A 72,089-nucleotide genomic window follows, 5' to 3' on the forward strand; every position below is an offset into this window, starting at 1 on the left:
TTAATCAACCTCAGTCCTGCTCAAAAATACTAAAAAAAAATTTAAAAATCTGGATTTTAACTCTTTAATTGCCAAATTAATAAATGATGTCACTGATTTGGGGGAAAAAAACACACAAAATGACTAATTTTCAATATAAAATGTGAATGTGGACTGGATTTTTTTTTACCTTTTATCACAGTCTTGGACATGTCAAAGATTAGAAACAACATTGGTTTTGATGCATTGTTAGTTTTTGTGCAGCATCAGATTTTAACTTTTTCTCCCTCATTTACTGTTCGTGGCTGTTTTTGCCCCATTGACTTCCATTATAACCACATTTTTTGATTGCAAAGCCATGACACCATATAATCATGCATTTTTGATTGTTGGTGGTTTTCCCTGTTTGGAAGAGGTCAAATTTGTAATTTTTACTGTTGATAACCAGGTGGCACCATTAACCCTTTAGATAGGCCTGTGCAAAAAAAAAGCTTAGTTTCTGGCTTTTACATGGAGTTATATGGAGTATAATAGCATATTTGTGTGTGTGTGTGTGTGTGTGTGTGTGTGTGTGTGTGTGTGTGTGTGTGTGTGTGTGTGTGTGTGTGTGTGTGTGTGTGTGTGTGTGTGTGTGTGTGTGTGTGTGTGTGTGTGTGTGACTGTGTGTGTGTGTGTGTGTGTGTGTGTGCGTGTGTGTGTGTGTGTGTGTGCGTGTGTGTGTGTGTGTGTGTGTGTGTGTGTGTGTGTGTGTGTGTGTGTGTGAGTGAGAGAGTATGAGAACTCACCTTGATGCGTCTGAGAAAATCAAAATATGCACCTCAGCTCTCAGAACTACATGGAGTAAACAAAAACAAAGTAAGTGTATTTATGCATCTGCTGCCTTTTGATGGTGAGAAATGCAGACTAAACAAAGCAAGTGGATTTAAACACTTGCATGCAAGCCTGCTGGTCATTTGATGGTGGAAAGAGCAGCAAGCAATATGAGAAAGGGCTTGACTTGTAGTGAAGTTTTAGAGATGATTATGCAGCCTGACCCCTCCAGCGAGCTGCAGGATGTATCGTCTTCTCCCTCTGACACCACAGACTCAGGAGAGTCAGATCCTGATTTGGATGTGGCACCCTCATCATCATCTCTCCTTCAGTGGAAGCTAGAGGAGGATCGGAGAATCCTGGATCTGGGTGGATTGGGAGAAACGGCGAAGTGTGGTTTTCCACCAACGCGGAGACAACTTTCTTCAGCCTGCCAACTCCCGTGACTCCAGGGCCGACGCGCTATGCCATCGCAAGGGTCCAGAACATGGATTCTGTGTTCAATCTGTTTTTTACGGAGTAAAAATAGGAGGGGAAGGCGATGATCCCACAGGCAACGTGTGGACTCCCCTCTGGACCTGTAGACGCCGGCCAAAATCAGTAGCCCCATGTAGGCACGGAGATCTGTGGAGTCCACCCCGGTCCAGTTTCTCATTGTGCGGCGCCCATGGAGGTTGGTCATGCTGACAATGAGGTCAATCATCTGCTCCGTAAAAAACAGAATCCGTTGAACACAGAATCCATGTTCTGGACCCTTGCGATGGCATAGCGTGTCGGCCCTGGAGTCACACCTCTGGCAGGCTGAAGAAAGGGAGTTGTCTCCGCGTTGGTGGAAAACCACACTTCGCCTTTTCTCCCAATCCACCCAGATCCAGGATTCTCCGATCCTCCTCTAGCTTCCACTGAAGGAGAGATGATGATGAGGGTGCCACATCCAAATCAGGATCTGACTCTCCTGAGTCTGTGGTGTCAGAGGGAGATGATGATACATCCTGCAGCTCGCTGGAGGGGTCAGGCTGCATAATCATCTCTAAAACTTCACTACAAGTCAAGCCCTTTCTCATGTTGCTTGCTGCTCTTCTCACCATCAAATGACCAGCAGGCTTGCATGCAAGTGTTTAAATCCACTTGCTTTGTTTAGTCTGCATTTCTCACCATCAAAAGACAGCAGATGCATAAATACACTTACTTTGTAGTTCTGAGAGCTGAGGTGCATATTTTGATTTTCTCAGACGCATCAAGGTGAGTTCTCATACTCTCTCTCTCACACACACACACACACACACACACACACACACACACACACACACACACACACACACACACACACAAACACACACACAAACACACGCACACGCACACACACACAAATATGCTATTATACTCCATATAACTCCATGTAAAAGCCAGAAACTAAGCTTTTTTTTGCACAGGCCTATCTAAAGGGTTAATGGTGCCACCTGGTTATCAACAGTAAAAATTACAAATTTTACCTCTTCCCAACAGGGAAAACCACCAACAATCAAAAATGCATGATTATATGGTGTCATGGCTTTGCAATCAAAAAATGTGGTTATAATGGAAGTCAATGGGGCAAAAACAGCCACGAACAGTAAATGAGGGAGAAAAAGTAAAAATCTGATGCTGCACAAAAACTAACAATGCATCAAAACCAATGTTGTTTCTAATCTTTGACATGTCCAAGACTGTGATAAAAGGTAAAAAAAAATCCAGTCCACAATCACATTTTATATTGAAAATTAGTAATTTTGTGGGGGGTTTTTTCCAAATCAGTGACATCATTTACGAATTTGGCAATTAAAGAGTTAAAATCCTGATTTTTTTTTAAACATTTAGTATTTTTGAGCAGGACTGAGGTTGATTAATAGATTTATGCAAAAAAAATTGAAAAAAATATTTATCTGATACATTTTTACAGCAGTTTAAAGTAGTGGCTGTTTTCAGCCACGAAACATAACGAAAGGTTGTAAATTGAAACAATGCACAAGGGGAACAGAGAACCCCGATCAAGGCATTTGTCGATCGGAAAGATGAATGAAGAACATACGTCACTTACTCCGTTGCTCTGATTGGTTATAGGTCGATCCAATTTGGTGCAGAGGCATTTTCTTTCCTGTTTCGGTTGAGACACGCCCCTTAATCACAGCCCAAAGGAGCCGTATCAGACTCATATTCTGACTAGAATTTGATTATGACGACGTCAGGCTAGCAGTGAACCAAAGAGTCTCAAAAACACGGTTTGAAATCACTGGTGTTTCTGACGTCATAAACTACCTTGTAACCAATCAGATCAACGTGTGATCGTCAAGGAGTGGATCTCTAAGCTGGTGTGAGTGAGTGGAGGCGGGGCTCATTTGCATATTCATAGAACCTCATATACTAAATGAGGCAAGGGTGTTGGGTTACATTCCAGCTATTTTAAGGCATGACAACATTTTTCTTCAAGGAAAAAACGTTTAAGGGTTTTAAGGGATGAAAATATGGACTACAGGATTTTAAACTTCTGAAAACCTCTGCTGTTCATGTGTAGAATTAAGCATATAGGTTTTTTTATTATTATTTGGAAGTTTAAGCACAAGCTTTAAAAACCCCAAATTGGGTGAAAACGTTTTTATAAGAAAACCACACTGAAACACATCATGCCTTCCTATCAGATGATGTAAGACTTTTTGGAAAATGTGCCAGAAAAATAAGGATGAGCTCACTGGAACTGAATAAAAGTTGAATGAACGAATGCTGTTTTTAAATTGCAGTTTATCTTACAAGATTGAAATGTATTGATTTGGTTATTGATTATCAGAAAATGTGACTAACTGGTAACTGAAAACACCTGATTCAACACCTGAGAGAATGCAAAAAAAAAGAAGACCAGGTAACACTTTAGAATACTGTTCCTTCATTAATGAATAACTACACAGGAACAAATGAGTAATGCATTAGTAACACTCTAGTAACTACTATTAACTAACAAGAAACTCTGATTAACGAATTAGTAAGTAATCACGCTCAGATGAATGTAGTAGTTCATTATTAGCTAATCAATAACTACAATTTTTTTCATACCTCCCAGAGAACTACTATCTATAGGTTCATAATTAACATGAATAATGCATAATTTATAATAAAAGGTAATGGTAACCCACTAGTAATGACTCAAGTATTACTACATCATTTTAAAGGAACTACTAATTATTTGGATCAGTATTCTAAAGTGAAAAACATGATAACAACCTAATATTGACTGAAGTCATTGTAAACTTTTGAGATTTTTGTAAGATTTTGAATATCAATTCCTTCCGATGGATTGGGTAACACTTTAGTCATTACTAGTGTGTTCCCATGATCTTCACTTTAGAATACTGATCCAAATAATTAGTAGTTCCTTTATAAATATGTAGTAACACTTTATTCATTACTATCCAAAACCCTACAAAAGCCTTAAAAGCTTACAATGACTTCAGTCAATATTAGGTTGTTATCATGTTTTTCACTTTAGAATACTGATCCAAATTATTAGTAGTTCCTTTAGAAGGATGTAGTAACACTTGATTCATTACTAATGGGCTACCATTACATTATATTAAACATTGTGCATTATAAATATTTATTAACCTGTATATAGTAGTTCTTATAGTCTGCAGTGAGGTATGAAAAATAGTAGTTACTGATTAGCTAATAGTGAACTACCACTTTTGTAAGGCTTTTGTAAGGTTTTGGATAGTAATGAATCAAGTGTTACTACATCTTTCTAAAGGAACTACTAATTATTTGGATCAGTATTCTAAAGTGAAGATCATGGGAACACACTAGTAATGACTAAAGTGTTACCCAATCCATTGGAAGGAATTGATATTCAAAATCTTACAAAAATCTCAAAAGTTTACAATGACTTCAGTCAATATTAGGTTGTTATCATGTTTTTCACTTTAGAATACTGATCCAAATAATTAGTAGTTCCTTTAAAATGATGTAGTAATACTTGAGTCATTACTAGTGGGTTATCATTAACTTTTATCATAAATTATGCATTATTCATGTTAATTATGAACCTATAGATAGTAGTTCTCTGGGAGGTATGAAAAAAATAGTAGTTATTGATTAGCTAATAATGAAACTACTACATTCATCTGAGCGTGATTACTTACTAATTCGTTAATCAGAGTTTCTTGTTAGTTAATAGTAGTTACTAGAGTGTTACTAATGCATTACTCATTTGTTCCTGTGTAGTTATTCATTAATGAAGGAACAGTATTCTAAAGTGTTCCCGAAGACCAATTCGTTTCTACAAAAGTTGTAAGCAGAAGAAAAGTCCACATTTGAGCTGATGGTGGCACTCGAGGGTTTGACTCAAGGTACTATTTGGGTACTTGACCCCTAAAAACTAAAATAACTTTTTCCCACATGCAGTATGAATGCACAGAAATTAGTATTCAAAGTCTCAATTATCAGTTGTTTCATTTTTTTTTTGTTAAATTCTTTATTTGATCTCTTTCTTTCATTATTTAATATCATTCTCCAACACATTTTATGAAAGCTGAAACTAAGCAGACTAGTTGGAACATAAATTGTATTCATGATATGATTGTCAGTGTGGATTCAAGATGAATGGCGTGCTCAATTCCTTTTGGGTTTAATTTGGGTGCTCTTTGGTCCAAGGTAGGACATCTAAGAGGTAGTGTAGAGAAATGATTCTCTGATAACCAAGGCACTCCTTAATTAAAATGTCTTTATTACAAATTTGACATGTCTAACTGGACAACTTTAAAAAGCCCACGCGTAGCGGCATGGAGCCTTCTTCAGGGCATAATGAAGCAGATGAAAAACTGATCTTATAAAGACAAACACACACAAGTAGAAGCAAACACACAGGTGCTGGCAATCAGTGTTAAAGGTCTACAGATAATTGCTAGGACACGCCTCTCACACGGTTCTCAGCACTGAAACTATAAATCACAATAATAAACAGAAACACAGGCAACAAATAGCATGCATATATATATCATGCATACATTGCTAGGGCACGCCTCTCACATGGTTCTCAGCACTGAATCTGTAGATCACAAAAATAAACAAAATAACACACAAGCAACAAATAGCATGCATATACATTCATGCATATATTGATAGGACACGCCTCTCACATGATTCTCAGCACTAAAGCTGTTGGTCACAATATAAGCAAAAAACACAAGCAACAGGTAGCATGCATATATTCATACATACACATGCATATACATTCATGCATACATATGCATATACAATACATATGAAAAGTAAGTAATCACAAGAAAAAACAATATTACAAAATCACAGAAAAGGTCTATAATCTATCTTCTCATTTAATCCTGGATAGTCCATTGCTTTAAAACTCCATTTCCAAAAGGTTTCACGTTGCAATAACCGTTTTAAAATGTCACCTCCACGTATTGATTTTTTAATAATTTCAATGCCCTGAATTCTCAAAGATGATGGGTCACTGTGATGTATTTCTTTATAGTGTTTAGCCATAGGGTAATCTTCGTTGTTGACTCGGATTGCGTATTTGTGTTCATAAAACCGCTCTTTTAGTTTTCTTTTAGTTCTGCCCACATAGAAACACCCACATGGGCATTGTAGGCGGTAGACCACATATTCAGAGTAGCAGTTAATAAAACCATTAGTCTTGAATTCTCTCTGCGTTCTCAGATCACAAAAAATCTTACTCTGAATGACATCCTCACAATGACTGCAAGACCCACACCTATAGGTCCCACACAATCCTTTTTCTAACCATGTTTTTTGTTTAGGACCTGGAAGGTAGCTTCTTACAAGTTTGTCCCTTATAGATGGTGCCTTCTTGAACACAGTCATAGGCGGCTCTGGAAAAACGCTTTTCAGAATAGGATCACTTTGAATTAACCCCCAATTGGACTTAATTATTTGTTTCATTTCAAAGGCACTACTACTATATTGGGTAACAAAGACAGGTCTAAAGTTGTTTTTAGCCATGTCTTTCCTCCTCTTTTTCTTTTTTAGTAGTAGGTCAGAACGTGTTGTGGAGCGTGCTTTTATTCTTGCTTTTTCTATTATCATTGGTGAGTAGCCCCTAGCCCTGAACCTTAATGTCATATCTTGAGCCTGCATTTCAAAATCAGAGTCTTTGTTACAGATGCGTCTAAGACGCTGAAATTGTCCAAAAGGAATGTTATCTTTCAGGCTCCTTGGATGGAAGCTGTCAGCCCTCAATAAAGTATTTCTATCTGTGCTTTTCCTATATATTGTTGTATACAAGAGAATATTGTCATCCATAGAGATAGTCAAATCCAAAAAATTAATAGATGTATGCATGAATGTATATGCATGTGTATGTATGAATATATGCATGCTACCTGTTGCTTGTGTTTTTTGCTTATATTGTGACCAACAGCTTTAGTGCTGAGAATCATGTGAGAGGCGTGTCCTATCAATATATGCATGAATGTATATGCATGCTATTTGTTGCTTGTGTGTTATTTTGTTTATTTTTGTGATCTACAGATTCAGTGCTGAGAACCATGTGAGAGGCGTGCCATAGCAATGTATGCATGATATATGCATGCTATTTGTTGCCTGTGTTTCTGTTTATTATTGTGATTTATAGTTTCAGTGCTGAGAACCGTGTGAGAGGCGTGTCCTAGCAATTATCTGTAGACCTTTAACACTGATTGCCAGCACCTGTGTGTTTGCTTCTACTTGTGTGTGTTTGTCTTTATAAGATCAGTTTTTCATCTGCTTCATTATGCCCTGAAGAAGGCTCCATGCCGCTACGCGTGGGCTTTTTAAAGTTGTCCAGTTAGACATGTCAAATTTGTAATAAAGACATTTTAATTAAGGAGTGCCTTGGTTATCAGAGAATCATTTCTCTACACTACCTCTATGATTGTCAGTGTCTAACATCTGCAATCATGGTCCAAAATGACTTATAATTTTTCTCTCTTCCAGAATAGTCCTAATGAAAACCAAATGCTTAATCACAATAGTTTAACAGAGGCACATGAGTGTCTGTTAAATACAGCTGAAAGTAATTATAGGCTTATTCTTGCTTAGTGTGCCTTTAAAGTGCTCGAACTAACACTGCTTAAGGTGAGTCCAAAATGCAATTCTAATTGAAGGGGAAATTGTTTTCCTCAGTAAAACATAATTTTATATAAGATTCAAATATAATCATCTGGACGAAAGAAGAAGAAGATAAAGAATTCCTGGTGGTCTGATCGGCCAAAAGATTTCATGAACAGAGAGGAATGAGAGGGGATTTCTACTGAAACCTGTAATTGATTTGAATCTTTATTGCGGGAGGGTGGCTCAATGGGTAGTACTGTGAGCAAGGTCACAGTAAGAGAGGTCTCCGGTTTGAGTCCAGTGTTGGAGGGTTTTTTCCTGGGGGATTCTGGTTTCCCCCACAATCCAAACACATGCAGGTCAAGTGATTAAATAAAATGCAATAAAAATAAGTGAGAGAACAGCAGGTAAGAAAGCATCTGATCATAGCGATGTGAATATGTTTTTACAAGATCTGCAATTTGGCACTCTAGTCCAGATGCATCATCCAACCTCAACACTGTGCATGGCACAAGTTAACCTCTTTACAACCTTTTAAATGCTTTTTTATTTTTATTATTCTGATTATTCGCTAAGAATTGTGGTTATTTTTACCGCCATTATTCGCATGCCCCAATGGACAGCACACATGATGAACTCACATACGTGCGTTACTGGCCAATGCTTTAATCTACTTTTGCCAAATGCAAAACACATTCTACTAACGTCAAACAGATACAACTCTGTACATAATGAAGGGGGTGGATTGGAATCCACTGCTGCTTCAATGTATATGTAATGAGTGATTATAATCAAGGTATTAATCAATATTTTTGCTTCTAAATATCAAATGAGTTGAATGACTTCTCTGGAGATTTTTCCTTGTTATAGAAGTTACCAGTGTGATCACTGAAATGTTCTTTTCATGTATTCTTTAATGTCAGTATTTGATATCTGAATGCAGTAAAAGTGCTTGCTTATTTAGTCTGGCTTCCAGAAATGAAATAGGGACATGTTTTGTGTTTGAGAAAGGTCTTCAACGTGTTAAAACAAATAGGGGTCATTGAAGTCTATAGTTTAAGGGACCATTTCTCAGTTAAAGCCATACTTTCCATTTAGACTAAAGTTTCCTATCCTTGAGAGAAAGAACTTGTTATCTTGATGTTTTGAGACGAGACTCCTGTTTATAGTTAGAGCCTGGCCAAATCTAACCTTGGAACCGTGTCGGAGTGTGTGTTAGTCTTCTTGGTTACAGGTTAAGGAACAACTGGCATTATTGGAGATTGACTGAATTGTTGTTCGGGACATGCTGGCGCCTAGCAATCCAAATCTGTGACCTGGAAGGTCACGACGTGCCTGACTTCAGGGTCCGAGTGTCAGCTGCATAATCTATGGAGATATGCTTCAGTTGATCTGTATATGTGTGGAAAATTACAATGTTTATCTATTTCATAGCCAATGAGAATCATTCAACCTGTTCAACCTGTAAGCAATGATGTAGCTTAGACCTTGGAAATGGTATAACTGCTGTGATCTTTGTAACTGTAAGGAGGGCGGCCTACGAACCCCTGTGTGAGTGTCGGCCCTGTTCAAGTGTCTTGAATCTGACTTCTGCTGATGAAACTGCAAACTATCTTCAGTAAAACTTTTCTTAAATTTTTTATAATTCTTCAGTGCCCTCCTTACAGTGACTCCGGGTCTTCTTTCAAACATCTATTCCTTGGGTCCTAAACTGTTAACCCCTAAAAATAAACATAAACTGTTTCATTAGCATCACAAAAATGTGATTCCTCTGTTACTGCTATGTTTATGAATCTGTGCCTGACAACATCATCCGTGTATGTCACAAGCACATGCACACTTTGTTCAGAGTGGAATAGATGCAATTAAAGTGTTTACATGCCTTTTTATTGCAATTAAGATCAGCATATGCCACATATTTTACTACTATTATGTTAACTATGATTATGAACTTAATCACATCAATTTGATCAAAGTATTGCATTTATATGAGATAAAGTTTAATCACAATATTGCCTCAATCTCATAATTGCATTATTAAGAGTGCATGCAATCATTGTTGAAAAGTTCTTCAAATTCAGAAATTAGATTTTCAATTATAATTGCAATGTAGGCTAAATTTCGATAAAACAGCTCTTCGGTGTATTCATATTTTTACTCATGTCTGCCCTCAACAGATCGAGAGAAGAATAAATGAGAATGCACCTATTAAATAATCGTCATAGACCAAACCTGTTAAATTCGCCAGTGCGTCGGCGCACTGAAGCGTTTTTTTTTTTTTTTAGTTCAAAGTTACTATCAGATTTAATGTTATACCTTGACAAACTATACATCATTACAAAGATATAAGACTCAAGTTTCGGTATTTGACCACTATTGTATTCTGAGAAACTTATAGTGACAGTTATGTCTTAATTTGTGTCAGGAGTTATGAAATGAAAAAATGAGTCGATACCTTTAATATGAATTATGAGCATCAACCACTCCCATTCAGAAAAAAAACTCCATGCTGTCGTCATGACAGCACTCGACAAAACAACGTCCCTCAGGGCTTTAGCTCAAAAATGTGCAGATTTGGAGAAATATTTATAGATTCTCATAGATTTACATCATATTTCTATAGACAGGAATAATATTTACTGAATTTATACCCAAATGCGTCGATGTAATCATTATGAGCGCTTCATACTCTGATCTATTGTTTTCAATCCATACCAGCAGCCTGAGGGCGCTATATGCACAATAATAGTCCATATATGGAACATGAAGAGGAGCCATAATCATGTGACATTCCAGGAAGTCACGGACACACACAAAGCTAACCGAGATCGCTGTAACATGCACATGAAGACGTTTTGAAGACAATAAACATGATTGCAATGATATTTGATTTGCCTGTGTTCTTCAAGCCATGCCAGGTATTTTCATAATAATAGATTATATTTATAATGTAATGCTAATCGATATAGACTTTATCATCGTGCAGAATACTATAAAATAATATATTTTCTGTCTGATTTTTTTTATCTGAAGCCAAATTAGATCACAGAAGATTTTTTAAAACACTCGACTTGCGTTATAAAGTAAGTTTGGAGCACAAACATGGTTTTAATCTCATAAATGGTCGTATATTGATGGTGTGCTAAGCTAACATGCTAGCTAGCCCAGGTGCACCTGCCACCTAGCAGTTATTCTTTTACGATTAATGATCAATTTTATTTTCATGAGGATGTTTCATAAAAATACATTTCTAATAACTTTACAAAACTTTGAAGCTATTTATAAAAAAAAAAAATCATTATGACAATAATTAATTCTACATTTACAAATAAACTGCCAGGTGTCAGCTTTCAAATGAGATCATACTTGTGATTTTAGTACCAAGGGTTCATGAACTGTATCTGTTTCAGTTTGGGTATGGCATTTCTGGGGATTTTTCAAAAGTGGGGTTGCAGCTTAACAAGTCAAGTCAAGTCCTCTTTATTTATATATCGCTTTTTACAATACAGATTGTTTCAAAGCAGCTTTACAGAGATAACAGAAAAATAATGGAACAAAATTAGTTTCTCCTATACAGCAGATCTAGAGGAAAATAGTGTCATAGTCCAGCTTAAGTAAGTTCAGTGATGGCTCATTTCGGTTGTAAAAAAGTTAGTTAATTTATCTATATAACCGCTCTGGAGAAAACAGTGATGTCATCGTCCAGCTCATTTCAGTTCTCATACAATGGTGTCAATGCAGGCAGATCAATAATATTGTTAAATATTAAGTGTCCCCAACTAAGTAAACCAAAAGCCAAAGGTGACAAAGAAACCAAAACTCAGGTGATCAGGTGACAGAATGGAGAACAAAACCTTGAGAGAAACCAGGCTCAGTCGCTCAGTTCTCCTCTGGCCAACGAACGAACAGTGTGATTATGATTCCTGCAGAATTACAGGTCAGAAGTTAGATTGGATCAGAACATTCAGAATATTTATACAGTTCCATCTGGTTGAAGATCGGAGTCATCATGCGGGTATGGAGACAGCTTTGTTGAGGATCAGTGCTGATGGCTGTCATGTCAATGAGGCCTTCACAGGGGAGAGTCTAGTTGACACAATCTCTGGTCATGTCTAGGTGCAGGTCCTCCATCTGATCTGGATACGGCCCAGATCCGGCTGACTATATCATGCGTTGTGGTCATGTCTAGGCGCAGGTCTACATCTGATCTGGATACGGCCCGGATCCAGCTGATTACATCATGCGTTGTGGTCGTGTCTAGGCGCAGGTCCACATCTGATCTGGATACGGCCCGGATCCAGCTGACTACATCATGCGTTGTGGTTGTGTCCAGGCACAGGTCCTCCATCTGATCTGGATACGGCCCAGATCCGGCTGACTACATCATGCGTTGTGGTCGTGTCTAGGCACAGGTCCTCCATCTGATCTGGATACGGCCCGGATCCGGCTGACTACATCATGCGTTGTGGTCGTGTCTAGGCGCAGGTCCACCATCTGATCTGGATACGTCCCGGATCAGGCTGACTACACCATGCGTTGTGGTCGTGTCTAGGCGCAGGTCCACCATCTGATTTGGATACGGCCCGAATCTGGCTGACTACAGTAAACTTCGGGATAAACAGAGCTGCGGAGTACTGCGGAGCTAAACCATTTAGTGCTTTGTAAGTAATCAGCAATATTTTAAAATGTATACGATGTTTAATAGGGAGCCAATGCAGTGTTGACAGAACCGGGCTAATGTGGTCATACTTCCTGGTTCTAGTGAGAACTCGAGCAGCTGCGTTTTGGACCAGCTGTAGTCTGTCTATTATGCGTGCAGGGCAACCACCCATAAGTGCATTACAATAATCTAGCCTTGAGGTCATGAACGCATGAACTTACTGTTCCGCATTTGTCATTTAGAGCATCGGTTCCCAACAGGGGGGTCGCGGCCCACAAGGGGGCCTCAGCGAGCTCTGTGGGGGGTCGCGTCATATTTTGAAAAGTTTTGAGCAATTTGCATTAAATAAAAGTCCTTAACTTTTTTCTGTTCGAAATGTATATAATAAGCGAGTTCATCATGAATCCATTTTCCAAACCGTGTTTTTGTCTTATCCTGAATCACTATGGTACACCTATAATAAGTGATTACATTGGGACTATTTTACCCTGGTTCGGATCGCTGCCGCTGCGGAGTAGCCCAGTACCTGCGTGACTCGTCATAGACGCACCATAGAGACGAACACAGAGAGAGAAGTTGTTCCGGCTACAATATGTTCTTCCGAAAGACGCATTATTATGTTAATAAACGCATGTTTGTTATCGCTCGCTATAGCGCCAAAAGCCTCAAAAGTAAAGCCTCACATTGATAAAGCCTCACAAATAAGTCATTTAGTAATAGCCTATATTCATTCTTTTTTTACCTACACACAAGTGTGAATACTGATATTTTTGTTATTGCATTTAAAATAGGGCAAATTTATAGGCTACTCCTAGGCTTACATTTTTAAATTACAAAGGGCCTACTAATGTTTTTGTTATTGTATTTTCAATATTTTAGGCTATTATTTGTGCATAAACATATCTGTTTATAGTAAACATACCGTTTGTTTGAAAACAACATACAGTATTTTGTCATCCTTGCTGCAAGCTTACAAGAGCGAAAATATCATTAAATGAAGTTTTATGTAACAAAGTTCGGGAGGAGCATGTTCAGGTAATCATCCAATCAGCTTCCCTCATTTCTCAGCATCCCGCCGCCTCCCCATCACCTCACTTTCGGCTGGGTCTACTCATAGATACCTACGAGCTATACATTCATAGGGGGGAGTACTCTGGGGTCGGGCCGAATTCCGAGCTCGGAGCCCTCCCCCCGGACAGCAAGCCAAATACGCATTATAATATTACATCAGATTTCATTAATATGTGAACTCGTGAAATGTGAAGGGGGGCCCTAAAATATTTTTTTGGGAAAAAGGGGGTCTCAGACAAAAAAAGGTTGGGAACCACTGATTTAGAGCATATGTCGTAATTTAGTTCCCTTTCAAGGGAACTCGCGTTGCGTCGAATTGATGCTATGGGGGAACGCTTTGCGTGATGACGTCTTGAAGCACATGTAAAATCAGTCCAATGGTGTGGCGGAAAGTCAGAGGAGGGGGACGTCACGTACCAGGAAGCTATAAAAGCCAGCCCGAAACAGAAAACGAAAGCTTTCTGAGTCTTCAGTTGCGCTCTGTGTGAATCTGTCCCTGTTATTTGGTGTTGTCTGTCTATATTATATTATATTATATATTCAGTATGGCGAGCAAGCAGCAGTTTAGAGTGTGTGTCCATCCCTGCCCGCGTTATTTAACGGGAGGTGATACTCACACTCTTTGTGTTGTTTGTTTGGGTGAGGAGCATGCCCAGTCAGCACTCGAGGGTGGTGACTGTGTGCATTGTGAAGCGCTTCCATTGCGTACGCTCCGATCCCGCTTGGCTCGGTTCAATCCCGATCACGTTCCCCAGGGCTTTGGTCCCGCCGCTGCCGAGGCACGGCGTCGATCTCAGTCCTGGGGTTCGCAAATGGATTTATCAGTGGATGTTGAGACGGGCTCTGCCTTATCTCAGCCTCCTTCTGATAGATCCAGTGCCTCTCATCAGGGTGTGGAAGCACGCGCTGCGGTTTCTTCCCCCCCGATGGAGGCACCAATACTGCAATTGTCCAGCTCTGAGGAACTGGACGTTGTTAGTATTGAAGCTGAGTCTGAGGATTTGCCACCTCAGTCTCATGCTTTTGAGGAATTGCTCGATGTTCTCACGAGAGCAGTTCAGAGATTATCTATTGAGTGGCCAGAGGATAGGCAGGACGTTCGTTCGAAAAGTAAGCTCGACGAACACTTCCTGCCATCTCGTACACAGCCTCAGCGCAGAAGCCTTCCGTTTTTCCCCGATCTCCACACCGAGGTGTCGAGATCGTGGGAGAAACCAGTGTCTTACAGAGTATACACACCACAAACATCTCACTATTCTTCCATTTATAAATATAAAGAATATGGTTATGGGGAGATGCCGAAGGTGGAGGAGACGCTTGCGAGCTATCTCTCTCCAGCAACGGCATCTTCCTTGAAGGCTCCTTCACTTCCCTCTAAGCCAGTTAAATTTACTTCAGCACTGGTTCATAAATCGTATGCAGCCGCTGGTCAAGCTGCAGCATGTCTGCATACGATGTCCCTTATGCAGGCTTATCAAGCTGAATTATTGGGGGATTTAGAGGAGGGCGGGGGAATTGGTCCTGACACGGTGGCCGAACTACGCAGAGCCACAGATCTGTCTCTCAGGGCCACCAAGGAGACTGCTAAATCAATCGGGCGGTCTATGGCAGCCCTGGTGGCCACTGAGAGGCATCTGTGGCTCAATCTGAGCGATATAAAAGATAAAGAGAAACACGTTCTCTTAGATGCTCCGGTCTCCACTGTTGGTCTATTTGGTGATGCAGTTAACAGTGCTGTAGCTAAATCACAAGAAGTTTCTAAACAGGCAGCTGCACTGCAAAAACTTCTCCCCCGCCGTTCTTTCATTGAGGCTGCTGAGCGGGAGCAGCCTCACTCCTCTAAAAAGAGCGCTGAACATCGTGCCACTCAAAAACAGAGTGTGTCCTCCCGTGCTCCCCCACAAAAATCTCGGGGACACGGAGGGCGCTCTCAAACCCAGCAGCCTTCGAGGGGTAGAACGGATCTGCGGACCTTTATTACCGCCAAGAAGGCTGCTGGGAAAAAGTCCTGACGTCCGAGGGCTCAGGACAAATGAGGGTAGTCCCCCCCGAAGCAGAGCGGTTAACACCTCTTTTCACGGTGCCCGTCTCTCTTCGGTGCCTTCAGGGGACCGTTCTGCCAACCCTGCCGCCTCCGGTGTTACAGGGCGCAGCGGTCTCCGGCGAGCACATATCTCAAGGTCCACCCGGAAACGTAGTGGCCTCGGGATGCCCGCCCCCTCTGAGGAGGGTGCTAGAGCAGTCTGTTCGGTCGTTCCCTGCCGGTGCGCCGTTACAGGGCGACGAACCGACTACTCAACAGCAACAAAATCCAGAAACCAGTCTCGAGAGGCTGGTACCTCTAGTAGAATCTTTGACAGCGTGGAAGCTACTGTCAAATGTTTCTCGTTGGGTCCTGCAGACCGTGGAAAAAGGGTATCAGATACAATTCAAGAAACGCCCACCGTGGTTTATGGGGGTCCTGCCCACAGTGGTGGGCCCCGAGCAGGTTCTGGTTATGGAACAGGAAGTAAACACTCTGTTAGAGAAAGAACACTCTGCCATAGAATATGTACCCCCCTCCAACAGGGAAACCGGGTTTTACAGCCGGTACTTCATAGTTCCAAAGAAGGACGGGGGATTGCGTCCCATTTTAGATCTTCGAGTCCTGAACGAGTCAGTCATGCAGCTCAAGTTCAAAATGTTAACATTGAGACAAATCGTGCCACAGATCAGGTCCGAGGACTGGTTTGTCACGATAGACCTCAAGGACGCATATTTCCATATTTCCATCCGTCCGTGTCATTGGAAGTTCCTGAGGTTTGCTTTCGGGGGCAAAGCATACCAATATCGAGTTCTTCCATTCGGCCTGGCTTTATCACCCCGCACTTTCACCAAATGCGTGGATGCAGCTCTGACGCCTCTGCGCCTCCAGGGTATTCGCATCATGAACTACATCGACGATTGGTTGATTTTAGCTCAGTCGCATCAGATGGCGGTTCAACATCGAGATGTTGTTCTCGCCCACATGAAAGAGCTGGGGTTACGGCTGAACGCCAAGAAGAGTGTGCTTTCTCCACTTCAGAGGACCACTTTTTTAGGCGTGGTTTGGGATTCAGTGTCGATGCAGGCGCGCCTGTCACCGCCACGTGTAGATTCCATCCTTGCAGCTGTGAAAAGTGTAAAGCTAGGCCAGCTACTCACTGTCAAACAGTTCCAGAGACTGTTGGGTCTCATGGCAGCAGCTTCCAACGTGATACCTTTTGGACTACTGCACATGAGGCCCCTGCAGTGGTGGCTCAGGACCAGAGGGTTTTCCCCGAGGGGCAACCCATTTCGCACAATCAAGGTCACGCGGCGATGCCTACATGCCTTGGTTATGTGGAAGAAACCTTGGTTCCTGTCCCAGGGCCCAGTGTTGGGAGCTCCTTGTCGTCGCAAACTGCTAACAACGGATGCTTCCCTCACGGGTTGGGGAGCGATCCTAGAGGGTCGCTCATCTCAAGGTCTGTGGGAAGACCATCATCGTTCCTGTCATATCAATCGCCTAGAGATGATAGCTGTCTTCCGGGCTCTGAGGAGCTTTATCACAGATCTCAGGGGACACCATGTGTTAGTGCATACGGACAACACGTCGGTAGTCGCCTATATCAACCACCAAGGGGGTTTGCGCTCGCGCCCATTATCCAATCTGGCACGCCATATCCTCTTGTGGTCCCAGGGGAAGTTACTGTCACTCAGGGCAGCCTACATCCCCGGGGTTCAGAATATAGTAGCAGACACTCTGTCGAGACAGGGGCCGAGGCCCGGGGAATGGAGGCTCCACCCCGAGCTGGTGGAGCTGATATGGAGGGAGTTTGGCCAAGCACAAGTGGATCTGTTTGCGTCTCGAGAGACGTCTCACTGTCCACTTTGGTTCTCCCTCACGCATCCAGCTCCTCTGGGACTGGATGCTATGGTACAGACGTGGCCGAGGCTACGTCTGTACGCCTTTCCCCCAGTTGCTCTGCTCCCGGGAGTTCTGGAGAGAGTTCGCAGGGACCGGGTTTGCCTGCTTCTTATAGCCCCGCGTTGGCCGGGCAGAGTATGGTTTCCCGATCTTGTGTCCCTCCTCGACGGGCATCCTCTGGAGCTTCCCGTCAGGAGGGACCTTCTGTCCCAAGCAGGGGGCTCGATTTTTCACCCCCGACCAGAACTGTGGAACCTGTGGGCTTGGCCTCTGAGGGGGCCCAGCTCATAGAGTCAGGTCTCTCAACTGAGGTTGTTGAGACCATTCTACAGTCCAGAGCTCCCTCCACGAGGAAACTTTATGCCCTGAAGTGGAGAGTATTCACTTCTTGGTGTAGTGACCGTCGGTTGGATCCAGTCAACTGCCCAATTGGTACAGTTCTGGAGTTCCTGCAGGACCGGTTCACTGCAGGTCTGACCCCGTCCACTTTAAAGGTCTATGTGGCGGCCATAGGTGCTTACCACATTCCTTTGGGTGGAATGTCTGTGGGGAAAGACCCTCTGGTATCTCGTTTCCTTCGTGGCACTTGGAGGCTGAGGCCTGCAGTTCGCTCTAGGGTGCCACCTTGGGATTTGTCCATTGCGCTGCAAGGCCTTTCCCTAGCCCCCTTTGAGCCTATTGAGGAGGTTCCTGAGAAATTCTTGACTTTGAAAGCTCTGTTCCTTCTAGCTATTTCTTCTCTAAAGAGAATAGGGGATCTCCAAGCATTGTCGGTTGCTCCGTCATGCTTGGAGTTTGCTCCGGGTATGGTCAAAGCTTTTCTTCACCCTAGACCGGGCTATATCCCCAAGGTCCCCACTAATGTGGCTAGACCTATTGTTCTGCAGGCCTTCTGTCCTCCTCCCTTTCAAAATGCGGACCAGGAGGCGAATAATTTGCTTTGCCCTGTTCGGGCGTTAGACGCATATGTCCACAGAGCTGCCCTGTGGCGTAAGAGTGATCAATTGTTTGTTTGCTTTGGGTCCCCTAACAAAGGAGGTCCAGTGTCTAAGCAAAGGATGAGCAAGTGGGTGGTTGAGGCTATCTCACTTGCTTATGAGGCGGCTGGGCAGCCTTCTCCTTTGGCTGTCCGGTCGCACTCTACTAGGAGTATGGCGGCCTCTAAGGCCCTTATATCAGGAGTGTCTATACAGGACGTTTGTGATGCGGCAGGCTGGTCCTCACCGCACAACTTCGTCAGGTTTTACTCTCTGGGCTTAGACTCTACTCCAGGGTCTCAGGTTTTGTCTTCCTAGTGCTGCGCAATTGATTTCACACAGGACAGACATTTGTAGCTATGGTGGCGTTGGTATAGACGTTCCCCATAGCGTCAATTCGACGCAACGCGAGTTCCCTTGAAAGGGAACGCCTCGGTTACGACTGTAACCTCGGTTCCCTGAAGAGGGAACGAGCGTTGCGTCACCTTGCCATATCTCCTTCATGCCTGTCAGCACGACTTCAGACTCTACGAAGCTTTCGTTTTCTGTTTCGGGCTGGCTTTTATAGCTTCCTGGTACGTGACGTCACCCGCCTCTGACGTTCCGCCACACCATTGGACTGATTTTACATGTGCTTCAAGACGTCATCACGCAAAGCGTTCCCCCATAGCGTCAATTCAACGCAACGCTCGTTCGCTCTTCAGGGAACCGAGGTTACAGTCGTAACCGAGGCGATTTTATGATGGAAGAATTCGGTTTTACAGATGCTAGAAACATGACTTTCAAATGAAATATTGGTATCAAAGAGCACACCCAGGTTCCTAACCGATGACGAAGACTTGATAGAACATCCATCAAGTGTTAGACAGTATTCTAGGTTGCTATGTGCGGAGGTTTTTTGCTCAATAATTAGAAACTCGTTTTTTTCATTGGAAGGTGTTTACAAGCCAGCATGAACATTTCTGGAAAGTTTGCTTTGGTGAGCTGTTTCGGACTACCAAATCTAACTCCAAATGAACTTTGTTAAAAAAAAAAATTCACACTAGTTCTTACTTCGTGGCCTAATAGAGTGTAACATTTTTGTTGGCGCGAGTAAACATGTCTTAACAAAATGTTTATACACACAAAAATGTTTTTCACTACTATTTACACCAATTATAGCATTAGTGAACAAATCCGAATTTACCTCAGCACTTCTTCAATCAATAAACTATTAAGATTCAAGTATGTTTTAGGGACTGATATAAAGAAGGTTGTCTCTTGTCATTAGTTTTCTGCTTTAGTTTTCTGTGTCTTATTAGCATGAGCATAAATAGCCCAGTGTTGTTCTATTTTTGTTACTCCATCATTTTCTTTGGATGTATGTGTTTTCTTCGTGAGTCTTTGTTTCCATGTTCATTACTCTTGTTTTTGAATTGTTTCATTTAATTTTTGTTGCAGCACTTTTATTCAACAAAGCCAAAAACTGTGTTCAGTCTTTGCTTGTCTTGAGTCTCACCTGCTTCACAGAATGTCTGAACTAAATCGGAACTCAGTGGTTGAATTATTAATCTTTTGGCAGAGCTCCATGGGTGTGTCTGAATATAGTTGAATGTTTCGCACCTTGGTGAAAGAAGTAAGGCCATAGGCAAATTCCAAATTTGTTGCACCCTTGAAGGGCACTTCGCAAAGGGGACGCCATTTGAAGGGACGTTCCAAACAACTGAATCCCTTTACGAAGGGACCTTCCAGAAGTCCATTAACAAAGGGAACATTCGATGGTCACTTCAAGGAAGTGATTTCCGTGATCTTGTGTTACAAGTTCTCGCGATTCATTATGAAGCAAAGATGGCGGGGATTTCGACTTAACGTACAAATGTAAGTACCGGTAGAATTAGGTAGAATTATTCTTTATGTAATACTCAATATTTTTCTCCAGTGATAGAAATATAATTTAAGAGAATTATGATGTAGTGCATGCAAGTTTAATTTGTAATAGAATGTTCAATACTGTAATACTAATGTAAGATATGGATGGATGGATGGCTAGATAGATCGATAGATGGGGATGGGGATGTATTTTAAAAGAAAATGCATTAAATTCATGTCTGTAACTAGTCTTTTTTGCTGATTTCAGGTCACTTATTAAAGTACTGGGGCTGGAAGTATCATCTATAAGCAGCAAAAAAATGGGAGAACCTAAAAAAGAAATACAAGGTGTTTTCACATGTCTCACTAATTGTGATGTTGTAGAAAATGTATTAGGATATCACACTATCCAAATGGATTTGGCAAGGTGTGATGGTTATGTTAGTCTATACAAAATTTCTAAAGACATATAATATAACATATAAAACTATATATGTTTTCTTTACAGCTTTTTTGTAGATAATGTTCCCCCATAAATTTTTTATTATTATTGTGGATTAATGTTTCAGATTTTCCTGTGAATCAGGACTGCAACTGCCTCTCTCTCTCTCTCTCTCTCTCTCTCTCTCTCTCTCTCTCTCTCTCTCTCTCTCTAGGAGTTGGAATGTCCACCAACAGGGTTTGGCACAGAGTCCGAAGAGGCTACTGCTGCAACATGGCATGGTTCATCCTAATGGATGAGGCTATTGGGAATAGGGAATATTGTCCCTCCATTTCACCACCTGTTTTAATATCCTCATCTGTTCAGGATGAACCAGGGCCACCAGCTTCATCCGTCTCTGTGGCTGCTTCTCTACAATGCCCCCAAGCCGGATATCAAAGGAAGCGATCCAGTGACCTCTTGGACTTCCTGAAGTTGGAGGCAGAAAAAGTAGATGCAAAAGAGAGAGCAGCAGTGGAGCAGAGCGAACAATTCTTATCACTGTTCGAAACCTTTATTAATACATTTTAAACTTAAAAAATGTAATGTTTGGGTAATAAACAACATCTTGTAACAAGAAATTTTATAAAATGTAAAATATAATCAAATCTGGCGTAAATATAATTGTAATAATTTTTTTGTACATATAATATTGTTTTTACACTAAAATGGTCTTAAAAATAAATGTGCCTTTTTAGTTACTTTTCTAGCAGGCATTTTTTATATTCTGTAAAATAAAAATCTGTCAGGCTAGTGAAAAAAAGTATCTCGAGTGTATTTGTCTGTACATTTCATTTGAACTGATTATTTTGTTTTAGACACAAGTCAAATGAAGTCATGGTACTCTAGCTGTGTGTTGGCTGGTGCTGACACCTATGCTGATGGTCGTGCCATTGCTCTCCTGACGAGTTGGCCGGTTCTCAGTATCATTTGCCTCTGGATGCACTGGATCCTCCTTATCTCCTGCAGCCAGGCCCAGGTTGTGTAGCATCGTACACACCACAACAACTTTTGGGGCAAATGTGTGATGAACCATCAAAGCTTACAGAAATATTGCCCGCCAACAATTCTTCAGCATTCCAAAGGCTCTCACTATTATCGATCGGGCCCTTGCATGGTGCTGGTTAAAGCGTCCTTCAACAATGCCATGTACCACTTCCTTGAAAGCAGTGATGAAGCAGATTGACTCTTTCAAACAGGGGTAGCCACCATCTCCAAGGATGAAAAAGCCAGGTGGTGGGTATGACCTTGTCAGATAAACAGGCCTGTTTTTTAAAACTCTAGAGTCATGCATAGACCCCGGGAAACCAACAAAGATGTCCAAAAACTTTGCACTGTGGTCACAGATTGCCTGGAGAATGACTGATGGATGGGTAAAGTTTCCTGTTGTAGTAGCACTGACCTAATCCTTTTCCTGGAGCTCTTATTCTAATGTATGTAGCAGCCATCAATAGCTCCTACTGCCCACCTAAAAGCAGCATGCCTACTAAGCCTCTAAAAACCTTGGCCAATCTCCTCCACTTCAGCTTCTGTAGGCCTTCTTATGATAACTGGCAGATGATTTTGTAGTGCATTACAGACAGAGTTGCATGCCCTATGTACAGTTGTCATTGACACACTGAAAGCTCTAGCTACAACTCTGCACAATGTTCCACAGGCAAGCCCTTCGAAGGGAGTAGGACATAGGGTTGCTCACTTCCGTTTGGAATTTGCCCTATATGACTGGGATGCTAGAACAGTGTTTCCCAGCCCACCCCAACACTACAAACTCACTAGCCTGCATCTGTCATGTCTTCGGTCTGATCTGCCTTGTTGTGTTGTCTCTCGTGCCGTTAGTCTGCGTGCCTTGTTGTTGTTTTGATGCGCATGGTTTGTGTTGACAGTTCGCCTCATGCCCCGCTGTCATTGTGGCATTCTCCCCACCCCCTTGTTATTCCATCAGCATTAGCACTCACCGCTCTCACCTGTCATTGATTAAACGTCCTAATTATTCCCTTATTTATTCCCCTCATGTTCTTGTGCCAGATTGTTTGTGTATATTTACCCAGCGCTCCGGCCAACCAAAGCCTTTTCCATGTCAAGTTAGATTGTGCCTTGTGTTTTGTTTTGAGACTCCAGTGCCTGTTGTGTTTCTTTTAGTTTCGTTTTTGCCCTGCCATCTAGACTGTTCGCTCTCTGCCTCTCGTCTCTGCAGCGCCACAACTCTTGCTCCAGTCCCTCTTTCCTCCCCCACCAGCGATCTCTCCACCAGATGCGTGGCCCCGCCTAGCCCAATTTCCTCCCCACCACGAGCCTGAACCTCATGCCATAAGCCCACCGCCTTACGATGGGGACCCTTACTCCTGTCGAGCATTCCAATCACAGTCCTCTCTGGTGTTCGCACTACAGCTCCACTGTAATGCCACTGAGAACTCTAGGCGTATGTCCTAACTTTGCTCACCGGTAAGGCTCGTGAGTGGGGTCCTGCAGTCTGGGATGCGTGAGCACCCTTTTGCCGCTATTGTTGGCAGACTTGATGACTTCCGTGAGGAGATGATCAAGCTGTTCGACCGATCGGCAAGGGGAGATGAGGCGGCTTCCAGGCTAGTGCGGCTTTCACAGGAAGGTCGCTTTGTCACAGATTATGCCTTCCAGTTCCAAACCTTGGCGGCCTCCTGCGATTTGAATGAAGGGACCCTGCATTCCAGATTTCTTGAAGGGCTGGATGACAACATCCAGGATGAGATTGCCACCCATAAGCTGCCACATGACCTGGATTCCTTGGTTGACCTGGCTCTTCGTGTAGAAGGTTGCATCCTTCGTCGACGCCAGCGTCGGTCTGTTCGCCCATCTTGGAGGCTGGGGGAGAGCTCCTTTCCCAGGTCACCCCCGTCCAATCGTCACCTCCTTCTATAGACACAGAGCCCATGCAGCTGGGGCGCCTCCGTCTCACGCATCAGGAGAAGCAAGACCGCCTGGTTCGAGGCTTATGTCTGTACTGTGGGAAGCCTGGGCACTTCGCCATCAAGTGCCCTTTAAATGCCAAGGCCCACCAGTGAACCGGGGAATCCTGGTGGGCGCCTCTCCCTGTGTGAATTTCCCCTGTTCTCGCACTCTGCTACCTGTCTCCATCCAGCATGAGGGCTCCTCCAAACTCTGGCAGGCCTTAGTGGACTCTGGGGCCGAGGGCAATTTCTTGGACAGTTCTGTCGCTAAGCAATGGAACATTCCCGCTATCCCTCTCTCTTCACCTATTTCTGTGTGGTCACTAGCTGGTCAACTTATCTCCACCATCACCCACACCACCCCTCGTGTAAGTTTAATTGTCTCTGGTAATCATCGTGAGGGTATTGAGCTGTACCTGCTTAATTCCCCGGGTGCCCCTGTCATTCTGGGGCCCCTGTGGCTGGCACTAGTGATGGCCGGTTCGTGAACGAATCGTTCTTTTGAACCGGTTCTTTTTAGTGAACTGGTCGAACCAGTACACTAAATCGGACTGAATCGTTCGAAACAGTTCGCGTCTTGCGTCAGCACTGATCCACAAGAAGTTACTAAAGTTACTCACTTTCGGACATGCCTGAGTCCTGACAGTCCCTTCGACTCAAAATAAACCAATATCCCGGAGTAGGCATATGTTACTCCAGTAAATCCAACAGTTCACTGAACTGAGACGTGCTGAGAGAAGTGATGAGCACGAGCAGTTGATACTGAGCATGCGCGCACTACCGAACGTACAGGTACAGCGGTTCTCGGACCACCAGTACAGAACCGAGAACTGTTTCTTTCGGACACGTTCGATACGGAGAACCGATGAGCTGATGAGCTGAGCATGCGTGCAATTCTTTCAGAGGGACGAAATGCATGTTTCTTGTAGCCTATTTTATTGAACATCAATAAGTGTAACAAAATAAAACATGTTAGAAACATGTTTATCTCATAGGCTACTGCCTTTTCACTGTATTATTTTAAAGATTGGAAACACAATGAATGGACTGTAAAACTAAACATTTATTATACTAAAACATTATTTTCTGCAACAGATCATTTAATTTCGAAGTAAGTTGATATACATTTTTGACGTAAACTCTTGCCTAGGTTTTAAAGGGTGCAAAGTAAATGTTTATAATGTGTTAATCAAAACATAACGTATTAAACATACTGGAGATATGCATCAAGTTTTTAGTTTTGTCGACTGAATAAGCCTAGTAAGGTTTCAGTAGTTCTCAGCTCACACACAGGCATACGATTCTCGAGTCAAGAACTGGTTGTTGCAGCAGTTCTCGGATCACCAGTACAGAACCGAGAACTGTTTCTTTCGGACGCGTTCGATACGGAGAACCGACGAGCTGGAGAGACTGCGCATGTGTGATAACAACACCGTCTCTGAACCGAACTTTCTTTTGGCCAACTGATGCTGTGTTACTGTCTATGCGCTGTGCTGATACATGAGCACGGGTGAACCAAGGACTTGAATGAGGGGCCGAATTCGGCGAAATGTAAGTTTATTTAAATGATGAAGTTTATTCACTTTAAGACATGTAAAACATCCGCATTTGCGCATCGCCTTAGGCCTACTACAGTGTTCATTCTCAAAACGTAAATGTAAGAAACCTATCCAAGATGATTATGACGATGAGTACTATTATTTAACTTAAGTTATGATTACAAATGCCTTTATTTGAATGTATATTTATCCGCCGGGATGATAGAATTGACGTCATTACGTGATGACGTTAAAGAACTGGTGAACCGGTTTTTTGAACCGGTTCATTGAAACGAACTGTCCGAAAGAACCGGTTCGCGGAAAAGAACCGGACTTCCCATCACTAGCTGGCACAGCATAATCCTCACGTGGATTGGTCTGGGAACTCTCTGTTGGCAGTTTTGTTAATTCAGTTTTGTACCGTCTTGTCTGGGTGCTGCCTCTTCTCCTGGCCCTGTGTGTCCTGTTTTGCAGGTGGAGGCAGCAGATCTGAAGGGAGTCCCGAAGGAGTACTGTGATCTTTTATCGGGTCTTCAGCAGGTCCCGAGCCATGTCCTTACCACCTCACTGGCCATTTGACTGCGCCATTGACCTCCTCACAGGCACTTCTCCGCCCAAGGGTCGGTTATATTCCCTTTCGGGTCCTGAAAGAGAGGCCATGGACAGGTATATTCAAGAATCTCTCAATGCCGGCCTCATCCGTCCCTCTTCTTCAGCCGCCGGGGTGGGGTTCTTCTTCGCTGAGAAGGACGGTTCCCTACGCCCCTGCATTGACTACAGGGGATTAAAAGACATCACTGTTAAGAACAGTTACCCCATACCTCTCATGTCGTCTGCCTTTGAGTTATTGCAGGGAGCCAGGGTCTTCACCAAGTTGGACCTCCGCAACGCTTACCACCTGGTGCGGATTGGCGAGGGGGATAAGTGGAAGACAGCGTTCAATACCCCTATGGGACATTTAGAATATTTGGTCTTACCTTTTGGTCTGACTAACGCTCCAGCTGTCTTCCAGGCCTTGGTCAACGACGTGCTGAGGGACATGGTAAACAAGTTTGTCTTTGTGTACCTTGATGATATTCTCATCTTTTCCCCTTCTCCTCAGGTGCACACCCAGCATGTTCGCAAGGTCCTTCTACGGCTGCTAGAGAACCAGCTCTTTGTTAAGGCGGAGAAATGCGAGTTCCACTCGAAGTCGGTCACGTTCCTGGGGTATGTCATCTCAGCTGATGGGATCAGGGCTGATCCTGCTAAGGTAAGGGCCGTAGCCAAGTGGCCAGTCCCCGACACCCGCAAGGCTCTGCAGCGGTTCCTGGGGTTCGCCAATTGTTATAGCCGCATTATCAGGAACTTCAGTCAGGTAGCAGCACCCCTGATGGTTCTCGCCTCCACCAAAGTACCTTTCAGATGGAATAGTTCAGCTCAGGAGTCCTTTGATGTTCTTAAGGCGACACACGATATCTTTGGATATATATGTTTTCTTGGTGAGTCTTTGTTTCTCATTTCATTCTGTCGTTTATGGTCAGTTACACTAGTTTTTGAATTGTTTCATGTACTTTATAACTGGGATTCCAGAACAGTGTTTCCCAACCCTGTTTCTGGAGGCACCTCAACTCTACACATTCTCAGACTCTTCCTAATCAAACAAACCTGAATCAACTTGAATCAACTAAATAAACTCGGCTCATTAGTAGAGACTTCAAGACTTGAAATGGATGAGTTAAGCCGGGTGCACACTGTACGATTTATAATAGTCCTTTACGATTGTTGCTTGTCAGACTTGTCAGACACTCTTTTTTGAGTGTGGCCGATTTTCAGCGTTTGTTGAGTCGCTTGTTGTACAGAGGGAAACAAGAGGCGATAAACCTCTCCCGACCGGAAATCAGATGAATTTCTGGCACGAACCAATTGCCCTAAACTCAGTGTTTTTTTTCCTCACTGCACCTGTGTGAAAACAGAAGTTAAATCATTTCATCTCTAAATAATGCAGCAAGAAAGAAAACGAAAAGAGGGAGATCTGTAAGTTATGTAGCTATCAAACTAGCTGCAATTCAGAAAACTGTTGCTTACCTCCTGTTCGAGTTGCAAAATGGATAAACCAACCACGTCTTCCATGCCAGATGTGTACATTAATTTAGTACTTGATCATTCATTTACCTGTTTCACTTTTCACTTTCACTTTCACTCCTCATTTATTTAATATTTATGTGTGGCGAGGCGGACGTGGTCTTGCAAAGTCTGTGATAGGAGAGAAGATTGGGAGACAGGTGCAGCGTAAGTGGGTAAAGTGCAAATGACAAACACCTATGTCTTCTTTCAGTGATTGGCGTGTAGAGACAGCAAAGGCTGCGACGAAACGGCATTGAGGGAGAGAGAGACACAGAGAACCTGTGGGTAAGCGTGCTGAGAACGAGACGACCAAAACGATATGGACTTTGATAGATGATTGACGGAACAGAGAGAGAGAGAGAGAGAGAGTGAAACGGCCGGAGTATGAGCTGACTCAGCACTGAGTGACTGTTTGAACATAGCATGAGTGTGCCCCGTTGTTTTGATTGTTTTCGTGTTTTTGATTTAAATAAAAACCCACGTGTTCTCTGTAGGCCAACCCTGTCCTCTTCCTTCCCTGCATACTGAATCTACTACCTTATGATTGGTGATAAAAATGATCACGTTGCAATGAATATTTTTCCATTTGAAACCATGAAGACGAGTCAGTGGATATTGCATGACAAACATTGCATGAGAGTTATGCCAGTGAAAAAGTCTCAAACAACAGTTATTGAAATTATTGTGGGGCAAACGAATTGTAATATCAATTTAATAGGCCTAGGGGTGTCCCCGACTATGGATTTTCATAGTCGAATCAGAATCGTCAAGTCTTGCCTATAGTCGACTAATAGTCGAATAATGTGTATGGGGGCGGGGCTTTAACATTTCAAAGCTGCGATGTACAGAAAATTACACAAAGATATAAAAGAAAATGTATAAAAACATTTTGGAGTGGCAGTCTTTTTAGCAAAACATTTTCACAGCATCCAAAAATCTAATTAGAACCGGCTGAAAAGTTTTGAAATCACTTGTACCCTACCTGATCGAGAGAACAAATCCAGTCTTTCACTCTGTCTGTGTCTGTTGGAGTCTTTTCAAATTGTGCGCGCGGATAAAATACATTCTAAAACACTTAATGTGAAAAACGTTTAACGACTTAATCTCCTAAAATAGTAAAATTAAAATATGAAAATGCATTGCGTTCATATTCAAGGTTCATCTGCTTATCTGCACATAGTATGGTTTCTTAATAAAGTGTGTACTGTGTACATGCATTAAGCCATGTTAAAGTGCCTTTTAAGCGTTTTAAAAGCTTTTTTCACGTTAAGCATTTTAGAATGTCCCGTGGAAAACCGACTTGTTAACGTTGGCCGGCAGAAGTGCGATCATGATTTTCCTGATGCTAAATCCAGCCTTGGAGAATATCCTTTCTGATGGTGTACATTCACACTTTAGATGTTCTTATCCCAGACATTGTTAAAGATTTAAATCCTTGCCGCCAAGACGCTCCTCTGTCGGTCACGGATTGAAAGTGAAACTTAAATCTGTCGCGGGGTGTTTGGATTTATTCACGCACGTTAAAAAATATTTATTAAAAGCTTCTTTCTTTGCACATTTTTATATTCAGCATTATCATAATAGGCTGAATATTAACGTATTGACAGAAAACCGGTAGTTCTATGTGAAATCAGACATTGAGCACCCTCATATAGCCAAAGTGGCATGATCCTCGTTTCAAAACACCTCTGCGAAGATTCGACTGTGAGATCGGTAGTCGAATCAGGCTCCTCCAATCGAAGCATCGAATCTTCGACTATTCGGGGTCACCCCTAAGGCCTACCCTACTACTACTAATAATAATAATAATAATTGAATACATAAATTGGAAATGCAACATTTTCTTGATATCGATAGCTGATGCTTTTGACGATATCTCTGGATTTAATTTAACGGCACAACCGGGTTTATGGTGCATATTTCACAGGTATAGTGTGAGCTGACAAGTAGCAGTTTGACGATCGGACCGTATAGTGTGAGTACATTTATCGTGAACTTTGGCTTTATATTGCATGTGATCTACAGTGTGAGTTGGTAAACTTGCTGAAATCACACTGAAAACACACAGTTTTCGCCCGCCTTAAGAGAGACATTCAAAATGTGTTCTGTTGTGGTGCTTCCAGGAACAGGGTTTGGAAACACAATGCTAGAAAACTGTGCATTGGATCAGGGTTGTCGCTAAAAGGGTGAATTGTCATTAAAAATGTTAAGTGGTAGGGTTCCAGGATCAGGGTTGGGAACCACTGATCTTGTGAGCTCTGCTAGTTTTTTTGTTTGTTTTTTGGAGGGAGTTCAGCTTTTCAACTGAAGAATCCTGTATTCCTCTACCAGAAAAGTCAATCTGTCTTTTGAATAAAAGTAGAAGATGGACAGGCTTGGGAGGGTTGCTTTAAAAATGTATTCCGTTACAGTTACAAATTACTTCATAAAAAAAGTATTCAGTAACGTAATCCAAGTACTATAATATGAAAGTAATGTAACTGATTACTTTTGGATTACTTCAAGGTCGCGTATATAAATAAAGTCAAGCAAGAAGAAATATCATTAAAAAATGTTTTATTTAAGAATTTGGTCCAGTGTACAATATTTGCAAAATATACAAACAGGCCTGAATACGTAAGGGCTATACAGACATCTAGTGGCTAATGTATGGTATTACAGATTATTTTGTTTTACTTTTAACTAATTTTTAACTAAAAAATAAAAACACAACATTTAAAATTTTTACACAATCTACATATTAGTTTGTTTTAAAATAGGCCTGCATGTTGACTAAAGCTTTCTTAATTTGCCTGACTGAACTTGGGGCGTTGACAGTGGGAGTTCCCCTACGCTACCTAGACAGCGAACATCCCGTTACGTGAGAAAAGATTAAGAAAGGACATTTTGGGTACTAAAAAAGCTACTCTCCTAATTTCTACAAAATAGCAGCGGAATTTCCATGAATTAAAAGCGATTTTACCCGCAGGCAGCATTGTTTCTACTAGCAGCAGTGATTCAATCTGCGTCTGAGGAGATTGTAGACAACTGTTATTTGCACACCAGCGCGTACAACACGCGAGTCATTACTGGCAACAGAACCAGGAACTACTGTATAATCAAGCAGCGACATAACACTATATATTTAATATAGTGTTATGTCAAAATTTATTTAGTTTTAAATGAAACCATTGTAATCCTGAAAGTATTCCCCCTTTTTTCAAAATGTAACTATAATCTGATTACTACGTTTTTTGACGTAACTGTAACGGATTACAGTTACTGGATTTTTGTATCCTGATTACATAATGCCGTTACATGTATTCCGTTACTCCCCAACCCTGAAGATGGAGGAGGAAGCTGGACTCAGCATGTGAGCCTGTCCCGTACGTTCCTGCAACAGAGGCCCTCCCAGTTCTGTTTCCTCACAGCTTATCTCAGTTCCTACTGAGTCTACTGCAGCTGTTCCAGCTCTTTGTTTAAGTCTGCTAATATGTACTGTATGTCCATCTGTCTTGCAACTCAGGCTAATTGGAAATACGTGCCTGTGGTTGCATTTCTGCAAAATTACATTATGATGCTTCTTGCCTTTTATTGCATTTAGTGTTTATTTCAGCTGGAAACTGCAGTTAATTGGATGTATAAGTATGTTTGTGGAGTTTTGCAAGAATTTATTTAGAGTTGCTTCTGGTAACACTTAATTTACTATAGTATTTAAGTAACTAACCCTAAACCAAACCCCACCCCTATCAGTAACTCTATAGTAAGTACATGTAGTTAACTAATATTACTCAGTACTTATTTGAGCAAGTACAGTGTAACTACGTCACCTTAAAATAAAGTGTTATCATACTTTTTTCCAATGAGCCTATTTTTCTGTCTTGTCTCACCTGTTCCTATAACTGATTCTCCAGGCCATAGTCCCCTGAGTGTCTTGACAACCCATGTTCTTGAGTCTGATCTTGTGTTTTAGTCTGCTTTCCCAGTCTTCGCTCATGTGTGTGCGTCTTCTACGTCGTGTGTCTGTATCCTCAGAACATGACCTGTGACAGTGTCTCAGTCATCTAAAATGTAATGATTTCTGTTCTTGTGCCTGTTTTTATCCCTAATCCTACGTGTCTGTCTTTCATGCTCTTAACACACAAGATAATGAATAATTGATACTATAACGGCAGTCTAAGCCATTTTCCATTCTCCACCATTTGCACAGCACAGGGGTCGTGTACAAAGGATTTGACATGTAAATCACAAAACTTGCAGTTTAACAGTTTACTTTTCGTTTTGCAGTTTACAGGTAAAAATCAAACTTAAAGATGCAGTATGTAATATTAACAGTTTGCGGTTAAAATGGGTACTGCAGTCCAAATTCAAAATATTTGAGAGAGTTGTTTCCCCGGCCCCTCCTCGTCAGACTTGATGCTCAAGTGGGTTGCCAGATTGAGGACACACAACAGGAACTAGTGCAAGTGACAATGGAATGCAACAAGCCTTGATTTTTATTGTGTGTTTTAATATAGCTCTCGACATAGATCTTTTTTAGATGGATGCCTTTTTAGGTCGGTTAGAATCTGCGATCTCTGACCCAGTTCGTTCACTGGCTGCCATGGCTGCAATATGCTGTTTTCCGCCAACTGGCAACCCGGGGTGTCTAAATACTATTGGGTAAATTGGCAGCGGGTGGAATCACAGAGACCAAAACAAAAACAGACATTCCGATACAGAATGCACATTTCAAAGTAGAATAACTGGCTGTAGCATTGTTTTTCAGAGAAACAAATATGTAAAGTTGGCATACTTCCTAAATATCTGCAAAAATATGATCATATTTTTATGCTTTAGTACAGTCAAATTACATACAGCACATTTAATAACTATTTACACTTGATCACGCTTCAAATTAAATGTGAATTTGACAAATTCAATGGTCAAAACATAGTCTAACCAAACCCTTCCTTCAGAAAAAAAAAAAAAGAAAAAAAAAGCGGTTACTCACACACTATGAAATTGACACTGTATGATACGGTATAAATATACAAAATATGTTTATATTAATATACAAAATATCACTTTAATATCCAGAAAAACATTATAATCCTCTTTTGCTCCCCTTGGTGCCTGCCTTGGTCAAATTCCTAAATATTGCATCTTAGTGATGCTTATTGTAGTGATTCATAATGTGTCAACCATGTGTTCAGTGTTAAAGATTATTTTCTAACTTTGTATTCTTTTTTTCAGTGGCTTATATGATGGAATGCTGATGAGATTGAAATGTTCATGTAAGGTCTCTTCACATAAAGCCAACCATGTGACTGGCCATTTCAGGCAGATGCATGAATGATTATAGTCATATGGTCAACATTTATATGTCTTCAGGAAAAGACAATAAACCCTTTACTCCTTAAATTGAGGTAAAATAGCTGGATTGTTTTTTTTTGTTTGTTTTTTTTTTGATAAATATACCACATCTGTTGACTTTTTACCAATAAGATATCATTCATACGTCAGCACTAAAAAAATGATGTCCATCATCAGAGACTTCATCAGAGACTTCTTGCATCAACATGTCCTCACCTCGTACTTGCTCATATTGGTAATATTCACACAAACATCGAAACGGTAATTGCACAAAAAATTGGCAGAATTGGTTTACCAGTATTTTTCAACAGGACCTGTTCATACAGGATCGCTGGTATTTTTCTGGAATAGAATGTACTGTATGTATAAAAGTTCTCATTGCTGTCTGCAATAATAAAAAATAATAAGAAAATGGCTTTGAATTTTTTTTTATTAAAGGTTATGATTATAATACCCTAAACATAAAGCTGTCAGCTGTTTAAAAGTGTCAGAAATCAAGCAGCCTTGGTGGGCACAAGAGATATCTTTCAAAACCATTAAATAAATCATAACTATTCCAAACTTTTGACCGGTGGTGTATGTGTTTGTTTTGGAAATAAGGAGCACATAGGAAAATGAAATACAGAGGTATTTTTTTACTAGTAAGATCATTTAGTGTGTTGAGTGTGTTTAAACAACATGTGGTAGACACAGAGAGTATACAAAGTATACAAGTACTCAAAAAATCCTATAAAGAAACCACCGCTCAGTGTTCTCAAGCTCAGGGAATTGTCTGCAGAGGAAACGCTGTTGAATGCAGGTAATTTCACAAGATTTGAATGTAATAGTTTTTCCATAATTCAGCGCTGTGCAATGGCCTGTGGGCTGAGTCGTGGTGGATACACTCCAAGAAAAGCTAGAGCTGTTGTCAGACAAAAGATCTGGTTATTAATCACATGCTCCACAGTGAAGTCTTAAAATCTAACTTGACCAATGCAACACCCAGTAATGATGTTGTTTGAATGTCATTGAGGTATTATGTCCGTAGTCAGCTAAAATACTGCTGAAATAACGATGGAATCAGCAGCATAATCAATTACACCAAACAGCCTCCAGCTCATGAAAAGCTGGAAAGGAATCCCTGCACAACCTCCCACACTCATGACTTGGTGGTGTTCTCCCATGATGCACTCTGGAAGAGAAATCACCATAACATTTGTTTGTGGCTTTGAAATGTCACAGAGTACGTTTGGAGACTACACCACACTTCTAAATCAAATTTGCAATTTTTATAATAGTATTTATATTATAAGCGCAGTAAAGTTTTGAAAGTATTTACTATGAATGATAATGCTGTAAGTGATTTGCATCGACTGCTATGAAATGTCAGTCAAAAAAAGCAAAATATTTCAAACCCATGCAGGGACATTAGAAATGTGAGATTTATGAGGTAGCTTTAAAGTTCAGAGCCATTTGGTATAAATTGTTCTCATTTCTTGTCTGCAAAAATTCTAAATAGATAAATCATAATGTTTTTTTTTTTTGCTTTCTGTCTCTGTCAAAGCTGTTTATGAGAGCAGACGCCAATCGCATGCTTTATACCGCAATTCTGAACGGAAATTAGATGATATTCTATCATAGATTTCCTCCAGTGCTATGTCCTCTCTTGTCTGCGTGCCAAAGTGGTAGGAAAGTTCCTTGAAAAAGTATCCAAAAGCAACAAGAGCAGACGAGCTTTCCAGGTGATTCTGTGTTTAGCGGAAACAGCGGCACTCGGGATCATGGCAACTTGAGCAAATACAGTGCTTGAGAGCCAAAGTGTCTGTTACTCTCAGAACACATTTCTCACAGAACACTTTTCAAGAGACAACCGATATATATTTGTGTGAAAACAGAACAAAGGTGGGCTGACGTTGTTTGCGCAAAAGCTGTCATTTTAGATTTATCCATACATGATTACGTCTGCTGCCTCAGTACATATATCATCATATGCTGTTATTACTGTTTTTTCAGACTGTCAGTCATTTTAATATTAGAAGAATAAACTGCTGTCTAATGACTTACGATCAGATACAGATGTTGTTTTAAAATGTCTGAGGTTTAATCCTCCATTTTTATGCAGGCTTGGAATTTTGTTTTTCTGTATATTTTTTCCAGGTTAAGAGTAAAAACATTATGAGTAACAGATTTATTTATGTGTCATGTTGTATTAGGTAACAAAGTCGGAAAGCACAAACTTAAATCACATTTTAGAGTAGATTCAAATAGTTTTGCCACTGTGTGACTAAAGGCTGCAGTGCTTTTTTAATGATCAATTGTATTCCATATGATTTAGAATCATTTTAGTAAAGTAAATTGTTAAGATTCATTTTTTTGTGTGTACATGTTTTGTAGCAATGTAATTAGTAAAATACCATGGTGCATATTTTTTTGAGCATGTTCTAATTGTATTATTTGTGTAATATAACTGGGATCTTTGTTTTGTCTCATTTCAGTACTGCCAAATATAAATTAGTACAACTTTGTTTAATTAATTAACATTTCAGTGATACATTTTTGATAGCTTCTCAGAACAGAATCGCTTTGATATTTAAGATCTGAACCAAATGCTTATGATGAAAAATTATCAGTTTCACTGGAATAAAGAGAAAGTCAACCCGCTTTGATCAAATGATCAATTATTTGTTTATTTAGTGCATTCATCCATGATGTCGCAAACAAAAATGTTTGTTTCTGGAGTAATGATGCTGAAATTCAGCTTTGCCATCACAGAGATAAATTACATTTTAAAATACACTGAACAAAATTACACACGCAACACTTTTGTTTTTGCCCCCATTTTTCATGAGCTGAACTCAAAGATCTAAGACTTTTTCTATGTACACAAAAGACCTATTTCTCTCAAATATTGTTCACAAATCTGTCTAAATCTGTGTTAGTGAGCACTTCTCCTTTGCTGAAATAATCCATCCACCACACAGGTGTGGCATATCAAGATGCTGATTATACAGCATGATTATTGCACAGGTGTGCCTTAGAACTGGGATGTTTTCAGCTTCCAGGAATTGTGTATAGATCCTTGCAACATGGGGCCGTGCATTATCATGCTGCAACATGAGGTGATGGTCGTGAATGAATGGCACAACAATGGGCCTCAGGATCTCGTCACGGTATCTCTGTGCATTCAAAATGCCATCAATAAAATGCACCTGTGTTCGTTGTCCATAACATACGCCTGCCCATACCATAACCCCACTGCCACCATGGGCCACTCGATCCACAACGTTGACATCTGCAAACCGCTCATCCACACGACGCCATACACGCTGTCTGCCATCTGCCCTGTACAGTGAAAACCGGGATTCATCCGTGAAGAGAACACCTCTCCAATGTGCCAGACACCATCGAATGTGAGCATTTGCCCACTCAAGTCGGTTACGACGACGAACTGCAGTCAGGTCGAGACCCCGATGAGGACGACGAGCATGCATAATAGCTTCCCTGAGACGGTTTCTGATAGTTTGTGCAGACATTTTTTGGTTATGCAAACCGATTGTTGCAGCAGCTGTCCGGGTGGCTGGTCTCAGACGATCTTGGAGGTTAAGATGCTGGATGTGGAGGTCCTGGACTGATGTGGTTACACGTGGTCTGCGGTTGTGAGGCCGGTTGGATGGACTGCCAAATTCTCTGAAACGCGTTTGGAGACGGCTTATGGTAGAGAAATGAACATTCAAATAAGTGTGAAAATATATGTATATTTTTTTATTTTTTATTTTTTATTTTTTTAATTGACAGATTGTTAGTCTAGATAAGATCCTTATTCCTCGGCTGGGATCGTGCGAGCCCTTTGAAGTTGCATTGAAACTGCAATTTGGACCTTCAAAACCGTTGTACCCCATTAAAGTCCACTATATGGAGAAAAATCCTGTAATGTTTTCCTCAAAAACAATCATTTCTTTCCGACTGAAGAAAGAAAGACATGAACATCTTGGATAATGTGGGGGTGAGTAAATTATCAGGAAATTTGTATTCAGAAGTGAACTTTAAGATCCTTTAACATCATATTGAGCAAAACCCAACACAACAGTAGATCTATATTAGCCTAATATCAGTTCACACATAGGCTTATCGCCGTGTTAGTTGTAGTGGGTGACTTACTATACAACAAGCTACGGTATTAAACAGGCTACCAAACAAGCTAGGTGTCATGATTCCTGTCTTGTGTTCTCCTTGTCTTGTGTGGACTTTTGTTATTTCCTGTTCTGTGCCATGTTTTGTAGTCCATTGTAGTTTTTTCTTGTTTATTAGTCTCCCCAGGTGTTTCTGATTAACCACGCCCCCTTGTTATCTTGTTTAGCTTGTTCGCAGTGTGTCCATTGATAGGACCATAGAGGCCGTGCCGCCATGGTTCCCCGAACTGTCTGGTCCACCCTGGCCACCTGAACTGCCTGCGCTGCCATGGCCGCCTGCTCTGCCCTGACCGCCTGGTAATCCATAAACTACTAGATCACAATTTTGTGACAAATTGTTCAAAAGTTTTGAGCAAAAATAGCAATTTTTCAGATCTCATGACCTGTAGGTGGCGCTATCACCAAATTTGGCAGGGACCCTTAGAACATGGTTCCGATGAAGCGTACCAAGTTTTGTTTCAATTGATCAAAGTTTTGCCAAGATACAGCCTCTGAACCAATTTTGGGTCAACATCGTCAAGTTCGCGGCATTTGAATCTTTGAACAAAAAAAATCGGTTTAGCTCGATCCCAAAATCATCTGAGCCAAGTGAGAACTGGGCAGTATTTGAAGGAGGAGAGAAAAAACTGAATACTTTTTTTTCAAAATGGCCACTATTTTAATGGACAGAGTCTTGATTTGATCAGGATGATGAGAGGAATCAGGTGTACTAAGTTTCATTTTTCTAGATCAAAGGGTTCAATTCAATTCAAAATTAAAGGCACAATATGTATTTTTTTTATTAAAAAATATAAAAAATCACTATATCTATGTTATATATTTTTTAAAGTTGTGTATTTACATTATCCCGACAGTTCCAATTAACTTCTAAATCCAGAGAAATTAATATTTTAATTCGAAGACACGGACCGTGTCTTTATTTCCGTTTTGTCGCCGCCAATGCCGTCATATCCGTGTTGTCTCTGGTTTCCGCTCGTGCTGCCATGGCAACCAGAGCTATGAACCAGAGCCCTCTGATAGTAACCAAACTGACGCGGACAACTGTGTAGTTCGCAATGTCTATTTGCACGCTGTTGTTGTTTCGTTCAAACATTATGGACCATGGCAAGCAGACTTTGGATAAAAAAGGAGAACTAAACCGAGAATCAATATCAGCGCGGTGTTTTCGAGATGTCGAGAGCTCCCATGGACACTATATAAACGAGAGCTCCATGTCCGAGACTTCGACAACTCCTACATGTACTTTATTAAACAGGTGAGCACATTTACATAAAACTAATCAAGGTTATATAGTTCAACAATGATAAAATGTTAGAATATGATCTGTATGTTATTCTAATGTTGATCTAGCTAGCTTACTGCTAGTCTCATACAGGCAAACTAACGTTAACACATACATTTCAACACATTCAAATGCAGTTTAGAGTGATAGTGTAATGTTAGACCAAGTGAAACAGCGCTGCGTTACGTCTCAAGTTTAATTTGTCTAATAAACTGACCTGTGAGTAGTAATTCTGCGTGTAGTTCGGTAGAATGAATTGTCCATATTCATTTTATATCCGCGGGACTCGCATCGCGTTTGGAGCTGATAGCTGTCTCTTAGCAATCCCGAACTGCTTCATATCACAGTCATGATAAAAGCATCGATGTATTCAGTAATCCATATACATTATTAGATCGGTCGGCTTGACGTTGACGACAAAATCCATAATTCATAGCAAATGTTGCGTCATCAATCTACGCCTTTGTTATTGTAAATAGGTTAGCGACCCCTAGTGGAGAAAAAATCCCATATTGTGCCTTTAAATTCAATTAAAAAAACTTTATTCTCAGTCAACCAGTGATAGAAATAGTTTTTGGTTAAAAGGCTCAAATATACACAATACAATCACACACATCACAAAATACAATACAAAGAAAAGAAAATAGGCTACTGTACAAATATGAAAATAAATAAAGGCTTAATACAAAAGTTATAACCATTTGAAAAGGGAATTTTTGATCTGGTGGTGGTGCTAGATAGTTGGTCCTAAAGACCCCAAAGTTGGTCAGATTACTATTCATTGTGCCAATTTTCATCATTTTCCTACTTATGGTTCATAGGGCTGCCATTGACTCCCATAAAGGAGGAATAATAATAAAGCAAACTGACAACAACTACAGCTCCTCCGGGCCTTTGCCTCTAAATGAAACACCAAATGTGATGTTTATCTTGAGTCATTTTTGCTTATTAGTATGGTGAAATTGGTCATCGAAGGTCAGCAGCAAAGACATTGGTTAATAAAGTGAGATAAATTATATTTTTTTAATAATTCAAAAAATATATATTTTTTACTCAATTTGAGGAATACTGAATCTGTTTTTGTGCAAGTGAGATAGGTAAAAACACATGCTCACATTTAGTCTAGCCCTCTGCACCCTACCCGATTATCTCAACATGGGGACAGGAGAGGTGTCAGTAGCCCTGTCCCAGTTGAACCCTAAGCCCTTGAGATCTTTCTCTGAGTCCAAACTTTCGTGATGCAGAGCTCGTGGGCTCGGCAAAAGTGAGCATCAAGGGCACATATCGCCTGGAAAGGGGGCGCTTGTGAGCACCCTTCTGAAACCTAAAATGACAAATGAGACACCCTACAGTCTCGTGGACTTCACAATCACAAGAACGCAATGGCTATTGTGAGTCCAGAAGACCGCAAGTGCAAGTGATTAAATGGGAAAACCTGCATTACTCATTTGAAAAAGTAACTTACTTTGCAACATATTTAGTTGCAATGCGTAACTTTACTAATTACTTGTAAAGGGTAATCTGATTATGAAACTATTGCTACTTGTAATGCGTCCCAACACTGATTGTGAGCATAAAATATTTCTTATAAAAACACACAAAAAAAACGTTATTATATTTATAAACTTTATATACAGGTAATTTAACTAAAGATTACATTTTAAACGCCACATTCACATCTTTTTGTCACTTACTTTTATCTTCAAAACTGAGAAACAAAACTGTAAAGCTGTCAATGTTGAAGCAGATTGATAACTCCATAACGGCAGCATTTTTAGGATTTTTATCTTTTTTTGGCTCATACTGTAGGAGGGATTCTTCCATGCATTCCATACAGTTGGAGGAGAAAGATCCGAACAGAGGAGAGAAATAAAAACCCATGACACAGTGAAGTCAGAATTTTACTTCTCAGAATTCAAGGACGGGAAACACGCTATTCGTTCCAGCTTTGAGCATTACAACATCACTCCTCAAGTTATGGTAAATCTAGGCACAATGAAATGCATGTTTAGCTGATGTTTGCTCTGTGATCAGTGGGATATTTAGGGAAAACCTTTGTAAATGTATTATTTCCCTCTCTCTGCCAATCTAAACCATTAAACTGAAGTCCGCTGTGGTTTTTTGTTGTTTTCTCCTGCCTGATAGAAGCAACAAAATCTGTGTCTCCAGGACTGGAGCCATGATCCAGAACATATAACAGACCAAACAAAACAAACACACTTTAGGTCTCATTCACTAATGATGCATGCGCACGTATTTGTGTGTACAACCCATATGAGAACGTTTTCATACAGAAATCAGGATTTAAAAATAAGCTTGCACTTCATTTTCTGGGAACACTTTCTATGAAGCATGTATTTATAGTACAGTACATTATAATGCCATATTCCTAACAGGGAACATTCTCAGAAGTTTGCCATTCTGACAAGGTTCTCTCAGTTACGAACAAACATTCTTCCATAAACGTTAACAGAGCGTTCGTTTAAAGTTATCTGGTCTTTAATAATCTTAATTTAATCATTTTGGGTTCTTTTGTTCAGGCACAATAATGCATGCATAATGCGTTATACTGCTTAAACAATTTCAATTTGTTTTATCATCTCATTAATAAATGTCACAACATTTATAATGCATTACAATACTTACCTATTTGTGGTAATATGTGTATTAGTGATAACATGCAATCTGTATGGTCATATAAATAGCCTGCTAATGAGAGGTATCGGCCTAAATATGATGCTCGTTGTGTTTCTGCTGGTTTTGAAAATGACACTCTTGGTTTTACTCAAAGACCTTGCTTTCAGGCAAGAGCACATCTTTAAAGTGTGGATCGTTTTAGCGAATGAGTACAGTTGTAAGAACGTGCTGTTGTAACTCTTTCAAATGAAATGAAATTTTTCTTAATTTAAATAGATTGTTCTTTCTGATTATGGAAACAAATTGTGCCTTTTTATTGATCTGTCTTCTTCAAATTAACTTTTTTGGACATGTTAGCATGAGAAAATGACAGTATTTGTCTAAAATTGTGACTGAGTTAGAAGTCTGAATTGAATGTGAAGAGATAAAAAAGACAGCGCATGTCTTCTATTAAGTTGTCCTGTCCTTGTGATCTGTATATGCAAAAACAAACACACAACAAAAACAGTGGAGTCCAATTCACAAAAAAAAGTATTCATTTGATTTGGTTATTTGAATGATTAATTCAGGTCTGACAAATATTTCCCGAAATGAACTCACTGGATCTGTCAGAGCAATTATGAATCAACATCTCACTCATCGCAAGTCCTCGTTACTTTCAGCGATATCTTTTAGCGAAGCTATTTTTATGTACTGAAATCTCGTGAAACTTAAATCAGTGTGATTACCGACTTGTGTTTGTGGAATTGAGAAGTGTGCGCCTCATTTGTAAAGGCCATCCCAATTATTTTTGATTATTATTATTATTATTATTTTAATTAAAGATCAATTTGAAGAGGACATTAAAAGAACAGTCCTCATCTCTCGATTTTGGAGTGATGACTGCTTCAGTGCAGCACATGTTTCCTTTGGAGTGCAAAGCATAAATGGGCTCTACTCTCAAATATGTCAAAAGCAAAGAGATATAACAGTTTCTGGATGCCTGTGCTCATTTACTACTTCAAGTCTATGAAAAATGAGACATGTCCAATGATTCAGCTAAATTATAGGGTGTCTGAAATGTTTTGTCAAACATTAATTTACTGATAGTGATTTCTCTATCATCAGCATTCATATTGTATTAATTTAGTCTGGCTGCTTCATACAGGCCTATATTATAGTAGAAATATGGTGCATTAATAACACTGATAGATGATTAGAATGACAGTCAATAACTGTGATTCTGCCCCAATAAGGCAGAGATGGTAAAGAAGTAAAACAAGGAATTCTGCTTTATTCTGTAAATTCAGTCCGGTAACACTTTACAGTGTCCTTGTTATATAATTATATATTGTAATAACAATAATTTATGTATAATTACATGTGACTAAACCTAAAACAAATCCTAATCCTACCCTAACCCTATAGTAAGTACAGGTTTTATTACTCAGTACTTAAATATATAATTACGCTGTAACAATGACACCTTAAAGGAGAACTCTGTAACTCTAGCGAACTCTAGTCACTTCTTCGCTGATTTTCCCTTTTGTTGTCGCATGTTTTCCCCACGAGCTCCCCCTACAGCTGTGGGGGGGCGTATATTTCACAACACAGTCGTAAAAAACTCACTTGCGGCGGCCTCCTCCCCCTCTCTACCGCTGCTCATGTGCGTTTGTTTTGATCGGAGCAAGCCAACTGTATCGCGTGGAGCTATGTCTACCGAGGTGAGTAATCTGGTAATACATCATACATGCGTGTGTGTTTATGTCGAATTGCCGTAAAGCAATTTGTGTTTCGCGCTCGTTCTCGTTCTAGTTCTCGCTTCTCACGAGACTTCCAATTTCACTTTGCCGGGACGGCAGTGCGCAAGTTGCAAGGTTGGTTTTCCGCCTGGGAACGCTGGGGGGAGCGGGGAAAGTCACCAATATCACCAGAACAGGTTGTTTAACCATCCAAATGATTTCTAGACAGTTTTATTAAGTTAAAAAAGTTACCAAGTTCTCCTTTAAAATAAAGTGTAACCTTCAGTCCCAATCATTTCAAGTATCATCAATGAAAATCTGCTTGGTAACACTTTATTTTACAGTGTCCTTGTTACATATGAAGAGTTCAGATGCAAAAGCCTCTAAGTGCCATCTGAAATTTTCTTCTAGAAAGATCATTTTTATTAAGGGCATATATTTAAGTTCAGTAATTTTACTTAATTGACAATTAATAGGTTATTTTCATTGCTATTTAAGTGAAATTACTGAACTTAAATATACGAGCTTGATAAAAATTATCATTCTAGAAGAAAATTTCAGATGGCACTTAGAGGCTTTTGCATCTGAACTCTTCATATGTTGCATGTACTTACTGTAGTATCAACAGTACACAAACACACAGGACTAAATGAGTGAATTAACGAGGTACAGGTGAACACAATAGGTTACTATGGTAACAAACAGGCACACACTAGGAAACTAGATCAACTAAAGGCTGGCCTACACTAAAAGATTGTTAAAATCTTATCAGATTTTCAAAATGTGAGAGACCACAAACATGACGATAAGTGTGTGGAGTGCCGTGATGTGACCAAGACAGCACACCAAACACTAACAGACTCCATTAACAACCAACCAGAGCCAGGGAAATCTCGCAAAATCTCTTGAGGTAATACGTGACTTTATAGTAAACAAACATGGCAGACGACGGGAAATTAGAAATGTCTTTTTCTACAAGAAAACTGAGAGAATTTCTGGGGGGGGGGGGAAAGGAAAAGACTTGGATGAAGGCTGATCTAGGAGCTTTATACAGTGGATGCCATTGAAAACACGGTAAGTCTATCCCTCACAGTCTCGCTTTCACACCAGTCACGGCGCTGCTCTGAATAAGGTATACTAGGATTGTCAGAAAGGGATAATTGGGCCAAATATCGTCCTGAATATCTTGTACCATGTGGGTGTTTTAAGGAAGACATGAACACAGGAACCAAGAACAGAGAACAGAACAAAGCTAAAATCCAAAGAAAACAACAGAACATAAACCTAACATAATCACATCCTGAACTTTTTTTTTTCTGATTCCTGATTGTCTTTTCTTTACAGGACTGTAAGCATGCTGAGTGATTACAGTTTTCTCCTCTAAATAGACCAGTAAGCAACAAAAGCCATTTTTAGTTTAGCCACAAACCACCACATTTGCCTCAGACTTGCATTGAAAGCACCACCATCCACCAAATGATTTTGGTTAATTCAACCACTTCACAGAGTAAAAGACAGACTAAATGAGACATGGCCACCCTGAAGAAGAGATTCCCACAATTATCATGAGATCTACCGATGCTAAAAGCCAAATGTGCTTCAATCCACAGCAACAATGACCAAAGCGTGTTTGTTAATGGAATTGGATTATCAATGACTCATATGTCCAGAGCCACAAAAACATTCCGTGATTATTCAATTGATGTCATTTTCCAAACACACAGGAAACTCTCTCAGCCAGATAACATCAGCGAGGTGTCCATTGTCAAACATTCAGCTTGTTTGGGTGAATATAGATTGCTTCCACAGCGCAAATGTCATGATAAAGCAATTAAATGTGTAAGACGGCATCAAGTGTTTCAGAGTTATGTCTCTTTTTTTTTTTTTTCATACAAGCAAGAAATGCAGTAGCTGTCTTTCTTATGTTGTCCCTCCCGTCCATAAGCTTCCTTTCTCTGCTGTCCAGCACATGTGGCCTGAATTAAATTATTGGCAAGAACGTTAATCTGGAATCTTCCTTTGTGGCCGTGATCCAGGCAGACTTTCACTCATTCCCTGCTGACAGATTTTAGTGGAAAATCTCTGTCCATTTATACTGTGAAAATACTCACACTCAAGTCTGCTCAAACCCACATATGAACAAACAGCATTGTCGTACCAATGATGAGACAAACGCTGAAGCATTTTGATATTAGTAAAATTCTGGGAAGTTGACACTCATCTGAGAAACACTTTAATTTTTGTATAGTTAGTAGAAAGAAATATAGAAAGTTGTCTGTCGGTGTCCATAACACGGAGTTCATCCACTAATTGTATATTCCTGTACCTGCTGTTTATATTTTCATAATTCACCCTGTTCCACCCTCACTGTCAAGCTCAAATAAGACCAGAATTGTCCACACAACCTTTTTATTGTACATTAAAGTGCCCCTATTATGCTATTTTAAAGGACCCTAGTGTTGTTTTGGAGACTCCAACAATAAGTTCACATGCATCCAATGTCAAAAAAACACTTTCATTTTTACATAATATACTTTGCAGATCACCTATTTCCACACAGTGTCTTCCAAGAGCCTCCTCTGCTCTGATTGGTCAGATGGCCCAGTCAGTTGTGATTGGTCTACTGCTTACAGTGCATGTCGGACATGAAATGCTCATGACCATATATGATTTTCAGCTCCAGATCTTCCTCAGCACTTGATACACAGTGTTACAAACAGTAACAATGGCGTCAGAATCCATTTGAGCCCTTGTCATTGTCCTTTGAAAGTGCATGCAAGGTGCATTTGCTTTGGCAGCACAGAAAACATCGACAACACAAATAAAACTCTCCCAGGCCTCAGAAACAACTGCAGTGTTTGAGGTCAAAGCAGACTTTGTTCGCAGGCAGCCAATGAAACAAAGATTAAACTTTTGCCATAGGCGGGCATTATTCAAATGCATAACAAACCTATGTAGGCTAGAACAGAAAGTAAGAACGAAATTACTGACAACTCGTTTCGGCAGTTCATAATTGATTCTTTCTTTTAGGAGACAATAACTTTATTTGTTGTGCACTTTGATCCTTAACACTTTGCAGACCTTTTACATTCACAACAGTTGTATTACACAGTGCATGAAAGGTAATATTCGAAAAAAGCAAATTTGAGGCAAATGTCACTTTTTCCCATGCAATTTGTCCCCATGTGAACTACGGGTTTCAAGCTTAAAAAAAGATGCACCATAAAAGTACCATAAACATGGTCCACACAACTATATTCTTCTTCTATTTTCCAAGCCTTCTGAAACTCAATTTATTATTATTTTTCATTATTAATCATTATTCAGTGTCAGTCATTTCTTCCAGTGAGTTGTTGACACTGAGTGCATTGATAATACTTTAATCAATCATTTAAGTCAGAACTGTTTTTAGTTTAGTTTTTAACACCAGAGACTTTTCCTCTAAGTCAACTATAACGACCCATTCCATGGCCTGATAATCTATTGCAAAGAAAGAAATCTACCACAACATCTGTAATAAAACGTTTAGGAAGGCAAAGAAAGGAGTGTTTTTAAACAAAGCAGACATGGCATGCAGATGTGCTTTGATTGTTCAGTCCAGTATCTGAATGACTGTAGCTTAGGGTGCTTTCACATCTGTAGTTCGGTTCATTTGGTCTGGACCAAGAGCGAAAAATGATACTTTGTAGCATTTTTCAGGCGTTTTGGTTCCTTTTCACACCACACTGATCGCTCTGGTCCGAATCAGTTTATGAGTTGATAAAACGAACCAAAATGCAGTCACCTAACAACATCCACATCACTCGTTGACCAGATGTATCTTGAACGCATTTCCATAACTGCACTTTGATTGGTCAGAATTAACGTGCGGGAAAATTCCAACAGAACTCCCGGAAGTAAAATCCGTAAAATCTGGAAAATCCGGCAGACAACACGCCGCTGTTTACTATGGAGAGACGACTGCGTGGGCTGATTGTATCCTTGGTCATATTTTATTATATAGATTGTCTACACCACTTTAGACAAACAATAATATTTAAGAATGAAGCGAGGATGCGGCTCGAAAATAACGTTAATAATTTATATCAGGCTCCGCACCTCCTCACAACTCCAAGTCTGTCCGCGAACTGCCATGCTTAAAGTGCAAACTGTCAACAAAATTTCTCCTCATCCCATAATGCACAGCGCATCTGACTACGGCAACTGGTTTAGTCCAAAAATGCGCAGTTCTTTGGCAGTTGGTTCTGTTCGAGGTCGGATCACGTTCTCACCACAAACGAACCACTCCAGAGTTCGTTTCAAAGCGTACCGAGACCACCTCTTCCAGGAGGTCTCGGTACGCTTATTTGGTCCGCTTTTGGTGCGCACCCGAGTGCGATTGCCGCATTCACACCTGCCCAAACGAACCGCACCAGTGGGGAAAACGAACTCTAGTGCGATTCAACCGAACTAATGGCGCTTTTCCACTACACAGTACCAGCTCGCCTCGGCTCGACTCGACTCGACTCGGCTTTGTTTGGTTTTCCACTGTGTAAAAGTTGTACCTGTACTTGCTTCCAGGTACTTTTTTTCGTACCACCTCCGGCGAAGTTCTAAGCGAGCTGAGGCGAGCTGAGGCGATACTAAAATGTGACGTGAAAACACGGCAGACTGCTGATTGGTCAGAGAGAATCGTCACTATTCACTGCGTCATCATTGCACGCGCCAGACGGAGTATCCTGAATAAAAAACAGCAAAAACAAAAACAAAAACAGCATACACTCGATTTCCTCCATTGTCCTGTGTGTGGGTAGCGGGTGCCTCGCGTAGAAGATTAAAGTCACGGCAGTTTCCTGCGGCGTCGCTATGACGACCAGGTACTATTGTGGAGGTACTATCTGCAATGGAAAATGGAGCGAAAAGCGAGCCGAGCCGAGCCGAGTCGAGTCGAGTTGAGCTGGTAATGGAAAAGCGCCATAAATGAGGCTGGTGTGAAAGCACCCTTATAGAGTACATGTGTAGAGAAACTGAATGTTGTCAGTGAAGACAGAATGTATTCAGAGATTCAAAACATCCAGCTGACAGACTCAGCATTGTAATCTGTGTAGAAGTTACAGAACAGTTAGCTTTCTTGTAAAATGAGTAGTTCAGCAAATTGAATCTTGTCATCATTTATTCTGTTATGACTTTATTCCGTGGAACACAAAAAGCCACACAGTTCTTTTCCATACAACGTAAGCGAAGTAGGACAGAAGCTGTCAAGCTCCAAAATGACAAAATACATCATAAAAGTAGACCATATACAGTTGAATGCACAGAGGAAAGAAAGTTCAACATCAGGTTGAGTAAATGATTATAATGATATAATTTTTCATCTTTGGATGAACTATTCTTTTTAAAGTATCTGTAAATGTTATGTTGTCACTATCTGTACATGTTATGTTGTCACTGAGTGCACATTCAGAGTGATTATGCAAAAATCTATTTTAAAAATAAGAATCACCCCAGTTATGAGTAATAACCTCCATATGTCAGCACACTGAATCAGAACTCTAGGGGACAGAGCAACTATTTATCTGCCGGCCCATGACCTTTAAGGCAATGCTCACATGAAATAATGCAAAACAGCCACAGATGCAATACAGGTGGTTTTCCCATTTCCATATTAAAATATCCATGCAAGAAATCACACACGTGACTACAAGGTACTGTGATGAGGCAGTCTGATAGAGAAACCCAAACCCTTTTTACACCAACATATGGCAGCACTTACATGATTTTCTAACTCCCTTTTTCCATCTGTATTCACTTCTGTCAAACATTTTCTTTATTCCAGCTCAGGCTTTATATCTTTGCAAGCTCACATGTCGCAGACCACATCTAAAATGGCTGCTGGCTGCAAGAGCCAATCTGTCAGTAGTTGATAAAAGACTAGCACACACTTCAAAATGGTGTTTAAAGTTGTGGAGTTCTGGAGTTGTGGAGTGATAATTACATACTCGCGTGCAGTTTTTCTTTATTTGTCATTCTATTTATAAACAGTGACCACAGAAAACATATAGATATTTAAAGATAGAAATTCTTTCTCCAGTTTAGCGTGCAGAGTCAACTATAAAGTTATTCGCAGTTTGACTTCAAAAAAAGTAAATGCTGTGGCTGTGTGGTATTTTTTGAAACATTGCTCTGTTTGTTATGTCAGATTCTGTCTCAAGTAATTACTTAAGGAACTTCCTGTTTGAACATACGGTGTAAAATTCTTCTCATCCTGAGTTAATTAAATCAGGTGTTTTAAATTAGTCATATTATATTCATTTATAAGATATCATAAAATGGTTGGATCAGTAAACTTTTTATTTTTGGAGCCATTATCAATTTGTTGCCAACACAACATGAAGGAATCAAACCACAATACAACGGAATCAAGCTACAACACAATGGAATCACCACAACACAATGGAATCACCACAACACAATGGAATCACCACAACACAATGGAATCAAGCACAACACAATGGAATCACCACAACAGGCGCAATCAAGCCACAACACAATGGAATCAAGCCACAACACAAAGGAATCACCACAACACAATGGAATCACTACAACAGGCGGAATCAAGCCACAACACAATGGAATCGCCACAACACAACAGAATCACCACAACAGGCGGAATCAAGCCACAACACAATGGAATCAAGCCACAACACAATGGAATCACCACAACACAATGGAATCACTACAACACAATGGAATCACCACAACACAATGGAATCACTACAACACAATGGAATCAAGCCACAACACAATGGAATCAAGCCACAACACAATGGAATCGCCACAACACAATGGAATCAAGCCACAACACAATGGAATCAAGCCACAACACAATGGAATCACTACAACACAATGGAATCAAGCCACAAAATGACAGAATCACCACAACCCAATGGAATCAAGCCACAACACAATGGAATCACCACAACACAATGGAATCACCACAACAGGCGGAATCAAGCCACAACACAATGGAATCAAGCCACAATACAATGGAATTGCCACAACACAATGGAATCACCACAACACAATGGAATCACTACAACACAATGGAATCAAGCCACAAAATGACAGAATCACCACAACCCAATGGAATCAAGCCACAACACAATGGAATCACTACAACACAATGGAATCAAGCCACAAAATGACAGAATCACCACAACCCAATGGAATCAAGCCACAACACAATGGAATCACCACAACACAATGGAATCACCACAACACAATGGAATCACTACAACACAATGGAATCAAGCCACAACACAATGGAATCACCACAACACAATGGAATCACCACAACACAATGGAATCACTACAACACAATGGAATCAAGCCACAAAATGACAGAATCACCACAACCCAATGGAATCAAGCCACAACACAATGGAATCGCCACAACACAATGGAATCACTACAACACAATGGAATCAAGCCACAAAATGACAGAATCACCACAACCCAATGGAATCAAGCCACAACGCAATGGAATCACCACAACACAATGGAATCACCAAAACAGGCGGAATCAAGCCACAACACAATGGAATCAAGCCACAACACAATGGAATCACCACAACACAATGGAATCACCACAACACAATGGAATCACTACAACACAATGGAATCAAGCCACAAAATGACAGAATCACCACAACCCAATGGAATCAAGCCACAACACAATGGAATCGCCACAACACAATGGAATCACTACAACACAATGGAATCAAGCCACAAAATGACAGAATCACCACAACCCAATGGAATCAAGCCACAATGCAATGAAATCACCACAACACAATGGAATCACTACAACAGGCGGAATCAAGCCACAACACAATGGAATCAAGCCACAACACAATGGAATCACTACAACACAATGGAATCAAGCCACAAAATGACAGAATCACCACAACCCAATGGAATCAAGCCACAACACAATGGAATCACGACAACGGAATCAAGCCACAAAACAACAGAATAAAGCTACAACAAAACAGAATCACCACAACACGAAGGAATCAAGCCACAACACAACAGAATCAGGTCGCAACACAATGGAATCACCGCAACACGAAGGAATCAAGCCACAATACAACAGAATAAAGCTACAACAAAACAAAATCACCACAACACAGAGTCAGTGTTATCTATATAGATGTAGCCTACAGTATACTTCAACATTATGTCATGTTATAACTAAAACTTTCTATTTGTTTCCAGGTGTAAAAAACAAAACAAAAAAACTATAAACCTGCTGTATGGTGTTGTTAGCTTGCATACTTCTTCCTATATGAGTAATTTTGCAATATCAGTGATGGAGAGGGAGCTTCTTTAACTTAAAAGTTCAAAGAGAGAGCTTCTTACTGTGGAAGTCTGAGTTTGGTGGGGGAATGTCAAGAGTGTCTGGAGTCACACAGCATGATCCGAGGAAGAGTGGAGACCTGTGGTTTGTAAACAAATAGCCTGAATGTCTCACACAGTCAGTCTCACATCCCCACAGCTTTTGCTCCTTTGAGATTGTGCACTTTATTTTTCCACCAAGTGAAATCCTCCCTCTGAAACAACCCTGATGGATGAAACCGTAACTGGTTGCAACATAATTACTGGTTTAGAAGTTCACAGGGTTCTTATCATCTTCTGTTCCACAACCTCTAAATGCATTATTAATCATCAGTGTGTCTGACTGGATGACACTGTCTGAAGTTTTTAAGGAACACTAGGACACTAGGATACTGACATTTTTAAGCTTTAAAAAGTACACAAAAAATACATGTGGAATCTACAGTAATGTACTGTTTTAATGCACAGGAAATTGATGTACATGAGTTCACAGTAAAGCACAGCTTACACATCTACAGTAGCTCATCAAAGACTGAAATGACAAAACCACTCAAACAGGTTTGGATGATGGGAATAATAATACTAATAATGTCAACGATGGAGTGGGGGAGTTGGATGAGAATAATGCAAGTAATGCATTAATAGATGTTTAGTTTCTGAACACCCTGGCCTTGTTTTGTCCTCAAATACAAGCTGATGCTGCCAGTCAGCGTGATTGAGAAACTAATGGGAGAGTTCCAGAAGGTGCAACATTGTGAGGGGTACTGTGTTCGCTATAACTGGATACAATCTAGGGTAAAAAACTTTAGTAAAAGCAGATATTTTTGTAGGTGTTGCAACATAGACAGGGAATCCTTCCAGTGAACACTCACAAAATTGGGTCCTGTTAGATCAGTAGACACGTATAACAACTGTGTGGCACAAGTATCATTAGAGTTGGAAATGACCAATTGGGTAAAGTTTGACTCTGATTTCAATCATATCATGTTTGTCCTCCCTGTTTGGGTCATGACCTATTTGGAGGGATTGTTTCTGTTGATCCTGCTTTGTACATTACAGTATTTTCGAATTGCTAACACACTAAAATGACATGCACAGCACAATTATTTAAACTGACACACAGAGCAAAACCCCTTCTCAAGTCTCCAAAAGTCTAAACGCATGTTCTGCTTTATACACATTTTACAATTCAAAATGCCACTTTTTAAATGCACTGAACACGGTTCTCTGCATAAGACACAATAATCTGACATAAATTCACATGTTTAAATACCTCAATGGATAATTGTTAACACTTCAATCTCTTTCAGTTTACTGTTTTTTGTGAGCATATTTTTGTTCAGTCCAATGTAAATATATCTGCTGTGCATATGTTGCACTGACTTGTTTGATGAAAAAAAATAATGTTTCAACAGCATGTGTGTGTATCTGCAAATATTTCTGTGCATGTGAACAATCTGAAGAATTTTCTACAATTTGAACTATTTTAGTATCATGGCAAAGCAAACTATGATACTAAAGATGAGAGTGCTTTGCATTATGCCCAACAGTGTGTAGTTGGTTAGACAAAAATCTGGTAATATGAATGAAGTGTGTGCCATTTTGTGCAAAAGTTTGATCTTGATATGAAACCAAAACGTGAACAACTGGAACATTTGCTGTGCAGTTCCAATATTGACTTTTTAGGACTTTCAGAGACGTGGTTAACCCATTCTTCCCCTGAGGCTGTTGTAAATATGCCCGGGTATAATGTATTTAGAAAGGACAGAAAAAACGGGAGGGGTGGGGGAGTAATAATGTATGTTAGAAATACTCTGAAAAGCACAATGATTGAATGGCCAAATGAAGTTGTATTGGAATGTGTAGGTGTTGACATATCACTTTCTGCAACAATGTCTTTTGTTATAGTGTGTATATATAGAAAGCCCACAGCGAAAAATGATTTTTATGAACAACTTAAACTTGTCCTCAATCACTGTGATAAAACCAAGGAAATTATTTTAATGGGTGATTTTAATATTAATTGGAATGTAAAGAGGGAACGAATAACTCTTAAACAAATTACTGATTATTTTAATTTAACACAAATGATAAAAACACCAACCAGAATAACAAGCCACTCAGAAACTCTAATAGATCTGTTATTCACAAATCATGCTGAGAGGATTGGCAAAACATACAACCTCATTACCGGGCTTTCTGACCATAATATTGTATTTGTCTCCCGGAAATTAAGTAAAAAGCGATTTAACTCATTTAAATGTAATAACCATTTTAATTTTATCCCAAAACATCTGCATCAAAATCTTAATATTCTTCTAAATGAAGTAAATTGGTCTGAATTGTTTTCTGATAATGATATTGAAAACAATTCCCAGATGCTTAATGCTAAAATTGCGGATGTTATGGAACCTTTTATAAAAAGAGGAAAAGGTAAAAAAATGGGAAATCATTTACCCTGGCTTAATAATCAATGCAAAATACTTATTAAAGACAGAGACATATTACTTAAAGTGTTCTTAAAATCTGGTCTTACTACTGATAGGCAAAGATTTACTTCAATGAGAAATAAAACAACTCATACTTTACGTAAAGCCAAGGCAAATTTCTTCATGGATGTTATTAAAAGTGCTAATGGCAATGGTAAACTAATATGGCAAAATATTAATAAACTAACTGGAAAGCAAAATAAAATAGATAATGATATATTGGAAATAAAAGTTAACAGCAAGCTTATAAATAATCCAAAAGAATTAGCAACTGAATTCAATCATTTCTTTATTAATTCGGTCAATGAAATAACACAAATGTTTAGTTCCTCAGAGATAGCTCATAAGCCTATTGATCCTGGACAGCCGGTTTTTAGGTTAGAGCAGATAACTGATTTGGAAGTATCTAACATTATTAAGTCTATGAAACCCTCAAAGGCCAAAGATGCATATGGCCTTGACACACATTTTTTAAAATTACACAGGGATGCGCTAGTGTGCCCAATAACACATTTGATCAATCTATCAATTAAAATGGCAGTTGTTCCATCAGGATGGAAGGTGGCTATAGTCTCACCAATTTTTAAATCAGGCGACAAAACAAATATTTCAAATTATCGCCCCATCAGCATCCTCCCTGTCGTATCTAAGGTTGCAGAAAAGTGGATCTCCAAGCTGCTGAATAACCATCTCAGCCGTGGTCCTTCTCTTCTGCATCCCATGCAATTTGGGTTTCGCAAAAATCACTCCACTGAGACGGCAAACTGTGTCTTTATAGAAACAGTGAAATCGTTGCTTGATAAAACCACATGTGTTGGTGCAGTCTTTTTGGATTTAAAGAAGGCGTTCGATACTGTAGATCATCGAGCCCTTCTGTCTAAACTGACTCAATTCAACTTTGCAGAAGATGCTTTAGTTTGGTTTCAATCTTACTTGTCCAACAGAAGACAATCTGTGAGTGTTGGTAGCATTAAGTCACCTCACCTTGAATGTTCAGCAGGGGTCCCACAAGGTTCAATTTTGGGACCAGTATTGTTCTCTGTTTATATAAATGATCTGCCAAACATTTGTGAAAAAGTCAATTTTCAAATGTATGCTGATGATGCGGTCATTTTTACATCTGCTAAAAGCACACAGGAAGCATCATACATCCTCACATCAGCATTGGAGAATATACAGCAATGGCTGCTTAAATCTTGCCTACTATTGAACAAAAAGAAAACTGTTGCTATGTTCTTTACAAAAAAAACCATAAAACTAGAGCGGTCCAATGTGTTCCTGGGGGAAGTGGAACTTGATATTGTAGAGGAGTTCAAGTACCTCGGGGTAACACTGGACTCAACACTTTCATTTAAAAAACACATCAAACTTACAGCGAACAGAATTAAATTCAATCTACATAATTTTAAACAAATTAGATCATCAATGACAATTAATTCCGCTAAAATGTTCTTACATTCAATGATATTTTCGCACATAGATTATTGCATCACTACCTGGTCACTTACTGGAAACACAATTTTAAAACCCATAGAAAAGTTATTTAAAAAATCTATAAAAATACTTGATCAAAAACCTCTGTCATACCATCAGTGTAATATTTTAGAAAAATACAATTTGCTCAATTTTGAAAATTTTATTAATTTTAAATATAGCTGTTTAATTTATAAAGTTTTTCATGGATTAGCCCCACCTTCACTCTCTCTATTTATCAAACCAAGGTCTGACAGAGGTCGTTGTACCAGAGCTTCATTTAGAGGAGACATAGAAATCCCACATAGAAAAACTAACTTTGGTCAAACTGTTTTATCTGTCAAAGGGGGTCATTTTTGGAATAGCATTCCAACAATTACTAGAGAATGTCCCACTTACTGCACATTCAAAAAGCAGCTTAAACAAATTCTTAAAATTTCACAATTATGTACTCATTTTAAATAATTGTATTGATATAACGTAATCTGTCTGATTGTGTGCTAATGTGTTTTCTGCTTGATATTGTACTGTCATTCTTTTATGTTGTATTATCTTGTATAATGTTATTTTCCTGCCTCGGGACTACAGGTGAAAATTAGCATTTATGCTATAACCTGGCTCATTTACAGTCTACAGAAATGTTTGATTGTCCATTAATGTGCACTGTCCCGAATAAAAAAAATAAAAAAAAATAAATGAATAAATAAATAAATAAATAAATAAAGATAATGCTATATGTAGTTTTGGTTGCAGTGCTTCATTTTGCAGGACATATTAGGTATTTTGCAGTTTGGGTGTGTGGTTTTGTGAATTGTGTTCAGTATTTTGCTAAAACCAGTTATTTCTGTCAGGACCACTATCGTCATATACGATTGACAATTAGCATACAGTTTGGATTGGCGATATGGTCCTGTCCTGGGCGAGAACTCCCTGAGCGTCCATGCAGCCTAGCATGGATAAGAGCAGGAGAGCAGCAATAACCCCCCCCCCCCCCCCCCCCCCCCCCCCTCCCCCTTGGGGTAAACAGAACAGAACCAACATGACTGTATTGCAGATATAATTAATTCATTTTAATGTACAACATAATTAGAGAATTTTAGTCTGATTTAGGGGGAATCAGAATCCCATCCTGACTGACGAGAGGAGGAGCTGGGGAGGGAGGAGGGTAATGAGCTCCTGAGAAACACAATAACTGCTGATAATACTGAAGGAGCTTATATACGTATACAGTGATAGACGTCGTATTCCTATAGGTACTTGATCAGCTGAGAGTCAGCTGATGCGAGCTTGACTAACGTGACCTGCCAGAAATGACGCTACACTTGATTTCTTGATGATATGAAATCCTTTTTTTTTTAAATGGTCACTATTAACATATTAACTATACTTTTTGCTCAGTGCTTATATTGATTTGTATGCAAATTCGAGAACTTTCACCTCTTCACCTGACTCAGAAACTGTTGCTTCATCCAGCACTTTGTCTTACCTCAGTCAAATATCATTCTGTGTAAGAACAGCGATTGGTTGGACAGGTTCCTGGTACCATGGGACGAAATGAGGCCAACTCTCAAGGCCCACTCTCAAATGAGGCCAGAGGCAGAAGATCGCTGACACATGGTGAAAGTCATAGTCGATTCCATGAGAGAACACTCCTTGAACCCGACATGTAAAGACTGAATAGCAGTTGCAAAAGACATATCCCAGAAATATCCTGGGAGCTTTTTAGACTAAACTGAGGATGGAGAAATTATTGGATGTGGATTATTTAGTTTACTGAATCAGCTGAAGACCAGAATAGAGCATGTCAATAGAGGCACATTACTCTCCTGTCTGAGGAAGCCCATAAGCTCTCGGACAAGTGATGATGACCAGACGTCAGCTGGCAAATCTGCTAGAATTGACGGTTATGGGTGTATTAGTAGGCAACCACAGGGTTACCCAGAGGGGGAATCATCAACGTCACTTGAAGAAAAGAGGAAAGAGATGGTGGATATATTCAGTCAAGAGGGGCTAAGGCCAATTGAGAAAGGGAGGGTAAAGGAGCTGATGACAATCACATATACAAAACAGTGAGACCTACCCCTCAGCATGACTGAAATAAGTCTTTTAAGTTCTTACTGTCCCACTTCACCACCCCCACTAGTACTAACCTGTACTCCAGGCTGAGTGAAAACTTGGACAAAAAGGTGAAGATGCTCCTGGAGTTCTTCAGAGATCAGCTGATGAAGTCGAGTAAACAAATTAAAGCTGTTCTGAAAGAAGCTTTGAAGCAGGACAGAGAGGCCACCGATTGTCTTGCAGCTCATTGCGCTAGGTAAAACTCTAATTAGATCAAATAAGGCAACTCTTGTGCCATCGCTGCTTTCCAAATAAAGTACCATTTCCCAGATATCATGTGGTCCCTTTTAAAGTCCCCACAGGAAGAGGGTCTGCAGAAATTAATATACTGCAACTGAATTGCTGTTTTATGTTTGATTATTGCAGGAGACACTGTATTGTCTGCAGACAAGTGGATTCTGTGCATAGAGGGACATGTTGTAATCACACATTCCTCCCATGTCATATTTCACAACTGCCTTGGCTGTCCTGTTTGCCAGTGTGCCAGTGCTAATATTGAATGTTAAGTGGAAGCAGCCACAACACTGGAGTTTGTTTAGAGGTGTTGCTCTCAATACACATTGTACATCACACTTCTTGACACTTTGTTTAACATTTACTTTACCTGCATTTCTCCTTTAAAGGTGCTTGTAGCAATGACCCAGTGAAATGCATGTAGGTTGCTTGTTTTCTTCTTATTAGGGCTTTCTACATTAGCATTTAAAACCAGTTAAGGGTAACACTTTATTTTGAATGTCCCTTTTGAACATTCCATTGACTATAAGTAACTTTGCAACTACATGTCAACTAACTCTCACTAGACTAGAGTATTAGTAGACAAACCCAGTTGTGTTGCATGGATGATTTTACATTTGTTCGCACAGGAGAATTTCTCACTAAAATGATCTGCCTGATTATCAACACGTGCATGCGCATATGAATTTGTTCTTAATCTTGTTTTAATGTTATTGAATTTGTAAATGAGCAACCGCATACTCAAAATTAGTAATTTGCATAAAACATGCCCATCCCATCTCCAGATAAGGGCTTTCCAAACAACCTTTTGCAAAGCCTTTCGTGACTCTCAGCAATGCCAAGTGTGACATCCTCAAAACCAGTTCAGACACAATAAACACCTTTTATACAGACCCAGATTACATACCTCTGGTTAGCCATTTGCTTTATAAGCTTGATGTTTACCTCATGTAAAAAAGAGGCGTACTTATTTCCGCTAATTGCCGCATTTTTTAAATGACATAAATTTGAGAAAGAATTATACAAATTATAAAATTATATTTCAATTAGGCCTATAATAGCATGTCTATCTTCCTATTTTTAAACCGATTTAAATAATAAATAGGATATTATTCATATTAAATATGAATTTATTCTTACTATTCCTAACATATGACATTTTATCATGCAAACTGACCACGTGAGCAGCGCGTTTCCGGGTTTGTGGGATCACAAAACTTGCTCCTTCACTGTAAATAAATCGCCATCCGAATGCATGAGTTTTATCACTGAGGTGCCAAGCAAATACATTTTTTACAGACGACCACATGAGAAACAATTAGCATCTGAATAAGGCTTTTGTCAGGTCATGTCAAGTCCTGTTTTTGGTACTGGTTCGTGATTTTTCATGCTTTCTTTACATCCTACGGTACTTGATTTCTTAACTTTTTCGTGCGTTACTTTGCAGCACCTCACTCAGCTGCGCAATGAAACGTTTGAGTGATGTTGTCTTGGCACGCAATCATTTCTCCCTGAGGGAAAGGCTGTACTAATGTGAGCAATATTTCTTGTAGCTTTACACAATTGTGTTTCAACTGTTTCCACATGGCCTGTATAGTATCAAACACGTTGTGTTGAGAGTTTTCTACTACAGATTACAAAATCCATGCTGTACAACGTCATTTGTAATGTTTTCCATAAGGTAAGAAACAAGCATTTAGCTTAGCATAAAACTAAGTCTACTAAGTTGATTAATAAAATACACCAAAAATTCTGGTGCCTCGAAACCTTAACAATTTTTCTTAATCTGGTCTTATATGGTTTTGGTTTATAGAATCAAATTAATTCTTACAGCATTAAACATCCTTTGTTTCCCTGTAGAAATACCCAATAAAGTCAAACCATATATTGCCATCCATATTGGATCTGTCAAAGCATTTCTTCTTATATGTTAAGCTTTACGAATGCTTATCAAAGAAGTGCACGAGGAGAAATTCTCTATGACATCACATCTGTATTTTTGCTATGTTTTGTTTTTGGTTACACTTTTTCTAAATTGTCCACTTTAAACATTTCACAAACTATAAGTAACTTTGCAACTACATGTCAAAAACACTCATTAATTTGCTAATTTGCTCATTTATTTGCAACTGCATGTCAACTAACTCTAATTGGAGCATTAGTAGATTGTAGTAGATTGTTAGACTGTTAGGTTATAGTTAGTAAAATAAGTTGACATGTAATTGCAAAGTAACTTATAGTCCTTAGAATGTCTGTTGGGGAGCATCCAAATAAACGGCCCTTGTCCATCATGGCCTCCTAATCATCCTCATATACTGATTGGCTTCATCACTGTCTCCTCTCCACCAGTAAGCTGGTGTGTGGTTGGCGTTCTGGCGCAATATGGCTGCCGTCGCATCATCCAAGTGGATACTGCACATTGGTGGTGGTTGAGGAGATTCCCCCCTTCTATGTAAAGCGCTTTGAGTGCCGAGAAAAGCGCTATATAAATGTAATGAATTATTATTATTATTAAACAGTTAGCAGAAACAGACCGTCAACTAATACTCTAATGACTGCTAGTTGACATATGTAGTTACTTGTAGTTAGTAGAATGTCTAAAGTAGATTATCAAAATAAAGAGTTTTTTATATATTTTTTTTTTTTATATTAAGTGTCTTTACCTACCATGTAGTTAGTCAAAAAATATATTAATTGTTTGGTACACTGTACTTATTGTGCTGATGTTGCATTGCAAAACACTTTTTCTGCTAAGGTGGGATACAATGTCATTTTTATGTATTTAATCTTCAGTGAGCTAGAGCTGTGAGACACGCATTTAGTCCTAACTAAACTCACAAAGACATAAACCAGACTGTTTACAGCACTGAGTAATAATGACTCAGTAGGAAGTCCAAGAATGTGCTGTAATATGCTAAACAATCCAGCACTGTGTAACAGCTTTTCATACTAATCATGAATGATTCTCTTTGGCATCTCACAGGTGTTTTCCATTGAGTATTACAATAGTTTTATACTCGATTTAAAGCTTCTCTGCTTGTGCTGGACATTTATACCATTCACACACTATATGTTCTTGGAAGATACTCACTTATTAATGCTACGTGCAAGAAAGTGCATTTATTGTGATTGTTTGACAAGTACACATGTAGAAGTCGTTTTTTTTTTTTTTTAGGTTAAGGTTTACCTAAATGTGAAATATATCTCAGGTCCTGTAACTGATCACTGCTCCTTTTGCCTTCACTAATTTGTTTCAAATGGCTCTGCAGTGTTGCACTTTTTTTCCTACATGTAGTCTCTTAGTCAGTATGAGGTCATAAAAAGTGCATGTGCAGTATAATAGTTGAGAACTGCAAATATATAGTACCGTCCAGAAGTTCGGGGCTCAGTTAGATTGTTTTAAAAAGAAATGTAAAAAATGTTCAACAAGGATGCATCAAAAGTGACATTAAAGACATTTATAATGTTGCAAAAGACTTCCACAAAAATTTGATTGAAGTTTAATGGCTACTAAAAATTCAGCTTTGCATCACAGGAATTTTTATTTTAATTAAAAATATATTTTAATAGAAAACAGTTGTTTTAAATTGTAATTATATTTCACATCATTACTGTTTTTACTGCATTGTTATCAAATAAATGCAGCTTTGGTGATCAAAAACATAAAAAAATGATCTTTTCAAGCAGTATGTATGTATGTAAATGATACCGAATGCATTAATGTTAACATTTTTAAGTGTTACTGAATTATTTGATACTGTAGAAACCATGCATAAATCAAATAGGCCTAGATTGTGAAAAATGGATGCTGGTGTATTCTATTATGCTTATTTGCTGTATCTCACATTACATCACTGAGGAACTGGTTGCGCTGGGAGTCTCTTTAGGATTTACGTGATGATTTTAATTTATCTAAACATAAACCTAAAATCCAAGACCACTCAAATGAAACCAAGAACTATGACCAACCACGAGTACAGCATTAAAGAGCACAAGACTTGACTACGACTATGGCGAACAAAAGGGCATATACAAGAACAAACAGGGAAACAAGACTGATTAAAAACACCTGGAAACAATCACCAATGACAGGAATAGGATATGTGAAGCAAGAACTTCAAAGTAAAAACAATGCACGGAATTACATAATAAGAGACAGACAAGACCAAAACTGAAAACATGGAAGAAGCATCATGAAAAAAGTTGCAGTTAGAATTGGTGGATATATTGTTGACAGTGCAGAAGAGGGTCGTAGAGAGAGAAGAAAAAGGTATTGAGAGGCAACATGTTGCATAATGCAGTTTTGCTGTATTTCTGCGAAGTGATTGGCTGGTTTCACATTTGTGGGTTGGCTACGAGACTATATGGAAGAGCACAGGAGTGTTTTAGTGAATCAGTTGTGTCAGCAGATATATAATATAGGAAAAAACCAGGAGAACAGGAGAGAAAAGAGAATGTGAGAAGAGATGGAAATCTCTTCTGAATGTAACTGTTGATGAGTGGGAGGACCTGAATGGAAATGTAGAGATGTTTAACAGAGATTGCTGTGGACGGGGGTCGGGGGCAGTTTCCTGTAAACATGAAGTATAATAGTTTCCTGTAAACATGAAGCTGAATTCATTTCACACCAGTGAGTAACTGGGGATTGTGAGACAGAAGATGTTGATGTAGCCTAAACATGTTGAAGTCTCAGGTCTGGATTGATGAACTTTCCAAGAAGAAAGAGTGAGTCGCTGTCTTTTGGGAGGAAACAGAAGAGAGTGTCCCGTTGATTATGGTATGTGCCCGTAGGAGGCGGTCGATAACCACAAGACATAAACCGTTATGATGAACACTTCTACAGCTCTCCATTTACAATCACAAAATTGACGTAGACCACTAGCTTTTTTTTTTGTGCCACCATCTATCTATCTATCTATCTATCTATCTATCTATCTATCTATCTATCTATCTATCTATCTATCTATCTATCTATCTATCTATCTATCTATCTATCTATCTATCTATCTATCTATCTATCTATCTATCTATCTATCTGTCTGTCTGTCTGTCTGTCTATGCATCATCCATCCATCCATCCATGATCTCTCTGTCCGCCCGCCCGTCCGTCCATCCATCCATCCATCCATCCATCCATCCATCATCCATCATCCATCATCCATCATCCATCATCCATCCATCCATCCATCCTCTATCTATCTATCTATCTATCTATCTATGCATCATCTGTCTTTCCATCATCTGTCTGTGTATCTATCTGTCTGTCTGTTTGTCTGGAAGGCTTTTTAAGGAATTGTCAAGCCAGTTCATCAGTTTGTGTTGAATAACTTACTTTTTTACTTTTTTTTTTTTTATTTATAATAAATCATCTATTTCTGGCAGAATTTGATTTGTCATTGCTATGAGATGAATCAGCCTAACTAAAAAGCACACTCATATATGGTCATTCTTCCCATGAGAAAGTGAGGAGATAGTCTCCACTGGGAACTGACAGCAAGCGCAGAATCCTAGGAAATCCTATGCCATGCACGTGACATTATGTCATACTCATAATGATGAAAGCAGCTGTGTCTCTGTCTGACAATGCACCGCCGAAGATAACCATTAAAAATGTTGTCACTTCTTGGCTATTTTAACTTTTCCTAATTGGTTTTCTTCTAAAACATGAGCTGTAAAAGAATATCACGGTGTGTATGATTCATGCTATGATGATTAAAACATTACTAAAACGACTTTCACTCAATCATCATCAGAGTTTCAAATGAGACATTTTAGTTATTTAGTCTTATATGAGTTAAACGAATGTGTTAAAAGAATTGTGGAAAGGAAAGGCAAAATATTCTAAAATAAGTAAAAATTCTTGCTTATAGACATTTTATGGATGGCTATATGTCAGAGTATCACATATTGTGGCAGTGCTATTCATATTTATTTTTCACATTTTAAACAATTTAACATCCTAATTACTTGGGGGAAAAAATTGTAAACATTTCATTTAAAGGGATAGTTTGTCCAAAAATGTAAATTCTGTCATTAATTACTCACCCTCATTTCGTTCCAAACCCGTGAGACTTTCGTTCATCTTTGAAACACAAATGAAGATCTTTTTAATGAAATCTGAGAGATTTCTGTCCCTCCATTGACAGCTCCGCAACTACCACCTTGACCTATAACATTCATTAACTCACACTTCAGTTGTGGTAAATGGAAGCTCAAGCATGTTTGCACGTTTGAGCTTCAGCAAGAACCAATGAGGTTCAGTCTCGTGTTACGCAGCACGTTTGAGCTTCAGCAAGAACCAATGAAGTTCAGTCTCGTGTTACACAGCACGTTTGAGCTTCATCAAGAACCAATGAGGTTCAGTCTCGTGTTACGCAGCACGTTTGAGCTTCATCAAGAACCAATGAAGTTCAGTCTTGTGTTACGCAGCATGTTTGAGCTTCATCAAGAACCAATGAGGTTCATTCACGTGTTACACAGGACGTTTGAGCTTCATCAAGAACCAATGAGGTTCAGTCTCGTGTTACACAGCACGTTTGAGCTTCATCAAGAACCAATGAGGTTCAGTCTCGTGTTACGCAGCACGTTTGAGCTTCATCAAGAACCAATGAAGTTCAGTCTTGTGTTACGCAGCATGTTTGAGCTTCATCAAGAACCAATGAGGTTCATTCACGTGTTACACAGGACGTTTGAGCTTCATCAAGAACCAATGAGGTTCAGTCTCGTGTTACGCAGGACGTTTGATCTTCAGCAAGAACCAATGAGGTTCAGTCTCGTGTTACGCAGCACGTTTGATCTTCAGCAAGAACCAATGAGGTTCAGTCTCGTGTTACGCAGCACGTTTGAGCTTCATCAAGAACCAATGAGGTTCAGTCTCGTGTTACGCAGCACGTTTGAGCTTCAGCAAGAACCAATGAGGTTCATTCACGTGTTACACAGGACGTTTGAGCTTCATCAAGAACCAATGAGGTTCAGTCTCGTGTTACGCAGCATGTTTGAGCTTCATCAAGAACCAATGAGGTTCATTCACGTGTTACACAGGACGTTTGAGCTTCATCAAGAACCAATGAGGTTCAGTCTCGTGTTACGCAGCATGTTTGAGCTTCATCAAGAACCAATGAGGTTCATTCACGTGTTACACAGGACGTTTGAGCTTCATCAAGAACCAATGAGGTTCAGTCTCGTGTTACGCAGCACGTTTGATCTTCAGCAAGAACCAATGAGGTTCATTCTTGTGTTACGCAGCACGTTTGAGCTTCATCAAGAACCAATGAGGTTCATTCACGTGTTACACAGCACGTTTGAGCTTCATCAAGAACCAATGAGGTTCAGTCTTGTGTTACGCAGGACGTTTGAGCTTCAGCAAGAACCAATGAGGTTCATTCTCATGTTACGCAGCACGTTTGAGCGTCATCAAGAACCAATGAGGTTCAGTCTCGTGTTATGCAGCCAATTGAGCTTCATCAAGAACCAATGAGGTTCATTCTCGTGTTACGCAGCACGTTTGAGCTTCATCAAGAACCAATGAGGTTCAGTCTCGTGTTACGCAGCACGTTTGAGCTTCATCAAGAACCAATGAGGTTCAGTCTCGTGTTACACAGGACGTTTGAGCTTCATGAAGAACCAATGAGGTTCATTCTCGTGTTACGCAGGACGTTTGAGCTTCATGAAGAACCAATGAGGTTCATTCTCATATTACGCAGCACGTTTGAGCTTCATGAAGAACCAATGAGGTTCATTCTCATGTTACGCAGCACGTTTGAGCTTCATGAAGAACCAATGAAGTTCAGTCTCATGTTACGCAGCACGTTTGAGCTTCATCAAGAACCAATGAAGTTCAGTCTCGTGTTACGCAGCTCGTTTGAGCTTCATCAAGAACCAATGAGGTTCATTCTCGTGTTACGCAGCACGTTTGAGCTTCTGCAAGAACTAATGATGTTCAGTCTCGTGTTACGCAGCTCGTTTGAGCTTCAGCAAGAACCAATGAGGTTCAGTCTCGTGTTACGCAGCACGTTTGAGCTTCATCAAGAACCAATGAGGTTCAGTCTCGTGTTACGCAGCACGTTTGAGCTTAATAAAGAACCAATGAGGTTCAGTCTCGTGTTACGCAGCATGTTTGAGCTTCATCAAGAACCAATGAGGTTCATTCACGTGTTACACAGGACGTTTGAGCTTCATCAAGAACCAATGAGGTTCAGTCTCGTGTTACGCAGCACGTTTGATCTTCAGCAAGAACCAATGAGGTTCATTCTTGTGTTACGCAGCACGTTTGAGCTTCATCAAGAACCAATGAAGTTCAGTCTCGTGTTACGCAGCACGTTTGAGCTTCATCAAGAACCAATGAGGTTCATTCACGTGTTACACAGCACGTTTGAGCTTCATCAAGAACCAATGAGGTTCAGTCTCGTTTTGCGCAGCACGTTTGAGCGTCATCAAGAACCAATGAGGTTCATTCTCATGTTACGCAGCACGTTTGAGCGTCATCAAGAACCAATGAGGTTCAGTCTCGTGTTATGCAGCTAATTGAGCTTCATCAAGAACCAATGAGGTTCAGTCTCGTGTTACGCAGGACGTTTGAGCTTCATCAAGAACCAATGAGGTTCATTCTCGTGTTACGCAGCACGTTTGAGCTTCATCAAGAACCAATGAGGTTCATTCTCGTGTTACACAGCACGTTTGAGCTTCATCAAGAACCAATGAGGTTCAGTCTCGTGTTATGCAGCTAATTGAGCTTCATCAAGAACCAATGAGGTTCAGTCTCGTGTTACGCAGGACGTTTGAGCTTCATCAAGAACCAATGAGGTTCAGTCTCGTGTTACGCAGGACGTTTGAGCTTCATCAAGAACCAATGAGGTTCATTCTCGTGTTACGCAGCACGTTTGAGCTTCTGCAAGAACTAATGAGGTTCAGTCTCGTGTTACGCAGCTCATTTGAGCTTCATCAAGAACCCATTAGGTTAATTCTCATATTACGCAGCACGTTTGAGCTTCATCAAGACCCAATGAGGTTTGTTCTCGCACATCAGGCAGATTAGTTTGAGCTTCTGTTTATGTTCGCTGATCAATGTTTAATTGTGAATAAAAGCCTAAATTCAATCTGTTCATAATACAAAGCGATCGTGTCTCTTCAGAAAATTTGGACTCAACCGCTTGATTCATATGGATAAGTTTTACGATCTCTTTATGAACTTTTTGATGCGTCAAAGTGTCATTTGTGTAGCTGTCAATAGCGGGACAGAAGCTCTCAGGTTTCACAACACTACTGAGTAGTGCAGCCAAACCAGGGAGGCAGTACAACTCTCTGGGCGCCGCACTAAATTGGTTCAGTTGTAAACTTGGCCTAGCGGTCCAAACAACATGATTAGAGGCCAAGATATCTAATATTTAGATGGAGGAATCATAGCTAAATCAATTATACTGTGAAAGAATCAAAGCATTTGTGTTTGGGGTGCAAGCTTACAACCTGCAAGCTTACTGTGCACTGCAAGCCTTTCTGCAGACTAGCTTTATAATGTGTGAATGAAACCTCATGGAATATCTCTATTAAATCTCCTTACCTGATTTAAAAAAATTACATGGACACCCAAAAATTACATGGACACACATGCACACATCACTACCTGATTATGCCGGCATTTACTGTCTTATAAATCAGCATGGTGTTGTGTAATTGTTTTGGCTATTTAAAATGAGTCTGATACTACAGTATGTTGTTGTTGTTGTTTTGGGTTTGTTCCAAAATCTTGTTTAATTCAGTTATTCCTTCAAAAAAAATGTCACAACCCAGTTTAATTTCAGTCAGAATTAACTTTATTTCTTATGTGAATCCCCCAAAACCTTTTCTTTTGGCTGTTGGCCTTCCAGTCTCATGCTGCACCATCACACAGTCCATTCGGATGAACTGTTTTTATAGCATTAGCATCCACCCCAATTGGACTGAACCATATGTAGTTTTGTCTGGGGGTGAGGGTGAATAGCAGCTGAATAATTTTTTCAGTTTTCATATAGTGTGGTTAAAGGGATAGTTCACCCAAAAATGAAAATTAGCCCATGATTTACTCACCCTGAAGCCATCCTAGGTGTATATTTTTCTTACACAAACGCATTGCTACACTTCAGAAGGCCTTTATTAACCCCCGCAGATCCGTGTCGAGCACTTTAATCATAAATAGATGCACTTTAATGGCATTCCAAAGTCAAACAGCCATTCACTCTCATTGTCAAGCTTGGAAGACCCATGACATTTTTTAACATAACTCCGATTGTATTCGTCTGAAAGAAGAATGTCATATACACCTAGGATGGCTTCAGGGTAAATCATGGGCTAATTTCCATTTTTGGGTGAACTATCCCTTTAAGTACCCATGGGTTTACACAGATTGGTTATTTGTTCGTTATTTTTTACTTTTGAGTATAATGTATTGTATGTTTTGTCCCTGCTTGTCCATTTGGTAGAGGCCGAGGGTGGAGCTACTGTAGCTCTTATAAATAGGAAACTATAGAGTTTATGAGTTCAGTTTGTTTTGTTTGTGAAGGCCAAAGGAGGGATACTGTTGCAAATTGGACCAAATTACTTGTAGCCTTTCTTTGCACATTGTTGCAGTTTGTGGTTGTATTCCAGAAAGCAAAATCCTCATTCTTATGGTAGTAAACCACCTTTTTGGGATCCACCAAACCTCTGACCAGCTTGTTTGAAATCATTCCCTCTGGCCACTGGGCCATCCATTACAGTGCAAAGCTCCAAAAATCATCCCATTGCTTTTAAAGAACATTGTGCAAACTGCCATGGAACATAAGCAATACCACAACACGATCACAATATGATCATAAACTAGATACATACTGTTAAAATGAAATAAATTCTTCTTTTTGAATTATGCCAAAGGAATAAAAACACTGAGAAAAAAAAACCCTTTTCTGAGATTGTGATTTAATAAATTGCACTTCTTCTTGGGAACAGCTATGTGAGACTGCTCCAAAAACTGAGCTCATGCGTATGTAAGTTACAGAAGGCCAAAATTGTCAAGAGGAAATTTGGTGGTGACCTCCTAATGTCAAGCAGCATGGGTCGAATTCTGGATGTGAAACTGAGAAACTTGACAAGAAAGGAGAGAATAGGAAAAGTGCTTCTTGGGAGTTGTTTGACAGCTAGCCATGGCCTAGATGTCGACTTCCCATTACTCCCTCAATTATTTCACAGTTCCATCAACGTTCAAAGCCAGACCAACAGGGAGGCGGCCACAAAATGACCAGCACATAGCAGATTCATTTAGCAGAACATCACTGTAATGTTTTCCATTTGGCATACAGATGATGGAAGCTGTTATGGGGGATGTTGTTATGATGCAGACTTATCAATGCACAAACAGATTTTCAATAACCAGAGGAATATAAGAACCAGAACTGATTTACAGTGGCAAAATGTATTCAGACACTTAAACCACATTTATATACTTGATATAACAAAACTTTTGCATTCTGGTGAGTGATAACTTCTCTTCAGAATGACAAATGATGATAGTTGTGGCTAATGACATTCTATACTATGGATTTCATTAGTTTCATAAGTTATTTCAGATTCTTTGGAGTTCAATTTAACTTTAACTCTGTAAGACAGACAAACAAATAAGAGGATATTTAATAGTAAGGGGTAATGTTTGCTTTAGAAATGTAATTGAGTAAAAGTACAAGTATTTAGTAGTACTTGAGTGATGTGCAAAAAAATTATAGTTAATAAGTATTACTTTATAAAAATGAAGTTCAGGCATTGTGAACATTAAAAGTTATTGTAAAAATATATGTAAAAATAAAACTGTGATATTCTGTGAACATGTTTGAATGAATCCATTATTGGCTGGAATGTGGAGAACCCCTAAAAGCATTTTAAAACTATACAAATAAAGACTTTAACAGTAATGGCAGTGGTCTTGTAAAATTAAACAATGAATCTTGTTGAGACAGACCAACTGAAGTCCTAATTACCACATTTATGGTACATGGGAAAAATGTCTGGGATTGTAACGTTAACATTATAGAACAATTTGTTCAACAATAAATGTTATTAAACCAGTGTGTCATCTTTCATAGGAAGTAAAAAGATTTTTTTTTAAATTGAGTGAAGTACATTTTTCGTGCATGCCCTTGACCAGTAATAGCTCAAGTTCCTCAAATAAATGCTGCAGGCCTCCCAAAAGACACATAATGTCTCAACCAAACAAAGTGGTGGTCCTGCTACTTCAACACTCAGAATTTTTCTTGCCTTATAAGGGTGATGCCCATCTGTTAGAAGAATGCATGAGTTGATTTATTCGGAAATCCTCTTTCTCAATATGTACAGCAATTTCAGTGATACAGTGATGCAGTCGAGTGGGGGAGATTGACATGTACCGTATATACAAGACCATGATGTTGAATTTAAAGGAAATGGTGGGGCCTATTCTTACACAGGATCATGTACAGTCAGTTGTTCATCATCCCAGAATAATCAGGTCTGAATAAATGAATAGAACACATAGATTTTTGCTTGGAATTATATTGATATAATATTTTAGTATGAGAGACATGAAACAAGTAAACCTGGCTGGGACAACCATCAGTTATACAGGTGCCGATATACAGTACATTATATACATTTTGTATTGGATTGACTGAATTTATGAGTAGCTTGGACAGTCTGCTATAAATTACACCTTGTGTTCCACGAATGAAAGAATCAGGGTGAGTAAATTACTGATGGAATTTCATTTTTGGGTTTTATGACATTCATGTTGCTATTATCTACATGTTCAGCACCGTCTGTTCATTTAAATTCTTCTAACTAGGCAGAAAAGATTTACGTCACTGTCAAAACTAAATATATCAAATGCTGCTATTTCCCAGAGATTTCCTAGATTCCCAGAGATAGTGGGATATTGTGCTGCCCTCGTGTTTTTCCATGATTCACCCATGATGCCATGATTAAATCTTAAAGGAATTTTCCTCAGACTGCCAGCTGGGTCAAATCGGCCATGGCATGATCACACAGTTTCTATTTTATCCCTATAGTTAAAAGGTTCAGCCGCGAAAAGCTTGCGTGAAATGTGACGTGAAAATGTATCTGTCATGTCTGCTGAACATCAAGAGGTTTTTGTAATACCAATAGGTTTGTTTATATTTTCTGAAGAAAATTGAGTGAGTGTTGTTTGCATCTAGTGTGTTGGTTAAGCCTCTATGATTTTCTATATCTGGTTAATATAAATGTTATAAATGTGGGTTTAAAAAAAAAACTTGTTTTATTGTCTGCCAAATGAAAATCATAAGTCTAGCCTATTTTAAGAAAAGTAATAGCACATTCTCCTCAATAAGTCACAGAAATGTCTGTAGCACAAATATTGTGAGGAACAGACTTGTTCAAATCATAACCCTGTGTGTGAACAATAGCAATAACGGTGCTTGTCTCAGCTAGTCATTATTTGTTCCTCTGAAATGGGTTATGAAGGCATATAATGCTTTGATCTCAGCTATGCTTTAAAACATCATGTCTTCTATAAAACTCTCTGGTTCGCATCAAGAATTCAGAAAAGCAGCCTCTAGCCACGGCAAACAAAGACAACAGGACTGCCATTGCTCTCTCTGTCTGCTGATGTTCATGCGATCAGGGATGAGACGTGTTTGATGTGATCTGATATGAACTGCTCATATGGAACCACAAGAAAGATGTTAATCCAAACTGACATCAATGTTCTGGCAAATGAACCCCTGATCAAATGGTTTAGCTTTGTTCTGGAATATTGGATCTCTTAATCAATATAAATGCTAAATGTAAAGCACTTTCACTGAGCAAACATACCTAAATATTAGTGAATGAGATCTCTAGGGAACTGATATCAGTCATGCCTTCTAGTACTTCTACTGGTGTATTCACTCATTATAGTTTATTTATTGGCCCTTTTCTTTATGCATTGGCAATTTCACATTAACATAGGCCCTGTCAGAATTATTAAAGTCCCCCTGTGGTGAAAATCCAGTTTTTAATGTTGTTTATCTATGTGGTGTTTTTAAGATGCTTTAAGACAAACCATGTGTAAATTCATAAGTCGACAGCATTGCTGAGTATTTTCTCCTTAAAACTGCAGTGAACCAAAGACAGTCTCAAAAACACGCTTTGAAATCGCTGGTGTTTCTGACGTCACAAACTACCTTGTAACCAATCAGATCAACGTGTGATCGTCAACCAGTGGATCTCTGAGCTGAGTGAGTGAGTGGAGGCGGGGCTCATTTGCATATTCATAGAACTGCGTATACTAAATGAGGTGTAGAGTTACATTCAAGCTATGTTAAGGCATGAACATGAAGAATTTTTTTCAAGACAAAAACGTTAAAATATGTAATTTTTGTGATCAAAGATGAGTTTTAAGGGATAAAATATTGACTACAAGGGGATTAACATTATAAAGTTACTGTTATTGCAAGAAACAGAGTTGAAGGATTGTCACTCAAAAGAGCAGTAGTTTGGATCCAAATGTTGGTTTGTGTTTATTTTCTTATGAAAACTTGGGTAACAGCGTTGACACTTTTAACGCGTTGAAAAAGTTTAAACTTTTTATTTCAAACACACACAGGGGATATCATATATCTTTTTTGTCACAGGAAGTTGTAAATCTGACTGAACTCCCACCTAGAGAAAGTATCATTTTTGTGGTAGCATGTTTCCGTGTGGTGCTCGTTCCCAAAGCTCAACAGATGGGCTAGATTTTGAATGAATTATCCATGCCATGTCATACGCATTTTATTTGTATAATATTTGTCCATGTAGCTACGGTTTGTAATATTCTATTCTATTCTATTCTATTCTATTA

Source organism: Leuciscus leuciscus, assembly GCF_965113295.1.
Source record: "Leuciscus leuciscus genome assembly, chromosome: 17".
NCBI lineage: Eukaryota > Metazoa > Chordata > Actinopteri > Cypriniformes > Leuciscidae > Leuciscus > Leuciscus leuciscus.